This window comes from Urtica dioica, chromosome 3 (genome assembly GCF_054948205.1).
Source record: "Urtica dioica subsp. dioica isolate 48M chromosome 3, U.dioica_male_clone48M_v1_H2, whole genome shotgun sequence".
NCBI classification, from domain to species: Eukaryota; Viridiplantae; Streptophyta; class Magnoliopsida; order Rosales; family Urticaceae; genus Urtica; species Urtica dioica.
The window spans coordinates 4,759,255-4,820,305 of NC_142758.1; the positions used below are offsets into that span (position 1 = coordinate 4,759,255).

General features: G+C 41.3%; 3 protein-coding genes and 1 pseudogene across 3 annotated transcripts in view; 2 read left to right on the forward strand and 2 right to left on the reverse strand.

Annotated features, from left to right (window-relative positions):
• The window catches only part of LOC149402174 (glutamine synthetase nodule isozyme-like), a 5,983-nt gene extending 4,935 nt beyond the window's left edge, over positions 1–1,048 (forward strand). The window contains exons 10-13 of the mRNA XM_089609303.1: positions 147–184; positions 285–444; positions 548–608; positions 716–1,048. Coding sequence (XP_089465429.1) covers positions 147–184; positions 285–444; positions 548–608; positions 716–807 — 351 coding nt within the window. The 3' untranslated portion in view covers positions 808–1,048. The remainder of the gene's footprint in view (positions 1–146; positions 185–284; positions 445–547; positions 609–715) is intronic.
• A 16,615-nt stretch (positions 1,049–17,663) lies between these two features.
• On the forward strand, positions 17,664–19,890 carry LOC149402175 (Transmembrane amino acid transporter family protein). Its single transcript, XM_089609415.1, has 3 exons — positions 17,664–17,894; positions 17,981–18,588; positions 19,268–19,890. Exons 1-3 carry the CDS (start codon positions 17,705–17,707, stop codon positions 19,787–19,789), a joined length of 1,320 nt encoding a protein of 439 aa, XP_089465541.1. The 5' UTR covers positions 17,664–17,704; the 3' UTR covers positions 19,790–19,890.
• A 132-nt stretch (positions 19,891–20,022) lies between these two features.
• On the reverse strand, positions 20,023–21,776 carry LOC149402176 (Pentatricopeptide repeat (PPR) superfamily protein). Its single transcript, XM_089609414.1, has one exon. The coding sequence runs from the start codon at positions 21,609–21,611 to the stop codon at positions 20,073–20,075; it is 1,539 nt and encodes a 512-aa protein (XP_089465540.1). The 5' UTR covers positions 21,612–21,776; the 3' UTR covers positions 20,023–20,072.
• A 5,932-nt stretch (positions 21,777–27,708) lies between these two features.
• LOC149402177 (NADPH:adrenodoxin oxidoreductase, mitochondrial-like) lies at positions 27,709–31,460 on the reverse strand (annotated as a pseudogene).
• Between the last annotated feature and the right edge of the window lie 29,591 nt (positions 31,461–61,051).

Consider the following 61,051-nt stretch of genomic DNA (forward strand, 5'->3'; position numbering starts at 1 on the left):
CTAATCATCAGTCATTGATAATGAAGAGGCAATCGTTAGGTTCTCATTCACAATGTTTATCTCAACTCTCTCAATATGCAAAGTTAACAATACTCGTAACGTTTTACCGTCGATTGTTTTTAATGATTTCGCAAACTCATTACCAGGGTGACTGGAATGGCGCCGGAGCCCACACGAACTACAGGTAGCTTGTTTCATTTTGGGCATTGCTTCATCTGAATATAATAAACCACTTATATGTAACCTTTGTTGGTTCTGAAACAACTCTGAATTCATTGTTTCAGCACGAAGTCGATGAGGTCCGATGGCGGTATCGATGTTATTAAGAAGGCTATTGAAAAACTGGGGCTGCGCCACAGAGAGCACATCTCTGCCTACGGCGAAGGCAACGAGAGGAGATTGACCGGTCAACACGAGACTGCTGACATCAACACTTTCTCTTGGGTAAACAAGTCTCTTAATCCCACATCTTCTACTTTGTTTTCATTCAACTTTTTTTTTTTTTTTTTTGTAATTTAATTTATTTATTTACGCCAAACTTTAACAGGGTGTTGCGAACCGTGGAGCCTCAGTCCGTATTGGGCGTGACACTGAAAAGGATGGAAAAGGTTTGTTTATTGCCGTACAAGGGTCTAGACAGTTTGCTTAAGATTTTGAGTTTATATCCAGAATTTTAATTATTAATTTTTTTTTTTGGCGTTTGATTTTATGGCAGGCTACTTTGAAGACAGAAGGCCGGCTTCGAACATGGATCCTTATGTGGTCACTTCGATGATCGCTGAGACCACTATCCTCTGGAAGCCTTGAGAGTGAGACACGCTGATTTATGGAGCTGTGATTATGGTAAAACTTGATTAAGAAGTCACAATTTCAAGATCTGTTCATCTTCTGTTTCGCACTCTTCTCTTTTTCGAAGTACTCCGCACTTTTCCATGTTGTGTTCTGATATAAAAATAAGAACAATAATTTATTAGTCATTGTCATTGTCGTTGTCATCGCTGTTGTTCTATGAGATTATTGTTTGCATTAATGTTATCGATTCTAAAGATTTTTGGTTGCGTTTTTCTTTGAGTGACACAACCGAGTGACTACAATGCCCTAAAAAGAATACAGTGGCGTATGGTTAATTGTTGGTTCTAGTAATTATAGCCTATCTATGCGATTTAGCATACAAAATGAGTTGCGGGCAGCTTTTGGCCGTTAGCTCACCCTCACAAGGCAACCAACTTATTTTTTACTAGTTCATCGTACTCGCCCATTAAAGGTGTAAATGGTGTGTTTGATGCGATATTAAGATATATATTGTTAGATAAAAATTCAAGGAAGATATGTAGTTTACTCACTTCTGAAAGTCACATAAAAACACCTTCAACAATTAAAAGGGTGACACCGACAAAGCTTCACGGTACCCACCTTCCGCCTGCACGAACACTCAGAGATCATAATTGAAGCACCAATTGCAAAATATATTCGTGCAAAAGCCCAAACATACACATAGGAAGAAAAAATCAATACCAACAAAAACCTCAAGACTCTTCTCAGGGACACCTCCACGACACAAGATCTGGCTCAAGTTGAATCCCCGACCTGCAAGGGAGTCGGCAACGCCAAATCCCCGATTTGCACGGGATAGACACACAAGATCCGGCTCAAGCCGTATCCCCGACTTGCAAGGGAGTTGGTCACGCCAAATCTCTGATTCGCAAGGGATAGAGACCCATAAGCTTCGGCTCAACCCGAATCCCCTACTTGCAAGGGAATTGGCCATGCCAAATCCCCCTTCGTAAGGGATAGATATACAAGCTTCGGTTCAAGCCGAATCCCCGATTTGCAAGGGAACTGGCGATGTCAAACCCCCGGTCCGCAAGGGATAGACCCACAAATTTCGGTTAAATCTGAATGCTCCGGCTCAAGGCGAATCTCCTACTTGCAAGGGAATTTACCATGCCAAATCCCCAGTTTGCAAGGGATAGAACCTTAAGCCGATGACGCGTGGGCTAGGGATAGTCGCACATATAAGTCGACGCATGCCTGGCACCAACGAGCTAAGGACAGTCGCACCTACAAAGTCGATGATGCTTGCACAGCCGTCGAGCTAGGGATAGTCGCACACATAATTCGACGCATGCCTGGTGCCACGAGCTAAGGACAGTGGCACCTACAAATTCGAGGCACCCGTGCATCCTCCGGGCTAGGGATAGTTGCACCTACAAAGCCGACGCATGCCTGACGCCCATGAGCTAGTGACAGCCGTGCACACATGACGCTTGAACCCCATGCTTACAAGATAACCAACATACACGACATAACCAATCCATAAAGTTCATCAACAAAACAAAGTCAAAGAAGTTCGGAACGAGTCAGCAACAAAGACCCATCCACATCGAAGACAAGCAATCAACACTCAAAAGAAAATCCAAACACAAGTCAAGGAGAATCAACAAAAAAGTCGCAGACCAAACACAAACACATGACGAGCCGAGCCAACAAAAGCAGAACGATGAAGACTCTAAGCGACACAAAATCAAAGAGAACGCACAAAGACCAAGGAGGATGGAAACTCTAAGAATCAAAAGAGTTCAAGTTTCACGCACGACTAGTTGCCGTAAAAAAATGACCAGTACAAAAGAAAAATGACTAAAGACACGAGTCCAGGACAAAGTCACAATCAAGAAGCGATATAGAGACGACTCATTGAAGATCTCCATACCTTGCCCTCAACATGCTCAACCATGCCTCGCCATGAACCGTGCCATGCCCTGGCGTGAGCCGTGTCGCGCTTCGTCGCGCACTCGCCTTGCCCTCACCGTACACGTGCCACGTCATGCCCTCGCCAAGCCTTCACTCTCCTTGGCCCACCAAGGCCGTACAACCACCCCCTTGTGCTCATCCAACCTTGCAAACCAAAGCAAGAAAATTTAAAAACATAAATTGCCGTTCGGATGTCCTAAACGACATAATTTAGCTTATATCCTAAGACCTCAATATCATTGAGGCTTGTTTATTGGACTGTTTCCACTCAAAAAATGATATTATGACATCATTTTCTGTGCCGTACGACACCTCCTCACCTCAAGACACACCGTACTACACCCTACCATGTCCAAAATGGCCGTACGGCATCCTACCACGTCCAAAATGGTCATACGGCAACCCAAAGGTGCCGTACGGAAACTCCCTTGACAAGGCCGTACGAGAAAAATTAAAAGTGCTTATTTAAGGCCCTAAACGATAGAATCTGGCTTACATCTTGAGACCTCAATTTTATTGAGTCTTGTTTATTGGGCCATTTCCACTTAAACAATGCTTTGTGCCATACGGCACCTCCTTATCTGAAGCACGCCGAACGGAAATCCAAAGGTGCAGTACGACACTCTACCACGTCCAAATTGGCCGTACAACTCTCCCTCGCCTCTAAAACACCCCCACACCTCCACAACAACCATATAACACCCCCACACCTCCACAATAACCATACAACACCCCGACAACTAAAAAATGACCATACAACACCCCCACACCTCCAACATGGCCATGTAGCCCCACCTCTTCCTTGCCTTCCTTTAACACGTACAAACCTTACTATCTCACCAATCAAACCCAAAATTTATCCTAACCCTTCAAGGCACCTTCCAAGAATTTTTCACACCCCTACGCCTTGGAACTCCAAGAAATACCCTTCACCCCACCAGAAGAAAGGGACCCCAATTTCTCCACACAAAAACTCTACACAAATTCCTCTTTCTCATTCTCTCTTAACCCAAGTACAATCCCCTAAAAAGATCATTAAAATACATTCTAAATAACCTTTCCTCTTCCATCTTCTTCCCCCACACAAATGTCTTCATACATCACTCATTCTCACCCTTTGTCACCATTTTACACATCATACAACCCATTTACACTTTCATACCATCCATAAACACCCATTTTGTACTATTTTGACTACTTTGCTCCAATATTCTCTACACATTCCCTATTTATTCTCTACACACTGCCTACATATTTTCTACACATTCTCTACACATCTCTCTACACCTCTCACTCTCTCTTTCATCCCACAACCATACATAAGATAAGCATCTTCCTTCCTTTCTCTCAAGAATTGGAGAAGATCACCCTCTAACCCACATTTTCTACCCATTTCCATTCATTTCCATAGGCTCAATGCCATACAAATGTTCTCTCATGATGACTAAGAGCTTGTGGAAACCCATTCTCTTGTTCTTCATCTACCAAAAGATACATCTAATTTTCCTCTTGTCTTACATCTTTTACTTGGGAAAGAAAGAGCCGATTATCATCCTCGGAGAGTTACCACCCCAGAAGGCGGTTCCATTCTGAGGTCCATTGAGAAACACGGCTTTCATCGAGTAATTCATTGCTTGGTGACCGCGAACACTCATATGGTCTACGAATCAAACCCGGAGACTGCCCTCGAATGCCCGTGGAAGATTCACCACCAAAGAAGACGGTTCCATCTCGAGGCCCCTTGAGAAACACGGCTTTCATTGAGTAATTCATTACTTGGGGAACGTGAACACTCATTTGGCCTAGGAACCGATCCCGGAGACCACCCCCGGAAGCTCTTGGAAGATTCACCGCCAAAGAAGAAAATTCCATTCCAATGCCCCTCGAGAAACACATCCACGATCGAGTAATTTATTGCTTGACCATCGTAAACACTCGTTTGGCCTAGGAATCGACCGCACTCTCGCGGTCGATCGTTTTGCAGGAACCTTAGGAGTTTTCGCAAGTATCTAAGCAAGATCCCATATGTGATATCTCCTTTGAGACCAAAGGAAAGACTACTGTCCACCCACCTCACAGTGGGGGTGTTGCAATGTGATACAAAAAACGGAAACAACAATGATGACTTGTTTGAAACCCTAACAAAAAAAACACGAAATATGTCATTAAAAACTTAGAAACCAAAGAAGTGAGAAAAAGTTACATATCAAAACTAGTCGTCGAGGGATAATCAATTACCTTGGCGACGAGGTAGACAAATTTCTTTCTCAACTTCCTTGGCATTCTCGCGGCCTTTAAGAATCTGCGATACAAATGATGGAGTACTAGAGGATGGTCTTGCTTCTCCGTGAAGTAGCCTTCTATGCCACTCTCGAACCTTTGGCCTGGGAAAAGCTTCTCCATGAAGCTCGTGAATAGTTATGATATATAGATGATTAAAATAGGGCTTACTAGTACCACGCGGAAGATTTGATATTAGTGGTAACCCACATACCATTGAGATGTTCCACAATTTTTTGAGCATATTGCAGGTATGTATAGTATATATTAGATATAGATATACAAATGAACATTTAAAAATTACAATAATGTAGTATTTTTTTTTGTAAATTTGTGGTTATGTCGATGTTTTAGGAAATAGTTAATTTAGATGTTTTGCAGTATATACGATACATTCGAAGTATGTTTGCGGTATTTGTGGTCTTTTAAAAATAACTATGATATTAATGAAAATACCTCAAGATTTGGAACATATTTTTTGCTTTTTTTTTTTAAATAATGAAATGAACAAAAATTATAATTGAACTTGATATTAAGAGATAGAATTAGTTTTTATTTATTTATTTATTTAATATTGTCAAAGAGACATTATTTGCCCTAACTTTGGGAATGGTAGGCTTCTATGTCTCTTTCATATTTTTCTCTTAGAAGTGTCTCTCATTTACGTAAAATTTTACATTAAAAAAAGACATTGATTTGGAAAGAAACTTGGGCATAGACACTCTTTTTGTGGTACTTCGTCCTACTACATTAAGTCCTACATGTGGGCTTTAGGACCTCAGGCCCTCCTGGATGTTAAAGAAATTTTGGCATCGCAACCTCGAGAAACAATACTTGGATGTTAACACCTTCGAACTCTTTGAAGAATCACCTCGAAATATCTGCGTTTATGATCCAACCAAGTGAACAGAAAAATGATGAGGTGAGTTGATTAGACACCTCGAAAATGAAGTAGCCCAGAAGTTCTGATGAGCTCCTCAATCAAGATGGAGAGCTAGTCGTGGTATGTACATGGCAAGACTACATGGAGTAGGTTATACGGCCAACAAAGATATTACCTTCATTTGGAGCTGGAAGACTGATTCAAAAGAACGTATCACACAATCTAAAGACTTTGGCGAGATCAGAGCAATGTAGGGCAGAAGATAACGGATGACGTGGGCTATGAGAACGGATACAAATAACAATTCAACCTTCCAAAATCACACATATAAGGCCCGTAATTCACATTATACTATGAAACTCATTTTGATTTATGTCTCCGATCATTGCTGTATTTCCTTTGCTCAATATCATATTGTATTCCCCAATTATTATTGATAAAAGTACTATATTTTGTTATTCGCTTACTTTATTCTTGAAATCTTGCTGGTTCTAATCAATTGATGAGATTTGAGGTACAATTTTTTCCTAATCAACAAATAAAATAGAATATAAATTACGATTTTCACTCCTTGACAGGTGAGATAGAATCCGCTTCATTAGATGCCTATCTAACAAAAAATATGGGCAGCCGTATCTCAAATTATCTTACTAGAATTGAAATAAGTAAAAATAAAATATTTTAAAAAATGGATGATGACTTTTGTTAATGCTCGAAAATAGATCAACACTAAAAATCAGAGTGGTTCGATCCAGGGCTAGACCCTGTGACCGCACTAAGGCCATATTGGTATGAGAATCTTCAACCCAAAGCTCCACGTAGAAGAACTGTTGATTAGTTTGTGAGTTCGCTCTAGCTATGGATGAGCTACAACTATGCGTATGCTCCAGCTATGCGTTCGCTCCAGCTATGGTTACGCTTCCGCTATAGTTACACTCCAGCTTTAAGGACTCTCCAGTTATGAGCATGCTCCACTTATGAGGATGATCTTCCTATGCTTGTATGTTCATGAGATACAAAGAACACTTGAGCTATTGGAGCGCGGAGGTGGTGCTTCTAGCGCGCTCCCGGACGCTCAACATTAGTGTGATTGCATTAGGTGCTTATGAAATCTCAAGAGTTGACTAAGTGAGAGATAGTTTTAGTAGAGTATAGAGAGTTTTTGTTAACTTTCCCCTCGAGGAGTGGTGTATTTATTGATGTGGAGGTTTAGGGGGAAATGACTTCGCGTTGTCCATTGATAGGCGGTCAGTCGCTTGAAACCAGCCATTGGGAGGCGGACAGTCTCTTGGCGTTGACTATTAGGAGGCGGGCAATCACTTGGCACCAACCATCAGGAAACACCAAGTCTCTTGGCATTAGCCATTCAGAGGCAGCCAAACTCTTTGCACCTGCCATTGGGAGGTGGTCAGTCTCTTGGCGTCGACCATAGGGAGGCGGTCATTCACTAGGCACTGGCCATTGGGAGATAGCCAGTCTCTTCACGTCGGCCAGTGGGAGGCGGTTAGTCACTTGGCACCGTCCATTGAAAGGTAGTTATCTCTTTGCATTGGCCATTAGGAGGCGGTTAGTAACCTAGCACCGACCATTGGGAGGCGGTCAGTCTTTTGGAATCGGCCATTGGGAGGCGTCCAGTCACTTGGCACCGGCCATTGGGAGGCGGCCAGTCTCTGTGCACTGGCCATTATGAGGTGGCCAGTTTCTTAGAGTCGGCCTTGTGTCAAAGGGAACAGTCAAGTGACAGGCGCCAACCGTTTGTCAAAAGATCGGTCGAGTGACAAGACGCCGACCTTTTGACAAGGGTTCATCCAATTGACTTCAATGAGGGCCGGCTGGCTATTTTTCCCAGGCCGGAGAAGTGACCCAAGATGGTCAAGTGACCTGAGTCGGTCATTTGACCTCGGCTGGTTGGTTGTGACCCAGGCCGGCCGGTCATGTGACCCGAGCTGGCCACGTGACCCAGTCCAGTCACATGACTCAGGCCGACAGGTCGAGTCATGTCCCTGAGCCTCCGTGCAAGCCTGTTCTTGAACTCTTGCTCTCCGGTGGTGGTAATAACTCCCTTTTGCCTTGTCTTTTTGTATGTGATTTTGATTTTCTCTCGGTTGGAAAAGGGCACAAACATTAGCCCCCAAGTTTCTTGTACAACTTGTCACGCGACAAACTACTTCAAGTCGGGCTCGGTTCGTAGTTGAAGCGCTTAGCGAGAATGTTGCACTTGGATAGCATGTTTCATTTGTGCATTGTAGGAGACAAATTTGATGCGTTTTGTAGACGTTTTAAGGTGCGTCATGGAATACAGCTTAAGGTGTGTTATAAAAGACGGCTTTATGTGCTTCGTGAAAGATAACTTTTTGCATTGTTAAAGATGATTTTGTGCGTGGTTGAAGACGTCTTTGTGCGTTGTTGAAGACATCTTTGTACGTTGTTGAAGACGGCTTTGTGCGTCTTTGAAGATGACTTTGGTGCGTCGCGAGGGACGATTTTAGTGCATCGTGAGAGACGGGTTTAGTGCGTCGTGATAAATTGCTTTAACGAGTCGGAAAAGACAGCTTTTGTACGTCATGAGAGACGGCTTTAGTACTTTGTGAGTGATGAATTTAGTGCATCGTGAGAAATGGCTTTAGTACCGACACAAGGACTTTGTGGCTTAGCTTAATGGGTCATGTCGCATTATAGCCTTCATGGCTTAGCTTACTGGACTTTGTTTCGCTTTGCATTCTAGCCTCCATGGCTTAGCTTAGGGGGCCACATCGCATTATAGACTCCGTGGCTTGGCTTAGTGGAATTTTCTGCGCTTCTCATTCTAGCCACCATGGCTTAGCTTAGCGGGCTACGTCACATTATAGCCTCCATGGCTTAGCTTATTGGACTTTGTTCGCGTCGGATTCTAGCCTCCATGTCTTAGCTTAGTGGGCCATGTCGCGTTATAGCCTATGTCGCTTAGCTTAAGGGACTTTGCTCCTCGTGGACTAGCTCTTGCTTCGACACGAGGACTCAAGAGTCAACTCATGGACTTGCTCCTAAGTTGACACGAGGACTCAATAGTCAACTCGTTGACTTGTATGGAGTCAACAAGAGGACTTGAAAGTAACCTCGTTGGCTTAAGATTCGACCCGAGGACTCGCCAGTAGACTCAAGGAATCTTTCTTGGGAGTCGATACGAGTACTCCATAGTCAACTCATGGACTTGCTATTGAGTCGACATAAGGACTCGATGTTCAACTCATGGAGTTGCTCATGAGTCGACACGAGGACTCGAGAGTCAACTTGTGGACTTGAGATCCAATTCAAGGAATCGAGCGTCGACTCTAGGAATCTTGCTTAGAAGTCGACACGAGGACTCGAGAGTCAACTCATGAACTTGTATGGAGTAATTGACATGAGGACTTGACAGTAAACTCCTGGACTTAAGATTTCACCCGAGGACTCGCCAATTGACTTGAGGAATCTTTCTTAGAGTCAACACGAGGACTTGACAGTCAACTTGTGGACTTAAGATTCGACTTGAGGACTCGCTTGTCAACTCGACGAATGTTTCTTGGAGTCAACACGAGGATACGAGAGTCTGCTCATTGATTAGCTCTTGGTCCGACACGAGGACTCGAGAGTCAACTCTTGGACTTTCTCATCTTTCAACACTAGGACTCAAGAGTCAACTCATGGACTTGTTATTAAGTTGATACGAGGACTTGAGAGTGAACTCGTGGACTTGCTCCTAAGTCGACATGAGAGTCAACTAGTGCACTTGCTCCTAAGTCGACACGAAGACTCGAGAGTCAACTCTAGGAATCTTGCTTGAGGGTCGACACGAGGGCTTGACAGTGAACTCATGGACTTGCTCCTAAGTTGACACGACGACTCGAGAGTCAACACATGGACTTGCTCCTAAGTTGACATGACGACTCGAGAGTCAACTTGTGGACTTGTTCCTAAGTCGACATGAGGACTCGAGAGTCAAGTCGTGGGCTTGCATGGAGTCGACACGAGGACTTGAGAGTCAAATTGTGGTCGTGCTCCTTAGTCGACACGAGGACTCGAGAGTCAACTTGTGGACTTGCTCCTTAGTAGACACGTGGACTCGAGACTCAATTCGTGGACTTGCTCCTACGTCGACACGAGGACCTCAAGAGTCAACTTGTGGATTTTCACGGAGTCGACATGAGGACTTGACATTCAACTCGTTGTCTTGCTCTTAAGTGGACACGAGGACTTGAGAGTCAACTCGTTGGCTTGCTCCTAAGTCGACACGAGAACTCGAGATTCAACTCGTGTACTTGCTCCTAAGTCAACACGAGGACTAAAGAGTCAACTCGAGGACTTGCTCCTAATTTGACACGAGGTCTTGAGGTTCAACTCCTGGACTTGCATTGAGTCAAGATGAAGATTTAATAGTCAACTCGTGGTCTTGCTCATAAGTCGACACTAGGACTCGAGAGTAAACTCGTGGAATTGCTCGTGAGTCTATACAAGGACTCGAGAGTCAACTCGAGGAGTTGGTCGTTAGTTGACACAAAGGCTCAAGAGTCAACTCGTGAACTTACTCATGAGTCGACACAAGGACTCGAGAGTCAACTCGTGTACTTGCTCCTAAGTCAACATGAGGACTCGAGAGTCAACTCGAGGACTTACTCCTAAGTTGACAATAGGTCTCAATGTTCAACTCGTGGACTTGCATGGAGTCGAGACGAGGATTTAATAGTTAACTCGTGGTCTTGCTCCTATGTCGACACGAAGACTCGAGAGTCGACTCCGGGAATCTTGCTTGAGGGTGGACATGAGGTCTTGACTGTGAACTCGTGGACTTGCTCCTAAGTCGACATGACAACTTGAGAGTCAACTCATGGACTTGCTCCTAAGTCAACACGAGGACTCGTGAGTCAATCGTGGACTTGCTCCTAAGTCGACATGAGGACTCGAGAGTCAACTTATGGACTTGCATGGAGTCGACACGAGGACTTGAAAATCAACTTGTGGTCTTGCTCCTAAGTCGACACGAGGACTTGAGAGTCAACTTGAGGACTAGCTCCTAAGTCGATACGAGGACTCGAGAGTCAACTCGTGGACTTGCTCCTAAGTTGACACGATGACTCGAGAGTCAACTCGTGGACTTCCTCCTAAGTCGACACGAGGACTCGAGAGTCAACTCGTGGAGTTGCATGGAGTCGACATGAGGAATTGACAACCAACTTGTTGTTTTGCTCTTAAGTGGACATGAGGTGCCGACCTTGTGTCAAGGGACCGGTCACTTAAAGAGGCGCCGATCTTGTGAAAAGGGGCCGGCCAAGTGACTTCAAGGAGGGCCGGCCGACCATGTGCCCCAAGCCGGAGAAGTGTCAAGTGACCCGAGCCGTTCAGTTAACCTCGGCTGGTTTGTTGTGACCCAGGCTCACTGTTCACGTGACCTGAGTCGGCCACATGACCAAGGCCAGTCACGTGAATTGAGGCTGGTAGGTTGTGTCATGTCCCTGAGCCTACGTGCAAGCCCGTTCTTGAACTATTGTTCTCCGGTGCTCGAAATTACTCCCTTTGGCCTTGTGTCTTTGTACGTGGGTTTCATTTTCTCTCGGTGGGAAACTAGCACATAACAACTTTTTAAATTAATTTCTTTTGAATGAGTCTTGAAAATTGAATAAAATTAATTATGAGGCTTTAGAGTTAAATAAATCTCTCCTTCTCTCTTTCTGATTCTCTCACTTACACATATATATAATATATACACACACATACACACACACACACACACACACACATATATATATATATATATATATATATATATATATATATATATATATATACTTATACATATATTAACACATACACACAAATCATGATCTTTTTCTCTTTATTAAAATAATTATGACACCCTTTTATATGTATATATATATATATACGAATATGTATATATTAGTGTAAATCATGATTTTTCTCTCTTTATTAAAAATAAATAACGCTCTTTATATATGTATAACAAAAATAAATTATTTATCATTTATTTTTTTATGATTTTAGATGCTTATATGTGTTTTTTCCGTCTAATTTAACGGTTAAGTAATAACAGAGGTACAAATTTGTAACATTGAGTATTTTTAATAATAATACATTAAAAAAATATCAATAATTAATTGATATCCTTTATATTTATTGTAAATTTGACGATTGAGTGAGAACTAAGGTTATTTATCGTGAATTATGATTCTTTGATATAATTTGATGACACCACTATTAGAGTTAATTTCGGCATAAATACCTAATCTTTTTATTTTGATACGCTTAAATATCACAACATTTTTTTCGAAGTAAGAAATATCTAACGTTTCTATTTGGGACCACCGTTAGCCTTATGCATGTTTAAATCCATTTGGGCGTGTGAGTAAGCAGGGGCTTAGATCGCTAGAGACTTATCAGCGAGTTGAAAAATGGGGTGGGGGATCAAAAATCGATGCGTACTCTTGTCCTTTGTTTCCAACGTCGGGGAAAAGGTTTAGGGTTTTTTTGGACCCGAGTCACCAATGTTGAGATGGGTCGGACATGAAGGCAGATGTTCATAGTGGAGAACACATGATGGAGAAAAAGAGAATGGAGAAGAGAGGGAGAGTGCATATGGGGAAAAATATTTTTTTTATATAACTAAAAAGAAAACTGCATTGAGTCATCCACGTGTCATTTAATTATTGGTGCTCTCAAATAGAAAAGGTCAAGTATTTGCCGTAAAAAAAAAGTGATATTTAAGTGTATCAAAAGAAAAAGATTGAGTATTTGTGCCGCCAATAATCCCTATTATTATTACGATGACACTGACTCTTGCAAGATATGGATGGACTTGACTTCCAATCGGTCATTTGTAAACTATATGTGTGATAACATTTTACATCATGCGTTGCATATCCATTTCAGGTTCGTATAATTTATCCGCAGTTGGCAATTCTAATTTGTTAACTATTTGAAGTCGTCTATTATCTATATTGGCTTGCTTGTCGTTTGGCATTGGCGTGTTTGTCTTCTAGTCAGTGTTATCTTCCGTATCGAAATTGTATTTAAAGTTTAGAACCCCTAAAACATAATAAGACCTATTAAACTAGAGCATCTTAGTAGACACCACTGAGAGAACGTGGATCAGTACGTAACCTTGTACTGCTCAAGTCGAGGATATTATATAATAGCACAAAAGAAGAGATTATCACTTCCCAGGCAATTTTTATCACGTCTATCTTATGGCTTTGCAACATAAAATATTAATGACAAAATTACGTAATTATTTTAAAATGTGCGTTATTTTTCATATTTCATTCGTGTTTTCAAAATATTTTTTCAGTAATCGTTTTCTTTTTCTCCGTATAGAAATACCTTCGTGTTCCAAATCCGATCAACAGTTATTGCAATTTGATCAACAACTATTGAAATCTGATCAACAGTTTTTGAAATCTGGTTAACTGTTATTGAAATATGGTTAAAAATTTTGGTATATTGAAATCTGATTAACAGTTATTGAAATATGGTTAACAACTATTGAAATCTGATTAACAATTATTGAAATCTTGTCAACAATTATTGTAATCTGGTTACTAATTTTTAAGGGCAAAATGAACACTTTAAAAATTAAAGCGCTCATATATGAAAGCGGTTAATATCGAAAAAAATTATGAAAAACAATTACTATAGGCTATTTCCACAATATTAATCAATTATTGTACACTATTGTTTGTATATGAGAAAATCCCTTCTATGAGAAAACCCTCACTTTCTCATCGGAACGATTTTGGTTCTGTTTGGTGTTGATGTATACATTTAAAAAAAGTGTTTTTAGATTCTCTTGTAAAAAAATGCTATTTTCAAAAGCAGATAAGAGTTTGATAATTTGTTGTAAAAGCTGTTAGCAGAAGAAGATTTAGTGTTTGGTAAAATATGTATTAATATTTATAATTGATAATTATCTATGTAACACGTAATTAATAATAATAATAAAATTCTTTGGTATTTCAAAAATATATTAAAGTGGGTGTTTATAGATTGTGAAAAATAAATTATAAATTTTGGTGGCATAAAAAAATTATTTGATAAAATAATTGAGAACTAAAATTAAAAGTTAAAGTAAGAGAATAAAAGAGATAGGGAAGAGAAAGTATAAACAAAAATAGCCATGCCCAAAAAACTTTCCGAGAAAGAGTGATCTCCAATACAACATCAACTTACCACAAAAGAGAACATAAATAACAAAAACCTGACCTGGTCGAAGAAACTATACAAAGCTCTCAAGGTCGTGTCAAGGGTATTGGGACTCTCCAAAGAAGTCGTGCCACTTCCTTTTAATCATAGTTTTCAAATCAAATAAACACAATAAAATCCTCCATTTTTATCGTTTTCATAATTTAAATAGTTTTTTTATAGTTATTTTTAGGTTAAAATAGAGCGAGTTTCTCGTGGGATCGATACTCGTGTCTCGTGCATGCTTTATTTCTTAACAACACATACAACTGCATATTGTGAGATTTATAAAATAAAAAATCCTCATTAGTATTCCGATTGGCATCGCGTAAAAAAGTAACAAACTTAATCCCACTGACCTCATTATTTGAAAGGTTTGAGCTGCAAAATATGTTCTCATAGCTATGATGTATAGCTAATAGGACACCCATAGCATTTAGGCATATGATAAGTGGTAATATGGACGATTTTCCCCCTCTCCACGAAACCCCTTGTTATTTTTCACCTTGTTGGAAATGTCTCCGATGAATCCGCTTCAGAGTTAGAGGAACATGCATTGCCCTTATCATTTCAAGAAAGGGGAACCATGGATGATGATTTAGATTCTACGAAAACACAAACAACAGATATAGTTTCTATTTTAATTAAACATTCGTTGAGCTACTATATAAAAAAAAAAGAATAAACTAAATAGTAGGATTCAAAATAACTCACTTAAAATCTTGCTATTTGAATTTTCACGCCGGTTGACAATCTTCAAAATTTTCCGACTCATTCTCCGGATGCACAAGGACCAAGGCGTGGGCCAACTCTCTTGCCTCACAATTACTCCGACAAGGTGTCGAAATAATTTTCCCTCTTTCGGGAAGTGTAGTGGACGAATTATTTCAAACCGAGAGAGAGGAATTTCGACGACACACTTGACTGCACGTTTTCCAGGAGGGTAAAAGTGCTCTCATGGTGATTTTTCCTCAACCCTAGGATCATCAATGTCGATTGATTTTCCTCCATGAAGACCATTGTGTACGATCTGTCTGGGTCCGACAAGAAGGATTGGTCGTAGAAGGGATTTTTGCCTTCGGCATTCCTGAGTGCTAAGTATTATGTACATGATTGGAATAGCTAACTAGGTCTCATCTTCTCATGGCTCGGGTTTAAGTCCTACTATTGCCTGCCTCATCCATCAGATAAGTACACGTGCTACTTTGACTATAGAGAGTTTGTTTTCGAGGATGTTGTGAAGCACGCTGAATCTTATGTTGTGAAGCTCCCCATTGGGTCTCCCTCTCTGAAATTTGGGATCCTTCTCTCTCAAAAGAGGGACATTTTGCGTGCTGATGACGTTGTTGGTGCAGTTGCTGGGAAGCTAAATTTTACTCACAAACTATTTTAGGGGAAACATGCCCTTGACATTGTTAGGCAATCTTCTAGGCCTTCTCTCGGATTTGAGTTGGGAACAGGTAATGAAATTCTTGATGTGGCCCCTTTATTTGGGCATATACCCAGTCATATTCTGAAAGTCTTGATTCATGAGGCTAGTGCTCTGCAAGAAATCATCGACACTTACTCTTGCCAAAGAGCTGCTTGTGAAGGGCTGATCAAGCTAATTTGCGCCAACTGATCGCACTGATGGTACTTCCTCCTCCCACCATGCCCTTCCTATCGAGGACACTAGTGTTGCTCCCGCAAAAGAAGCTCATGATGAAAAGGTTGAAGACTCCAGCTCGATCAGTGTCACATAAGAAGAAGATGATGGTACTTCTGGTTCTCTCTCTATCCGAACATTTTATCCAAGATATGTCTTGCAACATGTTCGGTGTGCATAATCTGTATTTCTGGCAAGTTTCTTATTTCGCCAAAATGATACGCGGAAGACCTTTTACATATATTTTATCCGCGTGAATGGATAGGAAAAATTCTAATTCGACTTCCAGATGTGTTAACCACTATAAAAGAAAAGGTTCTGCCCTTAATGGTCTCTTGACACATTCATTCACACAATTAGGGTCTTTGACATGCTAGATTGGCGAACTAAGAAACTATTTATGTGGTGTGTGTGGTGTGACTATGTAGACGTTATTCCTGTTTCATTGAGCATTAGAGTGATGTTTGGGTTTTGTGATTTCGTTATTGAGTATTCACGAGCGTGGACATTGAAGATTACCAAACTCTTGAGAGAGTGTTTGAGAGTGGAAGTGAGAGGAGCTTGGGTTGAAATTAACGAGTAGTAATTAAAAACTGGCTATGAGACGGAGATCGTTCATATAAGACTATTGTGTACTATTGACTACTTTTTATATAGTAAATTTATTTTTTGCTGGACAAACTGTCCTCCAGAATAGGTGACGTTGCACCGAATTGGGTTATCACTTTATATGTCATTTACTTTTATGCACTACTCTTTATTTCCATTTATTGCATCAGAACAGATTGTCGTCGCATATATTGATTCTATATTGTCTGCGATATCTTGTCTCTGACTAAATAGAATTTTATATATCTTGTTGTATTAACTAGACTCTGCTGTTAATAGCTTATACTAAAAATATATATTAATCTACTAGATAGTTTTGCTACAAAGTATCAGTAATCAAAAACCAATAATTAATGACATCGTTTGGCATAGCTTTGTTTTTACAAAAAGTGCTTTTAGATTCAGTTTTTGAAAAAAAACAGTTTTTTTCAAAAACTGACAAGGTGTTTGGTAAACTGTTTATAAAACAGTTGTTGCTGGTAACAAAAACTAATTTAGCGTTTGGTAAAATAAATATATTATAGTAAAAATACTAAAATAAACATAAAATAAATATTTAACAGTGCTATGGATAATCATGTGAGGATATTAAAGTAATTTTATATCAGATACAAAAACGCTTTTTCTAAAAGCTAAGATTCTTAGCTTTTGTGACTCATGTACAATTTTTAAAATCGTTTTTGAAATTTTTTCTAAAAACTGTTTTACCAAACAGTAAGATTGCAGTTTGGTTTTTGCTAACAGTAAAAACAGGCTTAAAAAAGCTGTGCCAAACACGCCCAATATTGGACAGAGATAGTGATATAATACTACGTATTACTATGAATACAGATCTTCTGTCTTTTTTTTTTTTTTTTTTTTTCTCATTTGGTATTCCTCCAATCAAAATAAATTAATTCAATTATTTTAATTTATTTTCAAATACATATAAATTAATAATTAAATAAAATAATGATATGACTTATTTTGAGTGGAAGGACACCAAGAAAAACACCAAAAATTCCGGATTCTACTATTATCTAGTCTATTATTGAGAGTGATATATAAATAATGAAAAAAAAGAAAACGAATCCCACGCTAGTTTTTTTTTATATATACATATGCACAGTTGCACACTAACTCGTAAACGCGTAAATTTATAACGTTTTTGATATGTAATCTAAACGTGATGATTTGTTATATAACGGTGATAGATAACGACGTGAACGTGTTGCGACTAAAATCCACGTTATCATGATCTCTACATGTAATAAAATATTTGTCACATATACTACCTACTCACAACATCATCATCAACAATCTCATCTCTCTTTCCTCTCTCTAACAAAATGGATAGTAGTGAACAAAGTGCCGAAAATTCCTTGACCTTGCCTCTTTTGTTTCGGGAAAGCAGCCATGGAAGCCATAGTAGTAATAAGCTGGGCGAAGAGGAGTCAAACAACAACCATATTGACTTCGGTACCACAAACACGGTGTCTTTCTCCAAAACCATTTTCAACGGACTAAACGCCTTATCAGGTCCCCTACAGCGAATAACCAGGATAGCTCAAAACAAATTATTATTAGCATTTTTTATAATTCTAATTTTGTAATTGTTTTTTCAGGAGTCGGAATCCTTTCAATCCCATACGCTCTAGCCAGCGGAGGATGGGTGAGCCTGGTGTTGTTCTTCGGAATAGCTCTCACAGCGTTCTACACAGGCGTGCTGATGAAGCGGTGCATGGACTTAGACGCGCAGATCAGAAGCTACCCGGACATCGGAGAGCGGGCTTTCGGGTCAAAGGGAAGAGCTCTGATCTCCGCCGTCATGTACACAGAGCTGTACTTGGTCTCGGTTGGGTTCTTGATCCTCGAAGGGGACAACCTGGACAACCTGTTTCCGGGCCTAGAGCTTAATATCGGAGGAGTATTCATCGGAGGGAAACAGATGTTTGTTGTGGTCGTGGCTCTGGTCATTTTACCGTCGGTGTGGCTGGACAATCTGAGCCTGCTCTCCTACGTGTCGGCCAGCGGTGTGTTGGCCTCACTCATCATCATAGGCTCTATCGCGTGGACAGGAGTTTTCGACGGAGTCGAGTTTCGTGTGGAAAGGAAAACGCTCAATTGGAGTGGAATCCCAACGGCTCTTAGCCTCTACGCTTTCTGTTTCTGTGCTCATCCGGTTTTCCCTACTCTCTACACTTCCATGAAGAACAAAAAACAGTTTTCTAATGTGAGTTTTCTCCCTTTTTATTTTTTTATTTTTCTATTTGTTTTATATGCCTGGTTTTATAGAAATTCTCAAAAACATTTCCAATAGCCCTTGGAACTGAATTTCAGTCTTTTGCTTGCCATGTATTTGTTAATACTAGATTGCATGGAATTTATCGTCATTTAATTATGGGTCAGCAGATATACTATATTTACATGTATGATTTGCTATTTAGTCAATATTTTGTAAATATTTAGTAAATAATCGACCTTTGTTTAATCAGTTATAAATAATAGTTTAAATAATAGTGTAAATAGTTGTAAATAATATATATTCAACTCTTTATCAAATATTTATTAAACATCGGTTAAATAGCAATAGGAAAGTGTAAATACGACTAATTTGCTAATTATTTGTTTATTTATTCAATTTTTTATTTGGAAGTTTGGATATTGGTGTTCTTTTACTAATCTAACAAAAAGGTTTTGGTGAATACTTAAAAGTTAAATCCCGGTACATGAAATAATGGATAGAAACCAAGTATTCCCTTCATAAAAATCATGTTCAGAAACCCATGATTTCTTGTTTCAGAGGTCCCCACCCAGTGGCATGTAATTTACAATCATTTCATTTCGAATCCCCAAAAACTAGGATAAAAGTAAAAACCTGAAACTTCTTCTGTAAAATTATTGTTTCACAGGTCCTGCTTCTCTGCTTCGTTCTCTGCACTGTGAGCTACGCATCGATGGCAATTCTCGGGTACTTAATGTTCGGGTCCAGCGTTGAGTCCCAGATTACTCTGAACCTTCCGACATCGAAGCTCAGCTCGAGGGTGGCGATATACACGACCCTGGTCAACCCCATATCCAAGTACGCCCTGATGGTCACACCCATAGTAGACGCTTTCAAGCTCAGTCTCCCTTGTCCGATGATCAACAAGCGACTCTACAGTCTCCTCGTTGGTACCGCGATCGTGATCACCAGCGTCGTCGTGGCTCTATCCATCCCCTTCTTTGCGGCCCTGATGTCGCTGGTCGGGGCGCTCCTCAGCGTCGCGGGCTCTATCATCTTACCCTGCCTCTGCTACATGAAGATTTCCGGGGCCTACCGAAGATTCGGCTGCGAAATCGTGGCTCTCGTGGGCATTGTCTTCTTTGGCCTCGCAATGGCCGTGCTCGGTACCTACACCTCTATTCAAGAAATCGTTGCCAATCTCGGATAGTGAAATATTGTATTCTTAGCAATATGTAGAACAAGAAACAGCTAGCATTTTTGTAAGAGCTAGTTGGAGTTTAATGGAATCGTTTTCATTATAACAAGTAATCAGTGTCTAAAAAGCTATCCCGATTTTCCTAACAATGATTAACATGTTGGTTTAGCTCTTTCGATAAAACAGTGTTCATATCCCATGTTTGTATAAATAAAATGTTCCCATCCAACTCCGAAAACTCTCAATGCAAAATAAATTTTACCCATCCAACTCCGAACACTCTCAATATCCCATTTTAGATTTGTTCCGGTGTCATCTTCATTTGGAGGTTCAGCAAACGAACCAACCCGTAGACAGCCTCGTCGCCGGGCCGGGAAATATCGTACCCGCACATAAAGCTCCGGGCCAAGCCGGCGACCTCGACGGAGCTCTGGCCGGCGGGCTTCCTCATCCCCGCCCTCCTCATGGCCGACCTCACTCCGGCGGCCTCGTCCCACATTCCGGCGGCGGCGTACATGTTCGCGGCCATCACGAGGTTCCCCGTCCGCCGCGGCTCCACCGCCAGAAGCCTCTCCCTCGCCACGTCCCCGTGGGCCCCGCCGGCGCCCAGAAGGGTCCGCCACACAACGGCGTCGGGCTCCACCGCCATGTCAGCCACGAAGCCGTGGGCCTCGCTCAGCCGCCCCGCGCGGCCCAGGACGTCGACCATGGCCCCGTAGTGGGCCAGCCCGGGCTCGATCCCGTGCACGCTCCGCATCTCGCGGAAGTGTCTGCGGGCGGCCTCGACCAGCCCCGCGTGGCTGCAGGCGCAGAGGACGCCGAGGAGGGTCACGTGGTTCGGCGCCACGGAGCGGCTCGTCATGACTGAGAACAGGTCGAGGGCTTCTTCGGCGTGACCGTGCCGGGCCAGGCCGAGGATCATCGCGCTCCACGTCCACACGTTTCGATCTTTCAGCCTCTCGAACACCGATTCCGCGTAGCCTAGATTTCCGGATTTCGCGTACATGTCGACCAGCGCTGTCCCGAGCTTGCTGTTTATGACCATTCCTCTCACTATAATCTGGGAATGAACTCTTCTCCCGAGGCTCAAGTTTCCGAGCTCCGCGGACGCGGAGAGCAAAAGCACCGTCGTAGTCTGGTCCGGTTCAAAACCTTCTTTTATCATCTTGGTGAAGTAAATTAAGGAGTCGGTGAAGCAAGAGCTGTCGACGCAGGCAGTGATAATAGAATTCCACGACACGATTGTTCTCTCGGGCATTTCGTCGAACACCCTGCGGGCGTCCCAAATACTCTTGCACGCGCCGAGGAAATGGATCAGCGTGTTTCCGACGTAGACATCGTCGTCGACACCGAACTTGAACGCGTCGACTCGCACTTGATTTCCTTGGTCGAGATTCGTGATCGCAGCGCAGGCCTTGAAGACGAAAGGGAACGTGAGATTGTTGGGTCTGACTCCGCGGCGACGCATTTCCCGGTACGCCCGTACGGACTCTGTCGAAGAATCGACGGAGACATAGCCTCTGACGAGGAAGTTCCACGAGATCGTCGCTGAATCATTGGAGTAGTGATCGACGAGTGCTCGCGCGCGGGTCAGGTTCTTGCCAGGAGAGATCGCGCAGAAGCGAACGAACTCGGCTAGGAGATGTGAGTCTCGCTGGAGACCAAAGAAGTGAATGCGAGCGTGAAGCTGAGAGAGGTGTTTGGTCGACGAGCAGAGCTTTAGAAGAGATAAGAGATTGTGCTTTATCGAGAGAGGATCTGTAATGCCGTTTAACGTCTTTGGAGCTAAGACAAAGGTTAGCCCTCCACTTTGGACACTAGAGCATTTATACATAGCTCAGTGTTTCTCCACCCCTCGCGCCCTGTCATTGTAGTCTCATCTTATTTCTTTTGCGTATTTCTCACACTTTTGTATTATATACGTACACGATTTCGGAGCATTATTTTTGTATTTTTGTAATTTTTTTTTATTTTAAATAGGAGTGCAATCGAATTGGATTAGTCAATTTTTTCATGTGTTATCAAAATGAATCGCTACAATTAGTTTTTTAGTTTTAAAATCCAAACCAACCCGATTGAACGGTAAAACCAAACCAAACTAACCCAAAGATAATCGTGTTGGTTTGAGTTGATATTTTCGGATATAATTATTGACAAATGTCTTTATAACTCGAATGAAAATCATATATGTATATTATATCTAATACGTTATGTCAAATAAAATAAAAAACTTTACTTATCTTTAAAAGGTTTACATATTAAAATAAAAATTACGCATATTGTTAATTACCAAATCTTCATGTATTCGCAAATAATAAAATATAATATTGAGTATTTTCTATTTAATTATAATATTATTAAAAAATGATAATTTTTTTAACAATAGTACATATAAAATATTTGCAATCTTAAAAAAATTAAATGATTAACACCATCGGGTTGGTTTGGCTCAACCAAATTTCACGATGGTGTTAATCCTTTAATATTTGGAATCTTAAAAAACCAAACCAACCTGATGGTGTTAATCCTTTAATTTCCAATTTCACGACTATAAAAAACAAAACCAACCCAGAACAACTGCTGTATGGGTTGGTTACAACTCAAACTTCATCGGGTTTTAATGGGGCGGTTTAAAAAAGAGTGCGGTTTGATTTGGATCATCAGGTTGTTCGATATGGCGGTTTTCATCAACACCCCAAATTTTAAATAGGTTTTTTTATCTGTTTTTCGAATAGGTTTTTAGATATGTTTTATCTTTATCTCAGGGGACACAACAACGTTCATGCGCTAGTTCCAATTCAGTCAACTCGTTGTGAGCTAGCTTCTTCTTCAACTTTAGAATCCATGCTCGGACACTTGACTTACTTCGTTCACGCGGCGGAAATCTAGCTGACGTTTCAAGGTCTCTCCACCACAAAGTCATAAGTTCGAGTTCTTCAGATCCGCTTTCAGCTTCAATCTCTAAAGAAAGGAGCTGTGCCAATTGACGAAAACATTGTCAAGATGCAAGGACTAGCGAATTCGCTCAACTCAGCGGGCCATTTCATCCGTGATGACGAATTCATCCTCTACATTCTTGGCGGTCTAGTCACTAATACTAGTTTGTTATTGTCAATTTAACTTCATGTCATCAAACTCTGTATCTTCAAGAGGTTCAATTTATGTTACAATCGCAAGAAATGCGTCTCGAACAACACACCACCAATCTTTGCTAAAAAATCCACAACTCGATCACCGCTGATGTTGCCTATCCCTTTCGTGATGGTACTCCAAAAATCGAGATTGTGGCCGTGGTCAAGGTCATGGCGATGGTCAAAGAAATAGTGGAAACATAACTATTTCCTGCTCATGACTACTAGGTGGTAGTTGATGGTGAGGTTGAAGTCGTGGCCGAGTTCCTGGTCGAGTTCGGGTTCTTGGTCTAGCGAGCTGGTTTCTAGTCTTTTTGCTCGGACATCTACACCGATCACATTATGGTCGAGATTTTCAAGAGCCATGTCAAAGGTGTTAGGAATTCTTGCCCACGAGAAGATGCTTATGTAAATTCTCGTTGAAATTATTAATAAAATAAAGTTTTGTCATTTATAATTTATTCGAATCGAAAGCGTTATTTCTTATATATTAAGATTTATCAAACATTCATCAACCCATAGTCTTCGTATCAAAACATAGTCACATGCTCGGCACCAGAGCTTGGACGGTGAACTAAAACTGGTCGATGATTGATTTATGCTTGGGTAGCTAAATTTGAAATCATATATGTGGAACACAAGTGAAGGTTGATCACTTAGTGGGAGCATTCTAAACTTGTGGTAAGTGTACGACTCGGACAGGTCTTGGTTGTAGATGTGTCGTTTAAGGACCATTACGACACACTAACTGAGGTCGCTAATGATTGTCACAGTGAGACTTGATCTAAATCTTGAAGTGATCATGGACACTGGATCATGTTACCGCTCTCTTTGACTCATTCGCTAAAAAGGCACTATCATGCTAATCACAACTTATGTCTTGGGAGTTTCGGAATATGGTTCGAGTGGGAAGTGATTTACAAATATGGAATCCAGCCTTCCTAAAAGAAGTAAATGTTCTTTCACCTAAGGGTTGATTCCAGAACCGATAGATTGCGCGCACTTCCAAAATATGAATGTTCGGAAGAATCTTTCGCTGGGGAAGTTACAATGCTTAGGGCTTATAAGTGTCAAGAAAAGTATAACGGAATAATTGACTTTTCTCGACACGGGTTGAACCTGGAGGATCTTGATCACGAACTGAATATATCAGTGGACACTCGTCACAATGAGTAAATTTAATTCTAGTACTAAGGAGGATTCAATCTTGGCTTGCTAGGTGGAGTCTGATAAAGATTAGACAAATCGATGTGGAAAAGAGAAATGACTTTTTCGTCTTTTCATCGGATTTGTAAAGCTTCTAATACTAGGTCCCTAGTCCCCGATTTAGCTCTGATAAAGGCGGATAAAAACTTTCGAATAATAATGTTTCATTATTATAATCTCACAGTTGTAAATTGTTTAGCATCATTCATTCGGAAATTTGTCTATTTGCCGAATTAAATATTTATTGTGGAATTAATTATTTATTGTTGGATCAAGTAAATAATTAATTGAATTTTAAGGTCGCTTTATGTACACTATAAAATTTAAAATTCCTAGGTCCAGTACCAGCAATAATGGGCGCCTACTTTGGGTAGATAATACCCAATATTCTCTCTTTAATTAGTTGCTAGATTTGTGATCAAAGAAATCAGGTAACAAATTAAATAAGAGAGAGAATAATAATGGTAGATATATCATCTCCATTAAATAAGAAAATAAGATATTGTTCTTTATTCTCTCTCATAATTAATTTCCTATTATCTAGGAGAATAATAATGGTGGAGATATTGTCTCCATTAAATAAGGAAATAAGATATTGTCCTCATTATTCTAAAATATTTAAATTCCTTAAATATATGAGAAAAATAAAGAAATAAATATCCTAGATTATGATCTGATGGATGAGAGAAAAGTAGGATTTGTAGTTACGATCCAATGGTTCATGCTTAACTACAAGATAAGAAAGAATAAAGGAGAATTAAATATCTCTAGGATCTTCCTGGAATATCGCATTTCTACCACTATAAATAAAGGTCTAGGAGTAAGCAAAAAAGTGACAATTACATGAGCAAAATTTCGCCCATCACACTTAGTGTTGGACGAAAATTCTCTTCATCTCTCCCCTCTTGAAACTCCGTGATTCCAATCCCATAAATACGGTGCGATCTAAACACGTCATTCTAGATCGTAGTGGGATAAAGATTATATATGCCCACTCATCATTCTTGTTAGCCTCGGAGATTATGTCTCGGAAGACTACGGTGTCATCATTGTCGAGTTCAGATCGTTGAGGAGCTAAAGCTAGAAGATAGTCTTTATACGACTAAAGACGGAGCAGTGAAAGCTTGAAGATTTTGTAGCTGAGCCAAATTATGTGAGTCTCTCTGAATATTTAAACTATCACTACCAGAAATTTGGCCTCTAACTACTGTCGAACGCCGTAGTCATTTTAAATCCACTACAGTTTACCGACTGTCATCTATTGCACTGGAGTCTTATCTCTTTGATTATGACTCCAGTGTTTGGCCGTAGTGTATCTGTTTTATAAGACTGTAGTTAAAATATATAACTACATTGTTTAGATGTAGTCTTACTAGTGGCATCTATAAATACTACAACGTTATGATGTAGTTATATATAACTCAATTACATAAGATAAAAAAACTACAGTTTTAACAAGTAGTCTTAATTGAGTCAATTAGACAGACTACGGCGTTTTTGTGGCATCTATTGCACTGGAGTCTTATCTCTTTGCTTATGACTCCAGTCTTTTCTGTTGAAGAGTACATCTTTAAAATGTAGTTGTTGAAGTTAAGAGTGCATAAAGACTACAACTTTAGAAAGTAGTTTTAATTAATTGAATTTGACTGACTACTGTGTTTTTGTGTCATCTATTGCACTGAAGTCTATTCTATTTGGCTATGACTCCAGTCTTTTCTCTTGAAGACTACATTTTTTAATTGTAGTTTATATTCATGAAATTATTTTTTAACAATATAGACTACATTTTATTTATGTAGAGCAATTTTTTAAAATAAAAATATATTTAAATAAATATAAAATTAAATACATAAATGAATATCTAAAAAAACACATGATATCCAAATAAATCTCCTATTCCATTAAATCATCAATCAATATCATTATAGTGTCATACAAATAAAATTCATGTCTAATTTATTGCTAACTTGGCCAAACAAGCTATTAAGAATGTTTTGATATCAGTCCATTAGCATGCAAAATTAATATACCCATTCACATGAAAAAAATAATTAAACAAAACGCAATAAAGTTTCACCGGGGAGAGTGGCTGGACCGAACGACATAAAGTCTAATTCCCTCTGTGAGCTTTTTATCTGGGTCGCCAACCTTGAGAGCAGAGAATCAGAGAAACCATATCAAAAACAAGTTATGACATAAAAGCTTAAAACAAACATTTATTAAAAAAAAAAGAATACCAGATTGACCAAGTACTTCCTCACCAACTTCTTGGTAGTTTATACTCATCTTTGAACTGGGATGTGAAGCTGAAATTCCCGTGGCTATCAGACTAATAGTCACAACACCATATTCTAGCTAAACAAGATTTGACATTGACATGTATTCGACGCCATCAAAGATTCAATTAGTAGATACCTTTGATAAATTCACACATCAAAATTGTTCAAACCGGGCACTGAACTCTAATAACACACAGTACAACAAGTTAAATAAAAAACAAGAAGTTAAATGTAAAGCCCCTAGCTTCAGTGCATGTGCCAAATTGCCAGTACAGCAACAAGTTAAATAAGCATAATCTCACTATGAACTCTTAGCAACATTGTCATATAAAGTATCTAGATTATGGTTCATACACACGGATGTGTTTGTAACCTCATGGTTTTCTCTCACAACTCAACTACTGTTTCCCTCTTTCTATAGTCAATAGCCTTTGTTGTTCTTGTTCCCATTTCATCATCTTAGACAAGGAAATTTTTGACAAATAAAGCACCAAGAGACCAAACTTCCCAATAAGTTTTTTCACCCATACAAAAGCGAGAGAAATATTATACCTGCAACGAAGGAGATATCTTTGTCTTTGTACCTCCCGACGAACAAATTAATAGTGTCTCTGAGAGCTTTTTGTGTCCAAAAGCAACGCCGTGATATCCTGGAACAAAATCATTGCAGATATGAGTTCATATAGTCCAAGACAGTCTCCTCGAGAATCCCTCAGCACTCTAGAGAGTAAAAGTCTTCAAGCATCAATTTTGTGTCCAAAAGCACGCACCTTTAATTTTGGGTTACCGAGACGAGACAACGATCTACGACGGTGCTGGAAGAGAAGACGACATGCTGTGAGTGTGACACACAAACACGCACACACACTTAAACACACACACACACACACACACACACACACACACACACACACACACACACACACACACACACACACACACACACACACACACACACTCACACACACACACACACACACACACACACACACACTCTCTCTCTCTCTCTCTCACACACACACACACACACACACACACACACACACACACACACATCCAAAAATGACTACCTTGCTGATGACAAAGTTAGGGGATATTTGTCACACTAACCCTAGAGAAGCATACCAGCCCAACAATCCCTACAGTACGGAAGGCGTGTTCAGAGTCGAGTATGATGATGATGGCGCGGACGGCGTCGAGGTCGTCGAGGCTTCCGCGGAGGAGATCGGGATCAGAGACCTGTTGGTCGAGGAAGGCACCGCCACTTTCAAGGAGCTTATTCCTTTGAACGGAGTCCTTAATTGACCAGACTTTCTCATTGCATGACCAAACCAGACTTCTGAGCAGCTTCCTTGCGCTTGGTAGCAGGGACAGTGGCTCGATCGCGGGACAACAGCTTCATTCTTCGTTTACTTATTCCTTTACAAGGTCAGCAAATAAATGATTAATAAGATGTGTGGTTTCCTGTCTACATATTTAGAATTCCATAATTGTAATTAGCGAACACAGAGCAACTTACCTTGAAGAACTGTCTTCTCGAGCCGAACACCAGATACGCGGCCACCTCTATCACATGATTCTAGGAATATGTCGGGTTTCCGAAAGAAGACAAAATGTAGCTCGCGTTGATTGCAGCTCGGCTTTGAAGGTGCTGAGCTGGCAGCCTTGGTAAGCAACTCATAGACCCTTCTCTGGATTCGACTATTCTTCAGCTCTTCCTTGCATAATACATCGGTAAATAGCGTAAGAGGAAAAACGTTAAACATTGAGAGGCCTAGCTTAAATGTTTATCAGACCAAATATGGGTACTGTTAGGCGTATTGAGAGAGACAACGATTTACCTCATCTACTCAAGACTTAAGCAGATCTGCTCCCTGTATGTGCACAGACAGATTTCTGATACCTGGAAGAATATCCCAAAAGTCAGGCAATTTGCAGGTAATGACTACTCGAACAACCAAATATCAAAAATCATCACATTTTAGACAAGAGACATATATATAAGCTCAATCCCAATACTTGAATGAAAGGCAAAGTTTCCAAAGAATATACCGAGAAGTTCACGAAGTTCTTTAGTGGTACATGCTGCTTGGACTGGACCTCGCCTACCCACCAAATACACTTTCCCAAGACAGCAAAAACTTCAGTAATATTTTGAGAACTTATCAACTGCAATAGAAGCTAACGTGTGTGTCTCGTAGCTAACAACATATTTGCAAGAAGGAAACCTAATATTGCTCTGTTCAAGGGCAGCCAAAGCATGGCTTGCAATATCAGTCATTGCCAACTCCGTTGTTGGCCTTAATAGTATACGAGCAACATCAAGAGCCACATTTCCCTGGAATTAAATAGAAAGAAGCCAGATAAGCAATCAATTCCAGTTTAACCCTATCTCCACTGAGGCCACTTTGTAGTGAACAGCCTCGTTTGAACATATACTTACACTTTCCAGCTTATACGATGTTTGGAAACTGAAAACCGGTCATATATAACTTACTACCTTCCTAAATAGTTTATAGAAGCTGTACATACCTGACCAAGAATTACAGCTGTATCAGTGCTCTTTAAATCGGGATCAAGGAACCTGCAATCAGGATGGCCATTATACCACCAAACGAATTCTCTAGCTGAGTGTACCCCGACCAAATCCTATCATAAAAATGACAAAAATAATGGTAGAAGATAAGATACAAGTAACAGAAACCCTAACCCACTTGTGAAATCATGTAATGGTCACAGACAAGAAAGTCAGTATCAAGTTCGAGGAACATACTTCTCCCGGAATGCCCATAGTTCTATCACATTCGGCACCGTAGGAAAGCACAACCTGCTCTCAATCCAAATTTCATCCAATAAGGAAAAAAAAACAGGTCCAACAAAATGAAAGATCCAAACCAAAAGAAATACCAAATCGAATCTGAACTAGAAACCAACCGCATCATAAAGCTTGCGAAGCTCAGAAAGGAAAACGGATGATCTAAGAGCTACGTTTCCGAAAAAAGAGCAGCGCTCTTGTTGAGCAACCCGCGTAAACTGGTTGATCACAACCTGTAGCAAATTTTCTGATAAAAAGAAATTAAAAAAGAAATTACTCAGCTCAAAGAGACTCAAAATGACAAAGTACTGAGCTGCTCAAACACTAGCTAAGTTGAGTTTGAGTCAATTGAAACTATGAAATAACCTTCATTAGTTTTCTTGACATTACAGTACAGCTGTTATATACATATATGCGCGTGCATACACACACACACACTAAGCCGACCTTTGTTTCTGGATGACCGGGAGCTATGCCAGAGCGGACTAATCCAAAAGGCGTCGGCAATCGATCTATGATATCGACCTCTGCTTCTCTGTGAGCTTTAAGCACCTGAAGCGACAATTTTTCTTTGACCAAATCGAAAAATCAGAGGAAATAATATTATCTTCTTCATCACCTTCTCCGGTCAAGCGACAAGATGGCGAAGGCGCGGCGAAGAGGAGGCGATGGTTGCCAGCGACTCTGGGTGAAAGAGAGATACGAGATGAGAGAGAGCATCTGAATGTTATGTTTGTGATTCATATTTCTTGGTTAGGATTTGGAGGACTGAATGAGGTATTTGAGAGGGGAGGTCGGAGGTGAGGATTGTAGTTCTGTAGATCGGAGGTGAGTGTATACGAAGAGATAGAGAGAGAGAAACATTTTTTTAGAGAAGGAGAGAGAGAAACATTGAAAGAGAGATATACGAAGATGAAAGAGAGGGAAAGTATACTCGGTCATTTCTTCTTAATTTTCATATTGGTGGGAAACTAATTTTTTTACGGGAAATTTCCCACTCATACTCAAATACTAAAATTTTGTTAATTTTTTATATTTTAAGTATTACAACTCCTTCTTTATCTTTGACTGTAGTGTAAATGTGCCAAAATTTTGTGGGAAATTTCCCTCCATTTAAAAATGGTGAAATTTTGATCATTTTTAATTTTTTGAGTATTACCACTACTTTTCTATATTAGCTGTAGAGAAAAATAGACCATTCTCTACAGCTTTATATTCGACTGGAGTCTAATATAGGCCTAAAAAAAGGTGACCGTAGTCTGTATTGAAAGACTCCATTAAAAGGCTAAACTGGAGTTAAAAAAAAAACTGTAGTTGTATCCCATATTTCTGGTAGTGTATGCTTGTTGGTTGCTTGATATTTCTTTCATGAATAATTAATAAGTAAATCTAGATCTTGTTAGATAACCATAATATTAATTAGCTCTTGTTAGTGTAATTGATTAATTCCGCTACTAATAAGGTTATTTAAGTACTATAATCACCAACAAGAGGTAGACTGAGCGTCAAGGTTATCGTCATAAAGTGAGTATAGCTGTGAGCTCGAGGTCGAAGTGCTTCCTCCAAAAATTATCTTTCTTCGACTTTCTTCATGTCTGACAGTAGAGAATGCTCCTCGAATAGAGTATAAAGGCTTCATACTGAGAGTCCAACCCCGAACTTCATCTAGTTCTTTGTTGAGTCCATATAACAATTTGAAGATTTTTTTAGTTTCCACGATCTTGCGGTAGAGCTTGACATTGTCTGGGCAAGTCCGTTGGTGATGTTCGTAGGGTTCGATTTTCTTCCTGAGATGTGTGAGTGAATTGAAGTATTGAGTGATAGACGATCACCTCATCGTAGATCGTGTAGGTTACTTTCAGTCTCTAACAGCTCTGACGCATCTTCAGAGCTCAAGAAGATCTCTCTTACCGCCTTTGTAATTTATGCAGCGCACTACAACAAATACCGAAAATAGTCTCAACATTAATAACCACGACTTGTCGTGGCTAAATAGCCACGACAAGCTAGGCTACTACCGCAACATGTCCCGGCTGTTTCTATTTTTAGTTTTTCATTCTTGCGGGACGTTCTTCGCGCTTATAATTTGGAGATGTTTTTTTATAGTCGCGGCAATTTTTCGATTAAAATCTAATATCAAATATTAGTTTCACTTTGTCACTCGTTCTGACCATATCTTTCTCTTTCTCTTCTCTCTCTTTGTCTCCAAATTTTGACCGCCCCAAAATCACCATATCGACCACCATCCTCATTCCATCTCACTCCTACCACCCTCAAACCATCACAACCACAACCATCACCCTCGAATTTCCATCTCAAATTCCTAGATTTCTCACCATTCACTACTACAAATGTTGGATTATACAACCCACTTTCTACAATGCTTAACATAAGCGTTGTAGAAACTAGGGATTCTACAACGCTTAACATAAGCGTTGTAGAAACTTAGTGTTTCTACAACGCTTATGACTAAGCGTTGTAGAATCCAGGTGTTTCTACAACGCTTTTGGATAAGCGTTGTAGAATCTGGGTGATTCTACAACGCTTTTGTAAAGCGTTGTAGAAGAACTTAAATTTCAGATTTCCCACAACGTTAACACTATCCGTTGTAGAACCGTCGCCGCGGCACCATGTGATTTTCGCCGCGGCGAAAACTTTCTACAACGCAAGTTAAAAGCGTTGTAGAAGGATGGACCTCGCCGCGGCACGATTTAAACCTCGCCGCGGCGAAGCATTCTACAACGCTTTTTATAAGCGTTGTAGAATACAGTCGCCGTGGCGATGGTCATCTCTCGCCGCGGCGAGATTATGTCGCCGCGGCTGGAAATATACTCCGCCGCGGCGAGAAGGATACCGTGGCCTAGCAGTTTTTATGAAACTGCCTCGCCGCGGCGATGAAGGACTCCTGTCGCGGCGAGAGGATCCTACAACGGTTATAAAATCCGTTGTAGGACCTTCTCGCCGCGGCGACGACATATTCCCGCCGCGGCGAGGTTTTTAGGTTTTCACTATATAAACCCATTTTCAGTTTTTTTTTCTCATTCTCCTCAAAATACAAACGCGAGACAAACTATTTCGGCCGAGTCTGTCTTCATTTTCTCTTCCAAATTCCCTCGCCACGTCCTCGTCGCCCCGATTTCTCGCCGTCGCCTTGTCCTCGCCGCCCAATTTTCTCGCGCCTCTCTCTCTCTCTCGCCACCTCTCACTCTCTCTTTAAAGGTATGATTTTCTAAGTTTTTAAGGTGGTTATTGATTTAATTTCGTGTTGTTGATATGGATTTCATGTTTTTGAATATGGATTTCATGTTATTTCCCCGAGTTGCATGTTGTTGTTATTGATTTAACAAAATTAGGGTTATTGATTTAAGGTGGTTATTGATTTAACAAAATTAGGGTTTTTTTTATTTTATTATGAATGAATTTGAGTTAGAATTTGTGTTAGAATGAATTTGAGTTAAAATTTGTGTTAGAATGAATTTGTGTTAGAATGAATTTGAGTTAAAATTTGTGTTAGAATGAATTTGAGTTAGAATTTGTGTTAGAACGAATTTGAGTTCGAATTTGTGTTAGAATGAATTTGAGTTAGAATTTGTGTTAGAATGGAATTGTTTATGAATTTGATATTGTTATGTTTAAATGAAGTTGGAATTGATATAGAATTTGTGATTGTTGTGACATTATTAGTATTTAAAATGGTTATGTTGATTGTAGATGTCGAGATTGAATATTTTATGATTATGCTTTGTGAAGGTGAAAAATGGTTCGAACAAAAAATCCGGCGGGCGCCACGGCTCCGGGCACTTCCAAAGGTCCTAGTAAAAGTAAAGGTAAGCGAGCTCGTCAATCATCCCCTGAAGCAGATTATAACACAAGTATCTTCACTAGCAAGGTCGCGGAGGATCGTTACGACAAAATCTCGTCGCGCAGTGTGATCCCTGAGCGGGGATTCAATGTGAGCTCTAACACCGATATAGGAGTGTCAATCCGCAACAGTATTCAAGGTCATGACTGGGTGAAGTATTGTGCCGTTCCCGAGTTCGAGGCGAACTTAAACTTCGTGTACGAATTCTACGCAAACTTACCAGATCACAATGGAGATGTTGTGACGGTTCGAATTAGACCGGTCGATGTGAGCGTCGAAGCGATCAACGATTTGCTTGGGACCCCAGATGTGCCTTTCGAGAATGAAGGCTATCGGGAATGGTTGAGAACTTGCAGCCACGAGGAGATGGCGAGGTTGCTGTGCATTCCAGGAGAGAATTGGGTCCTTGAAAAAGGGAAAAGGGTACTCAAGCGTGACCAACTCACCAGGATTGCTAAAGCTTGGATTTACTTTGTTTGCGCTCGTCTCTATCCGATCAAGCACTTCACCACTCTTGACGAGGGTCGTATCCAGGTGTTGTTCTGCATCATAAAAGGTCATTCTATCAACGTCGGTCGATTCATCTACAATTGGATGAAGAGTCTAGACTATACTAATGAACGACACGGTTTGCCATATCCGTCGATCATTACCGGCCTTTGTACAAATGCGGGGGTAGGACGCTCGAAAAGGGATACGATCAAGGGTCCTATGGGGCCTATTACGAATAACATCATCGATCGCTACAAGATTAGGGAGGAACCAGAAGCGGAGGAAGCAGAGGAAGAAGAGGAGGAAGGGGAAGAGGGACCACCAGTCAACGAGCCTCGATTGTTCTTACCAGCACCTCCGGTAGTCGACCCCGCCACCATCGACTACATAGCTCAATGCTCCAACTATCTCGTCGGCGGGTTCCAACACACGCAACAGTACATGCACCAACAAGCGGAGTATGGCGCCTCTCACATCAACCAACTGAACGATCTCTACTCTCGGTGGGACATCAACCAAGAGAATCAGGTGTTATTTCCTCCATATCGTCAATACTCCGATTATCCGTACCCACCACCACAGTGGCCACCGCATATGGCACCTCCTCAATATCCGGCGCACTTACCACCACCACCACCACCGAATGACGACTAAACCAACAACACCAACTTTAAATTTTAAATTTAAGACTCGCTTGGTTTGTTTAAGCTTCATTTTAAATTTAAATTAAGACTCGCATGGTTTGTTTATGTTTATGGTTATGTTTAACTCGTGTTTTAGTTAATGTGTGTTTGAGACTTGATTAATATTTAAAGATTGTGAAATCTGAATGTGTGATGGTTTTTTATTTGAATGATAATTTTTCTGTTGAAAACCAGGTTTAAAATGGGAAAGAAAGTGAAAATATGTAGGCTGAGGTGATTATATTCTAATCTCGCCGCGGCGACTTAGAAATTTCGCCGCGGCGTATAATGTTCGCCGCGGCATGTTTTCTACCTCGCCGCGGGGAGGCATTCTACAACGCTTTTCAAAGCGTTGTAGAAAGTCTTCGCCGCGGCGAAAAGTACACATCGCCGCGGCGAGAAACATACCGAGAGCATGCATATTTGAAAACATAACCTCGCAGCGGCGACATGATTTTCTCGCCGTGGCATGTTTATCTCGCCGCGGCGAAAAGTAAACATCGCCGCGGCGAGAAACTTACCGAGAGCTTGCATTTTTTAAAACATAACCTCGCCGCGGCGCAAATACAACATCGCCGCGGCGAGAAACTTACCGAGAGCCTTCATATTTGAGAACATATCCTCGCCGCGGCGACATAATTTTCTCGCCGTGGCAAGTTTCTCTCGCCGCGGCGACATTACATAATCGCCGCGGCGAGATGTCCTACAACGCTTATTAAGAGTTGTAGAAACTTTTCGCCGCGGCGGACAACATACATAGCCGCGGCAAGAGTCTAGAAATGATATTGTAAATTTAAACACTATAGAAATGTTGTCCATAAGAGAATAACATAAAATCCAAAATGAAAATACATTGTTAACTGTTGTAAATCAAACAAAAATAGGATCTATATCCTTACGAAGTAGATGAGAAACATCGTCATCATCAAAATCATCCATCTCTTGATCAATAGGAGGTAATCCCGATGTGAACGGTGGAATGCTAGACATGTCTTCGTCTTCTTCATCATTACCATTTCTCGCTTTCATATGAACTACTAACGATAACTCTGGATTGGCTGGATCCGAAACATAAAACACTTGAATTGCTTGCGAAGCCAAAATAAATGAATCATTCTCGTAGCCAATCCGTCTAAAGTCGACAACTGTAACTCCGTCATTATCAACTTTAACATGATTATTATCTGCCCATTTGCACTTGAATAAAGCGACTCGCAACCCGCAATAATCAAGTTCCCAAATGTCTTCAATGTATCCATAATAGTTCATAAAATCATGTTTTGGATTCTTATCTTTGGCCGACGAAACATGTAATGCTTCGGCAAACAATGTAACACCACTATTTTGAACGGGATGCTTGTTGTCTCTCTCTCTTGTGTAAAATATAAAACCATTAACAGACCAAGCAGTGTACCTTGTAACCATTAAGGAAGGCCCGCCAGATAGTTTACTCAATGTAGAAGAATGTCCTGCCTCTTTAAATAATCGTTTTCCAAGCCAGTTCTGAAACAAACGGTTGTGCTCTTCTTGTTGTTGTCAATGGTGCCCACAAGAAGAGTTGTAGTCTTTATTTTGTACATTTGATGTAATAAAGTCTCATGAAGACTCTTGCTTGTAATTGCCTATTCATTTAATAATAAAGTTGAAACGTTCATTCATTCTTTCTTTGTTTGAAGCTTTATGATAAAACCTTAGTCTTTTAGTCCATAAACAAACTTAACAACTTACGAAGAGACAAATGTAGATTTGCATGAACAAACTCTTCGTAGTTTGCTTAAAACGATATATTCGCAATCTTAGGGTCAAAGGACTATTGACCTCAGTACGATTGTTAGAAGAATCTATGATGTCTGGTTACGAGGCATTGAGAGTTGGAGACTCTATAATTCTTCTAGGTATCTTCCGAAGGTACTGAATTGACCAGTGCACTTCTAGAGACAAGATAAGAACAAACCATGTAACCTCTTATGTCTCGAAGTCACTATGTATGAATTGCATCATGCTTACCTTAATCCTGAAATGAGACATGTCATTTCACACCTTAGTATTCTCATTTGAGAAAGTCAGAGTTCGGACTCACTATGTGATTCCGAACGGGGCCTATTGGTGAAGTACTAAGTTGTGAGAATGTCATGAGTAACTTTGTGAAGTTCTCATAGATATGGAATTCATGTACAAGATTGCTGAAATGCAATGTATGTCACCTCATGCTTTGTTTCATGAAGTGTGAATAAATGAACTGGCCAGTGTCCAAATTGAGTCGTGACTCTTTTGGATGAAACAATGTGACTTGTTAGCTCCTCGTCAATACATTGTTTCTAACTTATTCACAAGCGACAAAGGAGTTGAGGAAATAACAGCTAGAAGGGTAAAATGGTAATTTGATGGGAATTTTCTTAACTAGAAAAATTCTACACGACACAAGCGAACGTGTCGTCAAGTAATAGAGTGCAAAAGCACGGATATCGATCCGACAAGGACTCTAGACTATTTCCGAAGCAAACTCACTAGCTTTCTTTTTCGAGTTATGGAAAAGAAAAATGGGGGTTTTTGATTGGTTTGAGAACAAGATGAAATGTAAACAAAAGTGAAAACAATACTTAAACACAAGTTAAAAGGAAGGGGCACGATTTCGTTATTTCATCGAGTCAGTCGGTCTTGGTACGATTCTAAGCTCGGGTTTAGAGTTGTAAAAATTAGTCTCAATCCCTCTTAAAACATTCACTAAGCTCTCTCGAGTCTTTAGGAATCTAGATACGTGTCGAACTTACACCTCTAGGTTTGGGTCCTACTAAAACACAAAACCGCATTTAGCCCGGGATTTCAATCAACTACATCTACCCCCTAGTCTTTCTATAGCTCTAGGAAGGTTAATGATGGGACGGGTAGAGCTCACTCGTTTATTACCTCTCGGTTTCTAAACTCGTCTAAGGTTCACTAATTAGTTAGCTACTCTAATTAGCGCTAACACACAACCCATACCCATAATATTTCACTCTCAACCCAACCATGAAGCACAAAATCTAATCTAAAGGTTTGACCAACCAACTCAATTACTTAACTACATCGCACCCCTAAATCTACTTAGCTACTCATGATTATGAATAAACAAAGCAAAATAGAAATTAACAAAAGAATTAAAGCAATAAAATAAGTAGACATTGAGTGCTAAAATAAACAAACACTTAAGCTCTCATTAATATACTACCACCAACTCCAAAAATCCACTCAACCAAAACAATAAATTCAAAACACAAATATTAATATAATCACCAAAACTCAATAGAAATAGAGTGCAAGCAATAAATGATGTTCAAAGCAATAAATGGAGTAATAAGTTCAATAAACAAGAAATAAGTAAAAAGAGAGAGTTAAGGGTGAACAAATGAAGTTGATGATGATGATGGAGGTTGTCACTCTCCTTCTTCTTCTTCACTCCAAGAAATCTCCTTCAAAACCTAGTTTCTCTCTCTAAAACTCTCTTCAAACTCTCAAGAACAAAATGTAAAAGTGTTATATGTTAAGCCTCCTTTTTCTTCTTTGAATAAGTGTATATGAGGGTTTAGGAGAGGTTTTCGGAGCAAATATGGACCCTTGGATGAGATCCAAGGGCCAAAAATGATTTAAAAGACGAGCTCCAAAAATTCTGAAAAAGCACCTGGCGCGGCGCGCCACATAACAGGCGCGTCGCGCCACTCTTGAATTTCTGAAGGCGCGCCGCGCATCTCTTGCGTGTTGGCCGCTCGAGCTCTCGGGTGTAAATTTAGCCATCAGGGCGCGACGCGCCATTCAATAGGTGCGGCGCGCCAGCCTTGAAACGCTGACCTCTTGTTGACCGCCGTTGACTTTTGTTTACTTGACTTCAAATGACCATAACTTGCTCGATTTAGCTCCGATTCAGCCCGTTTTCGCACCACCACCTTCTCATACTCTCTCAAACCTGAAAATGCAATAAAAACTACAAAATAATATCAAAAACATTAAGAACAAGCTTCGATTCTTATCTAAGAGTTATAGATAAGTGTGAATGAATCTCACTTATCAAACCCCCAAACTTGAACCGTTACTTGTCCTCAAGTAACAAAACAAAAGTATATACAACACAACCACACAAAACTTAACAAAGTCACAAAGCTATACCGAAGAATGAAAGAAGTTATGCTACGCTAAACTAAAAAAATGAGTGTTGAAAGTGCTATGGCCTTGGTTTCGCATGAACATCTCTCCTAGACAAAATCGACTCAAGAGTAAGAACAATCACATGTAAAGCTCAATTAATACAAGTGTTCAACCAATTCTCGTGTGGCTTTACCTAGCTTGAGGCTTCCCGTGCAAAAGTTTTCATCGAGTCCAAGTCAAGTATCTTCGGAGTTCTTTCCACCTTTTCCTAGCATGCAAACTCAAAATGGATATTCAATGATGAATTAGGAACACCATAAGGCTTTCACCAAACACTCTCCACTCGGTTTAGGAGAGTAAGCGCTAGTCCAAAGGTCTTTCAAGGCTTGTAACGTTAGGCTTGGGTCAAGGGTAGGATATGGAGTTTTTAAGTGACTAAACACGCTACCCTAGCGACTCATACTCACCAGAAGAGCAATATTCACAACTTTCTTTTACATTCTTTTCTTCGTTAACACTAAGCTTCACAAATACCCCCAAACTTAGACTTTTCAAACTCTAGCCTAGACTATGTGCTTGCTTGTCTAACAAGAAACGTTGCACCACGCCAAATACAAACAAAATAAAATAAAATGTAAAAGGATATATGAATATGTACATCTCTTTACTAAGCAAGATTGTGCTCTTTTTTTTTTCTCTTTCTTTTTTTTTCATTTTTTTTTCATTTCATATATATTTTTTTTTTACTTAGAAGAAATAAAGGAAAATAATAATTACATGGATCTAACAAAAGCCGGCGCGGCACAAATTTCGACAAGCAAGGAGAGCACACATTCTACAAGATATAACACACATGCCCAAAGAGTTACTCAAGAGTCGCTAGATCACGGGGTTCTTTGTGGGAATTTCAATTCATTGGCTAGGCTTCTTTGTGACTATGTATCAAGAGTTGATTTACGTTCGGCTTTATGTGAATAGGGTTCTAAATGGAAGTAAAACGGGTTGGCTTTTGGCTCGATTGGCTATTCCTATGCCTTTTACATCCTAACGCTTCTCTCCTATTACCATTGAGCCTCGAGGAAGGATCAACCGGTTCTAGTGTTCCGAGATGCATTCTTGCTAAGATTAGATTTTCAAAACTCCTAAATACTCTCTATGGACTCGAAACGTGCAACGTGAGATGAAGATTCATCGGGTCACTAAAAGCTAAGCAAAGCCACCATAGAGTTTTGGCCAAGCACAAGACATGTAGCGCAAGAAAGATACATTGCTATTACTCCTAAGTCTCAAGACTCTACGGGTCATCAACATTCATATTCCACAAGCAAAACCAAGGCATTTCACACATCCAAACACTAAAAAAAGAAAGAAAATAAATTATGAAATTAAGCTACTTAAGATCAAGTCACACAAATTATGGAAAACCGAAAAATAAAAAAAAAACTAGATTAACCCAAAGACACACATAACACAACAAACAAACTTAAATTATCCAAAATAAAATATGCTACGAAAACGAAAATAAAGCAATAAAACTTAAATTATCCATGAAAAATGAGAAAAGAGAGAAAATAGAGTACCGACAAGCCCCCGCAATTTGTGGAAACACCCCCCCAAACTTGAACTCGACATTGTCCTCGATGACGCGCATTGGAGGGGGGCGGAGCTATGGGATCACATGGCGGTGTCGCCATCATTGTCCGGTGGTGGTGGTGGTGTGCCGTAGTGGCTTTGGTATTGGTAGCATGGCGGGAACGGGTCAAAGAAACCGTCGGGGAGACTTGACGATGCACCGGTGCCACTTGTGTTGGGGTAGCTTGCTGAGGCGCCTCCGGGAGCCCATTGGTTGTATGCGTTGTAGCCAAACTCCGCCGTGGTCGAGAACCACGAGTGTTGATTCTCGACAAAGGTGGCGAGCGAGTTGTGCGCCGCACCGAGTTGATCGATGCTCCGCTCGAGTTGCCCAAGTCGAGCCTCCGATTGTTCCCATCTTTGGTCGTCTACACGGCGTCGGTCCATCTCCTCGCGCATGAATTGAGAGGTGTACTCCCATCTTTGATCGTCTTGTTGGCGCCGCTCGGCTTCTTGACGCATGAAGTCATCCCACCTTCGGTCCTCGACTTGGTACCGCTCTTGAGAGGCGACACCGAGGTTCCCCATCATTGCGAGCACTTGAGCGTATTGTGGCTCATTGATGTCGGGTTCGGGCATAGGCGCTTCCGGAGCCGCGTGTCAGTAGCGGGCGGGTTCCTCGAGGTCGGGAGCCATGTTGAGGAAGCCTCTTCCATTCGCCTCCGCTAGCCCGGCCATTTGAGGAAGACCGTTGATGAAGGCGGAGTCGATCTTCTTCCCTTTCGGCGCCCTCTCTTCATCGTCATACGTCTTCACATTGGCCGTCTCACACATCTCCGTGATAAGCCCGCCAAAACCGAGACCGCCGGTTGTAGAACACTTTGCCGCATCGAACATCTTTGCTCGAATTATTTTCCCGACGTTGACACTACGCCCGGTGACGATGCAATACAAGAGCACCGCTTTGGAGATCGGGAGGCCGTGGGCGTGCGTGCTCGGCATGATGTTCGAGCTTATGAAATGAGCCCAAGTCTTTGCGTACTTGCTCATGTGCGTCGTCTTGAGCTCGAGCGGTTCTCCCGCTTGATTGCGCTTCCACGACGCTCCGGGGCCGCACAACGTGGTCACAATATCGTCGAATGGAGGGTTGAGGGCTAAGTTGTGGTAGTCGTCGTCGGGTATGCTAGGGAGGCCGAGATGCTTGTTGATTGCCCTCGACGTTATGCTCACGAAAACCCCCCGAACCGTTACCGAAGGGCTTGTTTCTTCGGTGGCCCCAAGGTTCGCGTAGAATTCGCGAACAAGATCCATGATAGTGCGGGTCTCGATGGTCGCTAATTTTGTCCACCCGCGCTCTTCGATTTGAGCCATGAGGTTGCCGTTGTCGGGGCTCGGTATGAATTTCCTCTCCGGAATGAAGTTCTTTTCTACGATTTTTGCCCATTTAGCGTCGGCTCCTACGATGAGCCTCGACAATGGAGTTCCACGGGCTGACGCCGCTCTCGCTCGCTTTGGTGCCATTCCTGAAAATCACAACTCGGCACGACATTAGTTTCACAACGGACCACGGCGTCCGGGAAAACGGGTCACAATATGGAAAAATTTAAAAATCGACCCTATGTTCAAAATTGTCAAATCAACACTTACGCACCACACTACCACCTTATATAAAGTCAACAACAAGTTCAAATTCGGCCTAAAACACACAAAAACGTCAACAAACTCTCTCTCGGGAATTTTCACGAACACCTAGAGTGCATGAAATTGATACTATGCAAACCATACTAGACTCAAATTTTGATCACCGAAACACATCAATAAACATCCTAAACACATTATTATACCAATATCCAAGCTCAAAACATGCATTAAACTCATAAAAATTCGAAATCAAACTCACCTCAAAAGTTGAAATTCGGGTGAAAATGTGCTCAACGAGTCAAAATCGACGATGAAATCCGAAGTAAATGCACAAATGATGATGTTGGATGCAAGATTTTGAAGAAATTTTGTGTTTGGAATGAGAAATTTCGAGCAAAAATGTATAGGGTTTCGGAGGGAGAGGGAGAGAGCTTGAGAAAATTTGAAAATGGGTGTTTTGAGCCAAATTCGGCCTTATAAAAAACGCTCTGGCGCGCCGCGCCACTTATCAGGCGCTCCGCGCCAAGCTGAAAAAATGTGAAAGCGCGTCGCGCCTACGAGCGCGCCTCAACGCGCTGGCTCTCGGGAACTATTTTTTCACCAGCGCGCGGCGCGCCATGGTCTTGGCGCGGCGCGCCCTGTCTGTTTTTTTTTTTTTTTTTTTTTTTTTTTAAATAAAAGAAAATAAGAGTAAATAAGGACAACGAAAGAATCGTGGGTTGCCTCCCACAAGCGCTTAATTTAACGTCTAGAGCTCGACGGGGTACCGATTTGTCTTTCATTGTTCCGGGGCGAGGAGAGTGATTACCCGCTCACTCTCGAATACTCCGCCGTAGTATGGTTTCACTCATTGTCCATTCACTTTGAAGGTCGACCCATCGGCTGCCTTGAGTTCCACCGAGCCGTATGGGAATACTTGAACGACTTCGAACGGGCCGGACCACCGGGACTTCAATTTCCCGGGAAAAAGTTTCAACCGAGAGTTGAAGAGAAGAACTCTTTGGCCCACTACAAACTCCTTTCGCACGATATGTTTGTCATGCCACGCCTTGGTCTTCTCTTTGTAGATCTTTGCGTTCTCATACGCATCGGTTCTTAGCTCGTCGAGGGCGTTGAGGTGAAGGAGTCGTTGTTGCCCCGCCGCTTGGTAGTCGAAGTTTAGCTTTTTCATCGCCCACAAGGCCTTGTGCTCAAGCTCAACCGGTAAATGACAAGCTTTTCCATAAACAAGTCGATACGGAGACATACCTAAGGGCGTTTTGAATGCGGTTCGGTAAGCCCAAAGAGCGTCGTCGAGCTTGTTAGACCAATCTTTCAACGAACTACCCACCGTCTTTTCGAGAATTTGCTTGATTTCTCGATTCGACACTTCCGCTTGGCCATTGGCTTGAGGATGATAAGTCAACGCTTTCCGATGGGTAACGCTATACTTGGTGAGAAGCGCTTCAAATTGGCGGTTGCAAAAGTGAGACCCACCGTCGCTTATGATGGCTCGAGGGGTACCGAATCGAGAGAAGATGTTCTTCTTGAGGAAGTTTAGGACCGCTTTCCCGTCACTCATCGGTGTCGCTTTAGCTTCGACCCACTTCGTTACATAATCCACCGCGAGGAGGATATACTTGTTGTTGTAGGACGATGGAAATGGGCCCATGAAGTCGATCCCCCACACGTCAAATGGCTCAATCTCTTGGACATTCGTCAACGGCATCTCGTTCCGGTTAGAGATGTTTCCCGTCCGTTGACAACGATCGCATGACATTATGAATTCTCGGCAATCCTTGAAGATCGACGGCCAATAAAAGCCGCTTTGGAGAATCTTAGCCGCGGTACGTGTCGGGCCGAAGTGCCCTCCACACTCCAACTTGTGGCAATGCCTCATAACCGAGTCCATTTCGTCTTCCGGGACACACCGCCGAATGATTTGGTCCGCACATTGCCGATAGAGAATCGGCTCTTCCCAATAGTATCTTCGTACATCCGAGAGAAACTTATTCTTTTGGTACGACTTGAGGTCTTCCGGAGTTACCTCGCCGACTAAATAGTTGACATAATCGGCATACCATGGTAGTGTGACTCCTTGAACCGCCATGAGTTTCTCGTCGGGGAATAAGTCGTCAATGGGCTTGGCATGATCGTGGACGTGCTCAAAGGTCTCGAGACGAGAGAGGTGGTCGGCTACCAAATTCTCCGTTCCTTTCTTGTCCTTGATCTCCACATCAAATTCTTGAAGCAAGAGAACCCACCGAATAAGCCGAGGCTTGGCATATTTCTTCGTCATTAAATATCGTATCACGGCGTGGTCGGTGAAGACTACCACCTTGTTTCCGATGACGTACGGCCGGAACTTGTCGAAGGCAAACACCACGGCTAAGAGCTCCTTTTCGGTGGTGGTGTAGTTGAGTTGAGCTTCGTTGAGAGTTCGGCTTGCGTAGTAGATGGTGTGGAAGACCTTGTCCTTCCTTTGACCGAGAACCGCTCCAACCGCGAAATCACTCGCGTCACACATCAACTCAAAGGGCAAGTCCCAATCCGGGGAGGTGATGATCGGGGCCATGCTTAACATCTTCTTTAGAGTGTTGAAAGCTTCTAAACACTCCAAAGTGGAGACAAACTTCGCGTCCTTCTCGAGCAAGCCACAAAGAGGCTTAGTGATCTTTGAAAAATCTTTGATGAAGCGCCTATAGAAACCCGCATGGCCGAGAAAGCTTCGAACTCCCTTCACCGATATTGGAGGAGGTAACTTAGAAATCGTCTCTATCTTGGCTCGGTCAACCTCCAATCCTTGCGCCGAGATTCGATGACCCAACACAATGCCTTCTTTCACCATAAAGTGACACTTCTCCCAATTTAGCACAAGATTAGTCTCAACGCACCTCGCAAGCACCATGGACAAATGTTCAAGGCATTGGTCAAAGTCGGAACCAAACACCGAGAAATCGTCCATGAATACCTCGATGGTACGCTCCACCATGTCGGAGAAGATCGCCATCATGCACCGTTGGAAAGTCGCCGGTGCATTGCATAGTCCAAATGGCATTCTCCGGAAAGCAAACGTGCCATAGGGACACGTGAAAGTGGTCTTCTCTTGATCTTCGGGGTCGATGGCGATTTGATTGTATCCGGAGTAGCCGTCGAGGAAGCAATAGTAGTTGTGGCCGGCGAGACGGTCGAGCATTTGATCAATGAATGGCAACGGAAAATGGTCTTTCCGAGTTGCGTTGTTGAGCTTTCGGTAGTCCATGCAAATGCGGTGACCGGTCACCGTTCGAGTCGGAATGAGCTCGTTGTTGGCGTTCTTCACCACCGTTATGCCTCCTTTCTTCGGCACACATTGAACCGGGCTCACCCAAGGGCTATCGGAGATGGCGTAAATGACTCCGGCGTCGAGCCACTTCAAAATCTCCTTTCTCACCACTTCCTTCATCGCCGGGTTGAGTCGTCTTTGATGCTCGATCGAGGGGCGGTGGTCTTCTTCCATGAGGATTCGGTGCGTGCAATAGGATGAACTAATGCCTTTGATGTCGGACAAAGTCCATCCTAAAGCGGTCTTGTGTCTCCGCAACACCTCCAAGAGTTTCTCTTCCTCCATTTTGCTCAAGTGAGCGGAAATGATCACCGGGAGTGTGGACTCGTCTCCTAGGTAGGAATATCGGAGGTGCAATGGCAACTTCTTGAGCTCTAGCTCGGGTGGCTTCTCGATGGACGGAAGGACTCGTGGTGGTCTCTCTCCCAAACTTTCAAAATACTTCCTCCGGTTTGGCTCAAAGCTGTCCATGTAATTTGCTTCACCTAAAGTTTCACATCTCAACAACTCATTAGCAAAATCCATTGAGTTTAGAAGACATACCTCGAGTGAGTCGGTGGATTGGTGAGCATAATCGTTGATGATGGAGTTGCACATATCGACTCGGAACACGTCATCGCTAGCTCTCGAGTACTTCACCGAGTCAAAAACGTTGAAAAGAGCTTCTTCGCCGTTGACTCGCAACTTCAACTCTCCTTTTTGCACGTCAATGAGAGCACCGGCGGTCGCCAAGAAAGGTCTCCCCAAAATGATAGGAATGTTCCTATCTTCCTCCATGTCGAGCACAACAAAATCCGCGGGGAGGATGAACTTATCCACCTTGACGAGTACATCTTCAATCACTCCACGAGGATACTTGATTGACCGGTCCGCCATTTGAAGCGTGATGCGAGTCGGTTTGATTTCTCCGATTCCAAGCTTGAGGAAGATTGAGTACGGCATCAAGTTGATGCTAGCTCCCAAGTCACATAACGCCCTCCCAAGATTCGAGCCTCCAATATCACAAGGGACGGTGAAGCTCCCCGGATCTTTCAACTTCGTGGGTAGCCTCCGTTGGATAATCGCACTACACTCCTCGGTGAGAGTGATAGTATCGCACTCTTCGCTTATCCGTCTCTTGTGGGTAATGATCTCCTTTAGGAATTTCGCGTATTTCGGCATTTGCTCTATCGCATCGGCAAATGGTATATTGATCTCTAGTTTCTTGAAGATGTCAAGAAACTTACCAAATTGCTTGTCGATGTTGTTTTTCTTGAGGCGTTGAGGGAACGGGACTTGAACGGGAACCTTGGTGGTTGGTGGAGCAATCGGAAGTCGCGTCGGTGAAGCTTGATCCGTCGGTGAAGACTCGTCTACATGCGTCTTTCCTTTCTTTTTCTCTTGGCTCTCGGTCGAGTTGTCAACCACATTACCACTTCTCAAAGTGATGGCGTTACATTGTGATCGGGGGTTGACATCGGTATTGCTTGGAAGGGACCCTTGCGGTCTCTCGCTCATGGCTTTAGCGAAGTGACCCATTTGAACTTCAAGAGTTCTTATTTGGGCCGAGTTGCTTTTGAGGACCGCTTCTTGGCGTTCGAGTGCGGCCGTGGTGTTCGTCATGAACTTGGTGTTTTCAATTGCCATTTGGGCAATTAAATCTTCAAGATTCGGTCTCTTGTCTTGAGGAGGAGGATTATTCCGGTATTGAGAGCTCCCATGGTGTTGTTGATGGTGTTGTTGAGGATGCGGTGGGAGGTATGGTTGTTGGTGTTGAGGTGGAGCCGGTTGCATTGCCACTTGGTCTTGAGGATTTCTCCATGAGAAGTTTGGATGATTGTTCCTCGCTCCCGTGTAATAATTCCCCGAGTTTTGGTACGTGGGACGATTGTTGTGGTTCCCCACAAACTTTGACTCCTCTATCTCGCCACATTCGTCCGTCGGGTGAGGACCCGCACATAAACCACACTTGTGGTGAGATGTCCCCACCGCCTTCACCGCTTCTTTACCGTGAACGGTCTTCGCGAGTTTGGCTTCCTCAATTGTCAACGATATGAGGAGCTCCATCTCCGGAGTTATCGGCTCTCTCGCAGCAATTCTCCTCTCGACCGGGCATTGATCGTTCACTTGGGCCATCTTCTCGAGTAGTGCAAACGCGTCGGTGGTGGTGTTGTCGAGAAGTGAGCCTCCCGATGCGGTGTTGACTCGGTCTTGAGTCGAGGCCATAAGCCCGCTATAGAAGATTTGTAGTTGTACCCACTCCGCTATACCGTGGCCCGGACACTTCCGAATCATGTCCTTGAAGCGAGCCCACGCTTCGTAAAGGGACTCTCCATCGAATTGTCCAAAGTTATGAATTTCATTTCTCCTCCGGGTCATCTTCTCAAAAGTGAAGAGTCGTGAGATGAACTTTGAGCACAAGTCATCCCATGTGGTGATCGAACCCGGAGCAAGCGAGGATAACCACCCATGTGCACGGTCTCGGATGGAGAACGGGAAAAGTCGGAGGCACACGGCTTCTTTGGACAAATGAGGGAGGTTGAACGTGTTGCAAATCCGCAAGAAGTTGTTGATGTGGTCTTGCGGATCTTCGGAGGGGAACCGGCAAATTGGTTGTTTTGCACCATGTGAATGATTGAGGTTTTAATCTCGAAGTTTGGGTTCCCTTCCATCTCCGGAATTCGTATTGCCGATTGGTGCTCGTCGAAAGTAGGTTGACCATAGTCGAGTATGGTCCTTCGTTCTTCTCCATGTTCCGCGTTCCGACGACCACGTGGTTGTGCTTCGTTGCCTTCTTCCATTGCGGCTCGTCTCGCCTCCGCTCGGTTTCGTCGGCAAGTCCGTTCGATCTCGTGATTGATAGGATTGAGCGGAGGGCCAAGTCGTCGCATACACCTTTAAAACACCAAAGGCACACAATAAGCACAATAGTAACAAACAAACTCAAAAAATTAAACTAGATAATTCTATCGAAAATAGAACCGAAGTCCCCGGCAACGGCGCCAAAAACTTGATGGGAATTTTCTTAACTAGAAAAATTCTACACGACGCAAGCGAACGTGTCGTCAAGTAATAGAGTGCAAAAGCACGGATATCGATCCCACAAGGACTCTAGACTATTTCCGAAGCAAACTCACTAGCTTTCTTTTTCGAGTTATGGAAAGGAAAAATGGGGGTTTTTGATTGGTTTGAGAACAAGATGAAATGTAAACAAAAGTGAAAACAATACTTAAACACACAAGTTAAAAGGAAGGGGCACGATTTCGTTATTTCATCGAGTCGGTCGGTCTTGGTACGATTCTAAGCTCGGGTTTAGAGTTGTAAAAATTAGTCTCAATCCCTCTTAAAACATTCACTAATCTCTCTCGAGTCTTTAGGAATCTAGCTACGTGTCGAACTTACACCTCTCGGTTTGGGTCCAACTAAAACACAAAACCGCATTTAGCCCGGGATTTCAATCAACTACATCTACCCCCTAGTCTTTCTATAGTTTTAGGAAGGTTAATGATGGGACGGGTGGAGCTCACTCGTTTATTACCTCTCGGTTTCTAAACTCGTCTAAGGTTCACTAATTAGTTAGCTACTCTAATTAGCGCTAACACACAACCCATACCCATAATATTTCACTCTCAACCCAACCATGAAGCACAAAATCTAATCTAAAGGTTTGACCAACCAACTCAATTACTTAACTACATCACACCCCTAAATCTACTTAGCTACTCATGATTATGAATAAACAAAGCAAAATAGAAATTAACAAAAGAATTAAAGCAATAAAATAAGTAGACATTGAGTGTTAAAATAAACAAACACTTAAGCTCTCATTAATATACTACCACCAACTCCAAAAATCCACTCAACCAAAACAATAAATTCAAAACACAAATATTAATATAATCACCAAAACTCAATAGAAATAGAGTGCAAGCAATAAATGATGTTCAAAGCAATAAATGGAGTAATAAGTTCAATAAACAAGAAATAAGTAAAAAGAGAGAGTTAAGGGTGAACAAATGAAGTTGATGATGATGATGGAGGTTGTCACTCTCCTTCTTCTTCTTCACTCCAAGAAATCTCCTTCAAAACCTAGTTTCTCTCTCTAAAACTCTCTTCAAACTCTCAAGAACAAAATGTAAAAGTGTTATATGTCAAGCCTCCTTTTTCTTCTTTGAATAAGTGTATATGAGGGTTTAGGAGAGGTTTTCGGAGCAAATATGGACCCTTGGATGAGATCCAAGGGCCAAAAATGATTTAAAAGACGAGCTCCAAAAATTCTGAAAAAGCACCTGGCGCGGCGCGCCACATAACAGGCGCGTCGCGTCACTCTTGAATTTCTGAAGGCGCGCCGCGCCTCTCTTGCGCGTTGGCCGCTCGAGCTCTCGGGTGTAAATTTAGCCATCAGGGCGCGGCGCGCCATTCAATAGGCGCGGCGCGCCAGCCTTGAAACGCTGACCTCTTGTTGACCGCCGTTGACTTTTGTTGACTTGACTTCAAATGACCATAACTTGCTCGATTTAGCTCCGATTCAGCCCGTTTTCGCACCACCACCTTCTCATACTCTCTCAAACCTGAAAATGCAATAAAAACTACAAAATAATATCAAAAACATTAAGAACAAGCTTCGATTCTTATCTAAGAGTCATAGATAAGTGTGAATGAATCTCACTTATCATAATTTAGTAAATCCCGACTAGCTGATGACATTCATGAAGGGTAAACATAGATAATATTCAGTGGATCCGCTCATCATAATTAGGTTGAATTCTTGAGTAGAAAATAAATTCATTTGAACCGAGAGATTTTCAGTGTCAACTCTTTAGTGGAGTCAGTTGGCATTAAGCTAAACTTGGAAAAGGTTTGTGAACTTTTGAGTCCAAGTGTTTAGCTCAAGCTTTGTTCATTTGGGTCCATGAGGTCACTGTCACGAATCACATCGAGTAGGAATAGTTAAACTGGAAGCTAAGTCAAAACAAGAACGAAAATTGTCAAAATGGTATTTTTGTCTTTTGAGACATATGATGAAATGAATGTCAATAATTTTTTTGACAATGTCATTTGTTGACTTAATGTCACTCGGCCATAATATGATTAATTGGGCCTTGTGGATTAATTTCATTTCATAAGAATTTTATTGAAAATTCGTAATGGGCTTTTCTCGTGTTGTCATGAACAAATGAAGAAGCTTCTAGAAGCTCCTTCTAGAGACCATTTGGGCGCCCAACATACCCATAGGAAGAGAGAATATTTTGTGCATAAATGTATCAAGATACTTGCCAAAAGAAAACGAGGAAACAAATTTGCATAAGGATGCATAGGGGAATCGGCCAAGGCTAGAAAGGAACAAAAAAAAGGAAACAAATCAAGGCCTCTAGAAGGCTTGTGTTGGCCGAGTATCTCAAAGGGAAAAAGTGGAAATTGGCTCATGAATATGTGATATTCTATAGAAGAGGAAACTACCTTATTGAAGGTGAGACCTCTCCTATAAATAGGAGCCTCATTCCTCACTTTTCATTCATCCAAGTTTAAGAGATTTGAGAGACTCTCTCTCTAGAACTTGGCCGCCCCTTCCTCTCTCTCTCTAGTTTATTTTCGATTTTTTGTTTTGGCACCAAGGTCCTCATTCGACCTAGTGTTTAGCTCTGCGACTTCAAGACTCGTTCTTAAGTCGTAGTGCTTAAAAGTGCCCACTCACTAATTCCTTTTCTCTCGAGTGATTTAGTGATAGAAACTTTCGTGGTTGCTCGAGGTGCCGAGGAAAGAAAGAGGGATGTGCTGCGAGGGGAGACGAGCGTTGCAACTTTCTAAGAGCTTCTCAAAGATCAAGCTTCAAGAAAGGTTAGTAAACTTCTTAGCTCATAATAGTTTTTAATTACGTGTACTTGCTCTTTTGTCTAGGTTAGTAAAAACTCGTTTTACTTGTAAAAGAAAATTTTTAAAATTCCGCCGCTTACCGAAGCGTTAATTATTTTCTTAAACCCTAGATCGATTCCAACAAATGGTATCAGAGCTATGGTCAAAGATTAGCATGTACATGTATTTAAAAATATGAGCTTGAAAATCGTTTTCGAAAGTTTACTAATTTTGTGACAAGTTAGAATTGTTATCTTAGATTTTTTTTAATTTATTGCTCTTGCCTTTAAATTTTTTAAAAAAAAAACATGTTGATTTTCTATGAGTTTGGGATGTTTTAAAAACACATTAGAATAAGTTCTAAAAGTTTTTAATTTTTTATATTGAAAAACGTGTTTTAAAGGTTTGAGAAATTTCGAGTAAAATTTTGTGACTAGTTTTCTTGTCTTACTAGTTTCTTATTTTTACTTGAATCGTTTTATGGTTGTTGTTATTTCTTTTATGCCTTGTTATTACCTTGCTAATAAAACACAAATAAAAGCTTTAACAACCTTCATAAAACGTTCCGTTACACTCGATTCTTTTTCGCACCTAAAAAGGACCAAGCTTTAATTATTTCTTTTTCTTTGAGCTGGAGTAAACCCGCATTAAAAGTGGCATAACTCTCTGCTCATAAATTGAAATTTAATGATTCTTAAATAAAATTAAAGCTCTGTCTGTCGTCTGTCCAATGCCATCAGTTTCGGCTCAAAAGCACATCGGAGCAGCCAGATATGGCGATTTTACTCCGAGGTGCGCGGCTGTGCTGAAACTCCAATTTTTTAGAAATCCGGATTTTCAAACCCCACTACCATGAGTTATAGAACTCTAATGAGAAAATTTTCTTGAGCAAAAATGTTTTTCATATGATTATAAACATGATGTGTAAGATTAAAATGTTTTGATTTTTGAAAGTTTAATTGAAATTTAGTTTTTACAAAACTAGTTTGAATTTTGAAAAACCGTTTTCACTTTCAAACTTGAAAATATTTTGTCATCCAAATCAAATAAGTTTTCAAAATGTTTTCAAAACTATATCTATATCACATATGTTCAAAATCTATATGCTCTTGAAAATTTGAGTGGGAGATCTCCTTGTAGACAAGCCGAAAAAATAAAAAGATGTGTAATCTCAAACTTTCAAGTGTTCGAGTGAGTTGAAGTTCACACTTCCCTCACGCACTTTCCCGAAATAGAAAATAGGAAAAGATCGAGTATGTACCTTGTGCCTTTATGCACTAATACTACTCTGAACATGTGGATCTAGGATTCTATTCTAGTTGTCCGCTCTGTCGCTCTCTAACTAGGAAATCTGTTTCCGAACTTATAAGAGTCGATGAACCAACTCCAAAAACTAAGTGGGAGGGTTATACTTGTTGTTTGTAACCCACGATCCCCAACACTAATGAAAGAAGCAATTAACGTGGGACTAAGAGCCGCTCTTGCGACCCTCACTTAAATAGGAGTACTCCAAGGCGTTATTGCTTCGATCATTGCTCAATGAGCTACGTCCGAGAGTGAGACGATGATGGCAAGGCCTCCCCTTGGGGGATTGTTTTTTAAAGTTGATCTTTTGGACTAAGTGGTTGGTTGCACACTTAGGCTCAATCCCTAGTAATCCTCCCTTGAGGCTCTGCGAAAGGATGTGAGTGATCAAACTAATTTAAAAGGTGGCTAGTCAAAGTAGATGTATTGACATCTTGGCTAAGCATTAATGATGTGTCATTTACTTATAAATGGAGATTTTTTGCGGCCTTCTCTTGAGGGAGTAAATTATCGTTTGGTTTATAACACCTTTGGATTTTATAAAAGTCTTAATAAAACTCAAATCCTAAACCAAAGACTAATCATAAACTTGTTTCAACTTTTATAGGCAATATGTCTCTCAACCCTCTCTCAACCATTCTTTCCTCGAATAAACTCGAAGGCGACAATTACGTCGACTGGAAACGTAACCTCGACATAGTCCCTACTGTCGACAAGCACAAATGGGTTCTCACCACCCCCTGTCCTCAAACGAATGAAGATTCGACGCAAGAGGAAAAAGACGCCCTGGCGGCCTGGCTTCGATCCGATGAGATTGCGAGGTGCTACATTCTGGCATCGATGAACAATGTGTTGCAACAACAACATCGTGATTACGAAACTGCCACCGATATGCTCTACAATCTCCATGAGATGTTTGGAGGGCAATGACGTCAAGCTAGGCAACAAGCGGTCCGACAATTCATGAACTGCCGTATGAAGGCTGGAACTCCCGTTAGAGATCATATGATGCTGATCATTAGCTATCTAAACAAAATGGAGATCCTTGGATCCGAGATTGATGGGGAGACTAAAATATATATGATCTTGGAAACTCTCCCCGAAACCTTTGATACCTTCAAGTTGAATTATTCCATGAACAAGCTAGAGTACACTGTTACCGAGCTCATGAAGGAACTTCAAACCGCTGAGGCACTCACTAAGAAAAAGAGGGCTCAAGGAGAAGTACATGCTACTGCCTCCACCTCTGGATCTAAGAAGAGACCTCGCAATGCCGAGAAGAAGAACCAACCTAAGGTTCAAACAAAGAAGAAGGCGCCAAAGGCTCCGAAGGTGGACAAGTCTAAAGACAAGTGCCACCACTGCAATGAGCCTGGTCACTGGCGTAGGAACTGTCCCGCCTACCTCAAAACCAAAGTAAAAGGTATTGTACTTGTTACTGAAGCTTATTTAGTAGCTGATAATGAATCATCGTGGATTATTGACTCCGCTGCTACTAACCATATTTGCTGCTCCTTGACTGGTTTTAGGAAAAACAAAAGCTTAGAGGATGGCGACTTCTGCTTCAAGTGGGGTGATGGGAGCGTGGTGTCTGCGAAGGCTGTGGGATCCGTGACGCTATCTTTTGAAGATCGAACTTTAAATTTGAATAATGTTTATTATGTTCCTTCCTTTGGGAAAAACCTAATATCTGTTGCTCAACTTTTCGAGCAAGATTATTATTTAAAGTTTATAAAGAATGGAATTCGTATTTCTTTTTCTAATTCTTTTGTCACTGATGCATGTATGAAGAATGGTCTTTTTTACATCTATCCCACTCAACCTTCTCTTTTAGACACCGAAATAGATAACGATCTAATTAGGGAGCCAAATAGGATCAAACTTTCTGAATCCTCCGATCTAACAAAATCAACATACATATGGCACTTAAGACTTGGTCATACCAGTCTAGATAGGATTAAGAGACTTGTGAGGGACGGTCCACTCCAAGCCTCTGCAATAGGTTCACTACCTACTTGTGAATCCTGCATAGAAGGACAAATGACTAAGCGACCTTTCTCCGATAAGGGTCGAAGAGCCACTGAGTTGCTGGAACTAGTACATTCTAATGTATGTGGACCGCTCAGCCAACAGGCACGTGGAGGATACGAATACTTCGTTACCTTCACCGATGATTACTCGCGATATGGTTTTGTCTATTTGCTCAAACACAAATCCGAGACCTTTAACGTATTTAAGGTCTTTAGGGCTTTAGTGGAAAAGCAAACTGGCAAAGTGATCAAAACCCTTCGATCTGATCGAGGTGGTGAGTATATGTCTGGAGAGTTCGATGACTTTCTTAAAGAAGAAGGTATCGCTTCTCAGCTTACCGCACCTGGCACACCTCAACAAAACGGAGTGTCAGAGAGAAGAAACCGAACTCTTATGGAGATGGTTAGATCAATGATGAGTTACTCATCACTCCCTCTTTCCTTTTGGGGATATGCCCTCGAAACAGCCGCTTATATTCTGAACCAAGTTCCGTCCAAAATGGTTCCTGGTACTCCTTATGAACGATGGACTGGCCGTAAAGTGAATCTTGGCCGCATCAGAATTTCGGGTTGCCCTGCACACGTGCTAAGGCAAAAGACTAGCAAGTTGGCTTGTAGGTCAGAATTGTGCTTGTTTGTGGGATATCCAAAGGAAACCAAGGGTTTCATCTTCTATAGTCCCGAGGACGATAACACTTTCGTTAGCACGAATGCTCGTTTCCTTGAGGAGGACTTAATGAAGGATGCAAAACCTAGAAGCAAAATTGTGCTTGAAGAAAAGTTGGGTAAGGAAGCTTCTACCTCATCTGTAAGAACTGTTCTTACCCCAACTGAAACATGACCTAACTCATCAGAATCTCGTCAAGTAGTACTTAGACGTAGTGGGAGGGCTACTCAAAAGCCTGACAGGTACATGTCTTATGGAGACTCTCTTGTAGCCGTCTCTGACATGGATGATCCTGTTTCCTATAGCCAAGCGATGGCTTGTTCTGAATCAAACCTTTGGCTTGACGCCATGAAAGTTGAAATGCACTCGATGTATGTCAACAATGTCTGGAAACTTGTAGACCTTCCAGAAGGGATTAAACCCGTAGGGTGTAAGTGGATATACAAGAAGAAAAGGGGTCCTGATGGGAACGTCGAGACGTTCAAAGCACGACTTGTGGCGAAGGGTTATACCCAACAAGAAGGGATTGACTATGAAGAAACCTTCTCGCCAGTCGCGATGCTTAAATCCATCCGCATACTCCTATCCATAGCTGCAGCTCTCGACTATGAGATCTGGCAAATGGATGTCAAGACAACCTTTCTGAATGACAATCTTGACGAGCGCATTTACATGGCTCAACCAGACGGTTTCGTGGAAGAAGGTCAAGAGACCAAGGTTTGTGAGTTGCTTAAGTCCATTTATGGATTAAAGCAAGCATCTAGGTCATGGAATATTAGATTCGATGAAACTGTAAACAGCTTTGGCTTTGAACAGTCAATAGATGAGCCTTGTTTTTACAAGTTAATACACGAAGATAAAGTTGTGTTTCTGGTACTATATGTCGATGATATACTACTCATTGGTAATGACGTGGGTAAGTTATCTGAGGTTAAGGTCTGGCTGGCAAAACAATTCGATATGAAGGATCTAGGAGAAGCTGCGTACATTCTGGGGATCCAAATCTTTCGAGATAGGAAAAACCGGACCCTGTCGCTCTCTCAAGCATCTTATATTGATAAGGTAATGGATCGTTTCTCGATGCAAGACTCCAAGAAGGGCCAAACACCCTTTAGGCATGGAGTTTCACTCTCTAAGGACCAGTCTCCCAAGACTGCACAAGAGATTGAAGACATGAGGAAAATTCCTTACGCCTCTGCCGTAGGAAGCCTCATGTATGCTATGCTTTGCACTAGACCTGACATCTGCTTCGCCGTTGGCGTAGTTAGCCGTTTCCAATCCAACTCTGGACCCGAGCACTGGATTGCTGTTAAGCATGTTCTTAAGTATTTTCGAAGAACTAGGAACTTGATGCTTACATACTCAGGTACTGACCTGACTATGACGGGATATACCGACTCCGATTTTCAAGCGGATAAGGATTCCAGGAAATCCACTTCGGGATCTGTGTTCATCCTTAATGGTGGAGCTGTTGTGTGGAGGAGTATTAAGCAATCTTGCATTGCTGACTCCAGAATGGAAGCATAATATGTGGCTGCTTGTGAAGCATCCAAAGAGGCTGTATGGCTTAGAAAATGCCTTAAGTATTTGGAAGTTGTTCCAAACGTCGACGAGCCTATGACCCTTTATTGTGATAATAGTGGGGCTGTCGCTAACTCAAAGGAACCTAGAAGCCAAAAGCGCTCTAAGCATATTGAGAGGAAATACCATTTGATTCGAGAGATCGTGCAGCGCGGAGACGTGGAAGTGAAGAAGATCTCAATGGTGGACAACCTCGCATATCCATTCACCAAGGCCCTAGCGAACAAGGTCTTCGACCAACATCGTGAGGGATTAGGCATGAAGGACTACACACATCTTCTTTGAGTCAAGTGGGAGTTTGTTGTCAATGGTGCCCACAAGAAGAGTTGTAGTCTTTATTTTGTACATTTGATGTAATAAAGTCTCATGAAGACTCTTGCTTGTAATTGCCTATTCATTTAATAATAAAGTTGAAACGTTCATTCATTCTTTCTTTGTTTGAAGCTTTATGATAAAACCTTAGTCTTTTAGTCCATAAACAAACTTAACAACTTACGAAGAGACAAATGTAGATTTGCATGAACAAACTCTTCGTAGTTTGCTTAAAACGATATATTCGCAATCTTAGGGTCAAAGGACTATTGACCTCAGTACGATTGTTAGAAGAATCTATGATGTCTAGTTACGAGGCATTGAGAGTTGGAGACTCTATAATTCTTCTAGGTATCTTCCGAAGGTACTGAATTGACCAGTGCACTTCTAGAGACAAGATAAGAACAAACCATTTAACCTCTTATGTCTCGAAGTCACTATGTATGAATTGCATCATGCTTACCTTAATCCTGAAATGAGACATGTCATTTCACACCTTAGTATTCTCATTTGAGAAAGTCAGAGTTCAGACTCACTATGTGATTCCGAACGGGGCCTATTGGTGAAGTACTAAGTTGTGAGAATGTCATGAGTAACTTTGTGAAGTTCTCATAGATATGGAATTCATGTACAAGATTGCTGAAATGCAATGTATGTCACCTCATGCTTTGTTTCTTGGAGTGTGAATAAATGAACTGGCCAGTGTCCAAATTGAGTCGTGACTCTTTTGGATGAAACAATGTGACTTGTTAGCTCCTCGTCAATACATTGTTTCTAACTTATTCACAAGCGACAAAGGAGTTGAGGAAATAACAGCTAGAAGGGTAAAATGGTAATTTAGTAAATCCCGACTAGCTGATGACAATCATGAAGGGTAAACATATATAATATTCAGTGGATCCGCTCATCATAATTAGGTTGAATTCTTGAGTAGAAAATAAATTCATTTGAACCGAGAGATTTTCAGTGTCAACTCTTTAGTGGAGTCAGTTGGCATTAAGCTAAACTTGGAAAAGGTTTGTGAACTTTTGAGTCCAAGTGTTTAGCTCAAGCTTTGTTCATTTGGGTCCATGAGGTCACTGTCACGAATCACATCGAGTAGGAATAGTTAAACTGGAAGCTAAGTCAAAACAAGAACGAAAATTGTCAAAAGGGTATTTTTGTCTTTTGAGACATATGATGAAATGAATGTCAATAATTTTTTTGACAAGGTCATTTGTTGACTTAATGTCACTCGGCCATAATATGATTAATTGGGCCTTGTGGATTAATTTCATTTCATAAGAATTTTATTGAAAATTCGTAATGGGCTTTTCTCATGTTGTCATGAACAAATGAAGAAGCTTCTAGAAGCTCCTTCTAGAGACCATTTGGGCGCCCAACATACCCATAGGAAGAGAGAATATTTTGTGCATAAATGTATCAAGATACTTGCCAAAAGAAAACGAGGAAACAAATTTGCATAAGGATGCATAGGGGAATCGGCCAAGGCTAGAAAGGAACAAAAAAAAGGAAACAAATCAAGGCCTCTAGAAGGCTTGTGTTGGCCGAGTATCTCAAAGGGAAAAAGTGGAAATTGGCTCATGAATATGTGATATTCTATAGAAGAGGAAACTACCTTATTGAATGTGAGACCTCTCCTATAAATAGGAGCCTCATTCCTCACTTTTCATTCATCCAAGTTTAAGAGATTTGAGAGACTCTCTCTCTAGAACTTGGCCGCCCCTTCCTCTCTCTCTCTAGTTTATTTTCGATTTTTTGTTTTGGCACCAAGGTCCTCATTCGACCTAGTGTTTAGCTCTGCGACTTCAAGACTCGTTCTTAAGTCGTAGTGCTTAAAAGTGCCCACTCATTAATTCCTTTTCTCTCGAGTGATTTAGTGATAGAAACTTTCGTGGTTGCTCGAGGTGCCGAGGAAAGAAAGAGGGATGTGCTGCGAGGGGAGACGAGCGTTGCAACTTTCTAAGAGCTTCTCAAAGATCAAGCTTCAAGAAAGGTTAGTAAACTTCTTAGCTCATAATAGTTTTTAATTACGTGTACTTGCTCTTTTGTCTAGGTTAGTAAAAACTGGTTTTACTTGTAAAAGAAATTTTTAAAATTCCGCCGCTTACCGAAGCGTTAATTATTTTCTTAAACCCTAGATCGATTCCAACACTTGTAACCATTTTTCATTTCTGCCTTTCTTTGGATTATTCACTCTCAACTCATTCAAATGAATATCCACAAATGGCGTGACCTCAGAAACGTTGTGTAGCACATGGAGACCGGCTTGCTGCCATTCTTTTCGGTTGACACTCGAGTAGGTACCTATAAATAAAAACATACTTAAATAAGAACGCATCATAATTTAAAGTAACAAATAAAGCGTCAAAAACATACCTGTAGATAGAGCTTTTGAATCAAAATTGGTGTTTTTGGGTACCCCAATTTCATCTGCTTTAGCTAAATACTCAGAACAAAACTCAACCGACTCTTCTGCTATGTAATTTTCAACTATGCTTCCTTCGGGCCTATTGTAGTTCTTCACGTAGCTTTTCAACACTTTCATGTAACGTTCGATTGGATACATCCACCGTAAAAATACGGGCCCGCATAATTTCACTTCATGTACCAAGTGGACGGTTAAATGAACCATGATGTCGAAAAACGAAGGTGGAAAGAACTTTTCGAGCAAGCAGAGTGTTTTCACCAATTCTGACTGCATTAAATCTAGGCGAGTAGGATCGATGACCTTCGAGAAAATTGAGTTAAAGAATACACATATCTTTGATATTGCGAATCTCACATCTTTTGGCACGATTCCTCGCAAAGCAAGAGGCAACATTTGTTGTAGCAGTACATGACAATCGTGAGTCTTCATTCCAATAAGTCTCAAATCTTTCAAAGACACGAACCTCTTATAGTTTGATGAATGACCATCCGGGACTTTAATAGAAGCAAACCAGGTACACAACTTCTTCTTCTCCTTTCGATCTAGAGTGTACTTTGCCGGTGGCAATTTTATTTTTTTCCACCCCCCTCTTGGGGATGCAAAATGCTTCTTATATTCATCTCTTTGAGATCCATTCGAGATTTTAATCCGTCTTTCGATTTATTTGCATCATCACGAAGCATACCGATAAACGATTCACACACATTTTTCTCGATGTGCATAACATCCAGACAATGCCGAACGTAGTGTGACTTCCAATAAGGAAGGTGGTAGAAAATCGATTTCTTCTTCCAAGGATTCTCTTTGAAGGATTCTTTAGTACTAGCACTCCGCTTTCTTTTCCCAAGCACTTCATTGACGTTTTTAACCATCTCATAGACATCTTCACCAGAAAAAATTCTAGGAGGCGGTCGTTCTTCTGTATTTCCATCAAATGCCTGTTTCAACCTTCTATATGAGTGATATCTTGGTAAAAATCTTCTATGACCAAGAAAAACGGTCTTCTTACCATGCTTCAACCTGATGGAAGATGTGTCTTTCATGCAAATCGGACAACCAATCGAGCATTTCACAGAGTATCCTGACAAGTTTCCATAGGCAGGAAAGTCGTTAATAGTCAACATTAACATTGTCCTTAAGTTGAACGAATCTCCACGGTAAGCGTCTTTGACTTCTATCCCTTTCTCCCATAACATCTTCAAATCATCGACCAACGGTGCCAAATAAACATCGATATCATTTCCTGGTTGATTCGGTCCTGAAATCAGAAGCGTTGACATCAAGAACTTTCTCTTCATACATAGCTTTGGAGGGAGATTGTTGTTCACGAGTATAACCGGCCAAACACTATATTTACTGCTCATCATGCTGAACGGGTTCATACCATCAGACGCTAGACCAAGGCGCAAATTTCGAGTATTAACACTGAAATCCGTATACTCTAAATCGAAGGATTTCCATTGTGAAGCATCAGCAGGATGTCTCAACATACCATCATCGATACGTTTTTCGGAGTGCCAAACCATGTTCTTCGCGTTTTTGACACTATTAAACATTCGACGGAAGCGCGGCATTGGAGGAATGTACCATAATGACTGAAATATATTTAAAGAAAATCAATAATTAATAATGAATATGAGCTACATGTATTTCTTAATCAAATAATGAAAATGTACGTACCTTGACTGGAACTCCTTTAACCCCATTACATGGAATTTTACCCTTCTTCCACCTTGACTCTTTGCACGTCGGACATTCATTCAGATCTTCATACTCATGTCTATATAAAACACAATCATTTGGGCACGCATGAAATTTCTCGTACTTCATGCCTAATGTGCCCAAAGTCTTCTTCGCTTCATACATACTTAAAGGAACTTTATTATCTTCCGGAAATGCTTCTTTTAGTGTTTCCAACAATAGAGTAAAACTAGTGTTTGTCCAACCGCCCGATGCCTTTAAATGAAATAATGTAACTAGAAACGACAACTTCGAAAAGCTTGTACACCCTT

Excerpts from the sequence above, each read along its gene's own strand:
- LOC149402175 (XM_089609415.1), top strand. The coding sequence starts at position 17,705 with ATGGATAGTAGTGAACAAAGTGCCGAAAATTCCTTGACCTTGCCTCTT. Across the intron at positions 17,895-17,980 it reads CGGACTAAACGCCTTATCAG|GAGTCGGAATCCTTTCAATC; the intron begins GTCCCCTACAGC and ends TTGTTTTTTCAG. Across the intron at positions 18,589-19,267 it reads ACAAAAAACAGTTTTCTAAT|GTCCTGCTTCTCTGCTTCGT; the intron begins GTGAGTTTTCTC and ends ATTGTTTCACAG.
- LOC149402176 (XM_089609414.1), bottom strand. The coding sequence starts at position 21,611 with ATGTATAAATGCTCTAGTGTCCAAAGTGGAGGGCTAACCTTTGTCTTA.